A 71,200-nucleotide genomic window follows, 5' to 3' on the forward strand; every position below is an offset into this window, starting at 1 on the left:
GCCCTGCCACATCTGACAAGCGTCAGACCGGTGTAGTAGGATTGGATCTTAGTCCTGTGGTGACGCATTGCCTGTTTGATGGTTCGTCGGAGGGTGTAGCAGGATTTCTTATAAGCATCTGGGTTAGTGTCCCACTTCTTGAAAATGGCAGCTCAAGCCTTTAGCTCAGTGCAGATGTTGACTGTAATCCACGGCTTCTGGTTGGGATATGTATGTCCGGTCTCTGTGGGGACAATGTCGTCAATGCACTTAATTAAGCCGATGACTAATGTGGTAAACTCCTCAATGCCATTGGATGAATCCCAGAACATATTCCAGCAAAACAGTCCTGTAGAGTAGCATCCGCTTCATCGGACCACTTCCTAATTGAGCGTGTCACTGGTACTTCCTGTTTGTTCTTGCTTGTAAGCAGGAATCAGGAGCATAGAGTTATGGTCAGATTTGCCAAATAGAGGGCGAGGGAGAGCGTTGTATGTGTCTCTATGTGGAGTAAATGTGATCAAGAGTTTTTTTCCCCTCTAGTTGCATAGGTGACATGCTGGTAGAAACAAGGTAAAACGGATTACAGTTTTCCTGCATTAAAATCACCGGCCACTAGAAGTGCTACCTCTGGATGAGTATTTTCTTGTTGGCTTATGGTCCTATATAGCTCATTGAGTGCGGTCTTAGTGCCAGCATCGGTTTGTGGTGGTAAATAGACAGCTACAAAAAATATAGATGAAAACTCTCTTGGTAAATAGTATGGTCTACACAGCGTATCATAAGGTATTCTAACTCAGGCGAGCAGATCTTCGAGACTTCCTTAATATTAGAGATTGCACACCAGCTGTTGTTAACAAAGAGACACGCCCTTGAATTTACGAGACGCTGCCGTTCTGTCCTGCTGATGCATAGAAAAAAACTGTTGAAATTACTTAAACCATGTCCTCGTTCAGCCACGACTCCGTGAAGCATAGGATATTACAGTTCTTCAGGTCCCGTTGATAGGATAGTCTTGAACGGAGCTCGTCTAGTTTGTTCTTCAGTCATTGTACATTCGCCAATAGAACAGAGGGTAGAGGAGGTTTATTTAATCACTGCCGTAGTTTCGTCAGGGTGCCCCCACGTCGGCTTTTATATCGCCGTCTTTTCATATTTGGGGAAAATATACTAAACTTCCCCTGCTATTATCCTTTTATTTTTAGATTCATAAATTGGGATAATAATTCATTAATTGCTGATTCAGAACTGAATTACAATAAGAAGCCAGGGAAGACAACATCTAGATAAAGTTTGGTTACATAAATGAAAAAAGGTGTAGACTTGACAATATTCAACACAGCATGCAATACAGCGGTGATCCAGATGCATTTTCAGTCAATTCAGGTCGTTATTGTAAAATATCATTTATTTATTCTCGATGACTTACCTGGCTAAATAAAGGCGCAAGTAAATAAAGTAAACCGAATTGGCTGAATTTACTGAATTTAAATGGAATTGTCTCTAACCCTTCAGTCGTTTTAGCTCATACCTGTCTGATGCGCTCCTCGATCTCCACGGTCTTCCAGGTCTTGGCAGAGGGGACACTTCCCTGTGTCGCCACCCGCTTGCCCACCATGACCTTTGACTTGACGTTCAGGCTGGGCCGCTTAGAGTATGGGCTGGTACTGGGAGCTGAGAGAGTCACACACACAACGCAGTGACTCGGATTAAATTAAATTCAGTAATCCAATGTTGCCAAAGGTCACTTAGAAATGCGTTTGTTTTTTAAAGAAATGCAAAATTGTACACTGTATTTCAGATCAATTAGATATTATTTTAATGGACAAAAAATTTGCTTTTCTTTCAAAAACATGGAAATGTCTAAGTGACCCCAAACTTTTGAACGGTAGTGTACAGTGTAAAATGTAAAGATAGGTAAGGAGCACGGGAGGTTGCTGAGGGGAGGACGGCTCATAATAATGGTGGAACGGAGAAAATGGAATGGCTTGAAACACATGGAAACCATGTGTTTGATGTAGTTGATTCCGCTCCAGCCATTACCACAAGCCCGTCCTCCCCAATTAAGGTGCCACCAACCTCCTGTGCTAAAGAGGGGAAGTAATATACACAAAATTAAACCAGGAACTGAAATTATGTAGTTTAGATGTGGTTCTCAAACACTGGTCAAACGTTGTTGTTCAGACGTTACACAGACATTGCCCATACATTGCTCACCGTTGGGTTTGATGTACTTCATCAGCTGCTTGGGCTGCAGGCCCACCAGATGGGCCCCCTTGGCGTAGTAGGTGATCACGTGACCCCTGCTCTTGTCCTGATGCGGCGCCACCCGCAACACATGACGCAGCGACTTCTTATGGTAATACCTGGGTGGAGACAGAGAGACTCAAAGAACGAGAACTTAAGCTGACAACATTTTATTTTGGGGCTTTGTTCTTCATATTTTGTCATGAGCAACAGTTTACTCAAATGATTTACTCTAATATTTATTCTCATAATAAACCTCACAATTCTTGGGACCTCCCGAGGGGCGCAGCTGTGTAAGGCACTACATCGCGGTGCTTGAGGCATCACTACAGATCCCAGGCTGTGTCACAACCGGCCGTGACCGGGAGTCCCTTCGGGCGGCGCAAAATTGTCCCAGCGTTGTATGGGATAGGGGAGGGTTTGGCCAGGGGGGCTTTACTTGCCTCATCACGCTCCAGCGACTCCATATGGCGGGCCGGGCGCCTGCAGGCTGACTTTGGTCATCAGTTGAACAGTGTTTCCTCCGACACATTGGTGTGGCTGGCTTCCGGGTTAAGTGGGTGGGTGTTAAGGAGGGCGGTTTGGCGGGTCATGTTTCGGAGGACACATGACTCGACCTTCGCATCTCCTGAGCCTGTTGAGGAGTTGCAGCGAAGAGACAAGATAGTAATTGGATCGTAATTGGATATCACGAAATTGGGGAGAAAAGGGGGCTATATCTTTTTAAAATATATTTAAAAAAAATAACAAATAAATCGTGCATACATGTAGTGCCTGACCAGAAGTACTGCTAGTGTATATTTTCAGAGAAGGAACGTTTGTATTTTACCGAACTATCTCCCCAGTGGCACTGCTGGGAATGAGGCCTGCATTCAGCATCTGATTCAAGGCTTTGTAGAATACAGAGTCTGACTGATCCACACTCTGAGATGGGTCAGGAGACTCTGCTACAAGGAGAGAGAGGGAGAGGGGGAGAGGGGTAGGTTTGATGGAGAGGGAAAGGGGAAGAACAGAGGGTGACAATGGAGAGGGATAGAAAGGGAGGGATTGAGGGAGGAGGAGTAGAGGGAGCAGTTGGCACCTGTTTCATGGCTTGAAAAAATAATGTAATTGTGAACATGTGCATGCCATCTAAAATCTGTCAAAACACACTTTTCTCTCTTACAGGCTTTTTACCTTTTATACACCTGGCGAACTTCTGACTGTCTGTCATCACACACAGAAAGTCTTGAAAACCTACCTCACCATCTCCTAGAAACAAATCACATTTTAATTATTGTTCCTTACAATAAAATTACAGATAGCTTTCATATGTTCTACTAGGGATGGGCATTTGAAAGAACGTCTATGTTGGAGTACTCTCATCGAAATAATTTTGAGTAATCAAGTTATTGCATGTTAGCGTGAAACGGGGCTGATGGCAAAAAAGTATCCTATTGGATCTTCCAATTAAGCCTGTGGTTGTTCTGATACACAACTGAAAACATAATTTAACATAATTACTGCACTTGACATACTCCACACACATTTAAAAGTTTGAAATGTTCTCTGTGCTTATACATTTTACCTGATAAATAGCTGCATTTGTACATCTTGAGTATTTGTTAATAAGCAATTGAGTACAAACCTTGAATCGACTACTCACACCCACCCCATATTCTACCCGTCTTTGATTTCACAAACATCTGAAAGGCTAGTTTGGAGTTAATTTTTAGTTCCTAAATACATTTCAAATGTATTGGAAGCAGGTTATAAAGGCATTTCACATTCAGTGGAACATGTTAGATTGCAAACGGAATGTTTTCATCTTGTGAAATTTCCAATAGCGTAATTCCTTGATCCTGCATTGGGATACATTGCATGTGTATGTCCTTGTGAGTGACTTCACCGTCATAGTCGGCCCTATGTAGGGCAGCCTCAGTCTGCTCGGGGCTGAGTCTCATGTTTACTGTGTCCAATAGGGAGGAGAGACCCACTACGTTGATGCAGCCATGACTATCGGTGGCAAACAGCTCAAAGACAGCCTGGAACGCTATTGGATAGGATAGAATAGGAAAGGATTAACTTGATTGTCCCCGAGGAGAAAACAAACTCCTTCTGGTTGAAAATGGCTGGTTTGTACACTGATGAAGGTCCTATGACCAAGACTTAAGCTTGAGATCCCTTAAATACACAATTTTTCAAATTGTATTATTTTTCTTTTTGTGCTACTGGAATTAACCGTCTTTTCATTTTAAATTCTTTGACAGGCATGCATAGCGATTGACACTCATTTAAAGTATAGAAATTATTGTGTTTGTCTTTTTTCATTATTGGTGTCACAAGGTAATGTCATGTCACCTTCAACTTGAGCGTCCGACAGTGGCTCCTCTGCAACCATGGTTGCCAAGTCCTTAAGCTGACCCACACCCCTGTTGGTCAGAGCCATGGTGTGACATTGGTAAGAAGGGACATTGTCATCAAACAGTTCTAAAATTCTAAAACCTCTTTATATTCAATAATACTGACTCAGCACTGTTGGCATACTTGCTCAATTAATCTCTTCTAGATTCCTCGCCTCCTCTCTCCTCATCTCCTTGTCAAAACGCCTTGAAGGAGAAGGTGCGAGAGGAAGTACCTTGGACCTTCTCCTTCAATACAATTGACAAGGAGGTGAGGAAATAGGAGGTGAAAATTGCAGAAAGACAAATTGAGGTAAGAGATGTAGTTTCAAAATCTTGGAAAGATAAAACAGACTGCACTTTACACTGAGTGTACAAAACATTAAGGTAAACCGTCCTAATATTTTGTTCCCCCCTAGAAACTCCAGAAAGTTGAGTGAAATTCAGTCTCGTGCTTTTCTATGCGGGCTGATATTTCTCCAGCGCTGCAGCTTAGAGGGAACATTGATGCTGGCCCATGTTGACTCCACTGCTTCCCACAGTTGTGTCAAATTGGCTGGATGTCCTTTGGGTAGTGGACCATTCTTGATACACACAGGAAACTGTTGAGTGTGAAAACCCCAGCAGAGTTGCAGTTCTTCACACAAATCGGCGTGCCTGGCACCTACTACCATACCCCGTTCAAAGGCACTTAAATATTTTGTCTTGCCCATTCACCCTCTGAATGGCACACATACACAATCCATATCTCAAGGCTTAAAAATCCTTCTTTAACATGTCTCCTCTACTTCATCTACACTGATTGAAGAGGATTGACATTGATAAGGAATCATAGATTTTCACCTGGATTCACCTGGTCAGTCTGTCATGAAAAGAGCAGGTGTGCTTAATGTTTTGTACGATCCATTGGAGGAGTAGGCCAAGTAGCATATAATGCTTGTCTGATTCATGTTGTTCTGATCAAAAATCTGAAGAAGAAAACAACGCGTACTCACAGAGAATCTAGGACTTCCTTCAAGTCTGAGGTTATCCTGTTGGGGTCTATGTCTCTGCTGCCCTGACCCACAGGGTTTTGGGTGCCCTAGAAATACAAGTGATATGTGAATTATTTAGGAAACGTTTTTTTATGAAAAATGTTGTAGTTATTATTATATCAATAACCTGTTTGTTTTTTCCCTAGTAGAATATGTTTGTCTTATTATATCAATAGCCTATCGTTGTCTTACTTTTTACTTTTTCACCAATATAATAAAAAGGCTAAATAGTGGGAAATGTATGTTACCAGCCTAACCTTCATCCTGCCTGCTGGGGTTTCTCTCATTGTGACAGGTATGGGATGGTCCATGCTTCTCAGATAAGCTCACATAGGGTGTTGACCCTGCAGGAAGGACAATTGGAGAGTTTTAGTGCAGTGATGGGAGTATAAAATTATATCAAAACCATGACGTCACAACCCTACATCATAGAGGTCCTATTAAATGACGTATTCTTGATCCTAATTCTATTACCTAAAAAAATACGTTCAAAATAAGCTTACCATCTAAAATGAAAACGCTGAAATTATCACATTGGTTACTTATAGGCCTTCTAAAGTTAACGATCAGAATTGCCCATTTTATGTTCTCACGTTGAGAGTAAAAGGAATTGTTTCCAACATCAGTTCCCAAAGCACCTCTTATAGAAACGATCGAAGGGACTCAGGTTCTCACAGCCATTTCATTTGCACTAATTTTGGGGACACAAGTGTCATGGGTTACCTATGACGGACGCATCAGTGACGTTTCTTATTTGTTCGACAAAGTTGGAGAAATCCCAATTACTCTGTCTCGCACCTGCCGTTTTATCTTGAACATATATTTCCTCAACAACAACAAAAAGTGTTACAAAAGCATAATACTGTATCTAATGTAGGTTCATTGTCCTGTCATGGCAAAAGTAATTTTTTATAAATGTTTTTTTTAACTAGGCTATAACACTTCATCGCTGTAGAACAAGTATCTCAGAGACCTTTGCATAAACCTTGTTCAATACCATTCATCAGGTGCGTAATTTGTTTAGGTCTGGCTCACAATTTCAGAAAATGGGAATAGGATAATTCTATATATTCAGTGGAGACATCACCATTTACATCCTTTGTTGGCCGCTTATGCCCTTACATTTGGAATAATAATTTAGCCTACGCGGTAAGACTGCCTGAAATGAGACGCTTTCAATAGGTTCTTTATTTTTACATTTCAGTTCTTGATCAGAATTGAATAACCTTTTTTTTGTGTCACCAAAATTATAAGAATAGGCTGCATTAAGTTCCTTTTCATTTTCTTCAATATGTTGTTCTGGGTAAGTAGAAAAGTATATTTGATTTTACACTCTGTATATCAGAAGAATTGTATATATACCCTACCATTAGTCTTTACCATTAATTTTAATAAAGCTGGTGAAAATGTTCTAATAACACCAAAAAAAGAGAGAAATAATCCATTTACTGTATATATATATGTAAGCCTATGTGTTATGGCATGAAGGATATAGAATTTTACAGAGCACATTGCAAGGGCTAAATGGCAGATTATTATTCCAAGGTAATTGCTCATTCATTGTAGCAAAATGTAGCCTATACTTTTTATGATACACTCTATTTAAAAATAAAAAAGTTACAAACACTTTGACAGGATATTTTGATATGATGATATTTCTTCAATATTGTCTTTCCAGAACTGGACGAAATGTATTGACTTTCATCACATCTTTATTTTTTTGAGGGTCAAAATACTAATATAGGCCTACACTCAACTATACTTAGACTTGTGTCTCAAACCACTTTTAAATGTTTTAATACAACATCTATTTGCAGTAATACTCACAGCTTTATTTCTAGGTGTCTGGCATTGCCCTCATTGCCATTGGGTCAATGTCGCTCACGACATACACAGAGATAGCAACTTTTACGGGTAGTGCTCTGTCCCGCACTTCCATGTTGCTTTTTGCAGAGGGCATCATCGTAGTGGGCATCACCGTCTCGGTCATCTCCTTCCTTGGGTGCTTCGGGGCGTGGACCGATAGTCGCTCCCTTCTGGCCTCAGTGAGTAACATCCAATTCATTAGAGCTACTGCATTTTTTGCCCTGTAACCCATGTTAGCATTATAGCCCCATAAAGGTCCAGTGCAGTCAAACTTGATTTTCCTGTGTTTTATATACATTTCCACGCAATGAGGTTGGATTAATACTTTTGAATTGTAAAAATGATGATAATGTCGTTTTAGTGTAAGAGCTGTTAGAAAATACCTCCTAAAATTTCAGCCTGTTTTGGTGGGAGGGAGTTTTGGCCTTTCACAATGACATCTCCATGCGGTAAATTAGTTAATTGACCAATAAGAAAAAAAGTTCCAAACCTCTCTACCCATAACAGCAAATGTTCAGTTTCCCCTCCCCACTCAAACCCATCCCAGACAGTCCTAGCAAAATTCTTGCTTGGGAAATAGCTTTTTGCTAAGAAGCTATTTTTTATTTATTTTTTGACTATTTTAATTGAAATCAATCACAGTATGGTACTTAGTTGTTACCCAGAAATTATTTGATATTGAGATTTTAAAAAAGGCTGCATTGGACCGTTAAAGCTTATTCTTTTGGATGCCATGAGTGCAGGCTGAATCAGGTTGGAATAAACGCCTTCACACCTTGTGGTTACCAGGACCAGAATTAAAGAAAGCCCCATGAGCTTGCAATACTTATAAATACTTTACAATAACACATTTTCTTTGCTCTGCCATTTAATAATGCATTTCACTGAGATCCTTGTCATGATCCTGACTATGGAGATTTTAGCAGGGATTTCCCTGAATGTCCTTTGAAGTAAGGTGAGACATGTCAATTGTGTGTTGCATTTTGCAAATGCTTTTCAGTATTGAAGATAAATATTTCATAATAAACAGCAGTGCTTCTCGAGTTCCCATGCATTTTGTTGGGCAGAAAGCTATGCCCCTCTGCCTAGCTCTGTTGCCCCCTACTTCAAAGCCCACAGTAGTTTCAATGGGAAAGGTTTGTGGTTGCTGCTGCAATTGTTACATCTAAAGCCTCTGTGTGGCGCCTTGGATGAAATAGTGGGGAACCGATGAGCTGTTTTGGTCACTGTGCTGTATAATTGCAAATGTAATTAATTATGTCCTATACTGCCCTCTGCAGGTGGATGAGACAATCAAAAAGAAAGCCCGCTCTGTGATCTCAGAGTACAGCGTGAAGAACAGACCTGTCATAGATGATATTCAGGATGAGGTGACACAGTTACCACAGCTTTATTCAACTATTGGCCAATCGCTATTGACAAGAACAATGATCACCTGTTGTATCCGTCTGTAACTTGCTGTGATGCATTATGAAAAAGGAAATCCATCCATTGGAAGTTGTATATTACACCTAACTGGTGTAATATAGTCTGACATTGGTTGGACCTGTGTGTGTGTGTGTGTGTGTGTGTGTGTGTGTGTGTGTGTGTGTGTGTGTGTGTGTGTGTGTGTGTGTGTGTGTGTGTGTGTGTGTGTGTGTGTGTGTGTGTGTGTGTGTGATAGCACTCGAAAGCCATTGGTTTCCATGTGTTTGATGCCATTCCAGACATTATTATGGGCCGTCCTCCCCTCAGCAGCCTCCACTGAGAAGCTAGGGTTTTCAGCCGTTACATTCGCCTGCATTTGGCTCCACATAAACTACAATTCCGACGCTGTGTGTGTGTGTGTGTGTGTACTTCATATGTTGCCCTGTATGTTGCTCTGTTGCAGTTCCACTGCTGTGGTGCAGAGAACTACGCCGACTGGTTTCCGCAGTAAGGGCTGGGGCAACAGAAGCTCAGTCCCAGACTCACGCTGCCTGGTGGAGTATGATTTGTGTGGCCACTTTATCAGTAAAACCACTGTATAACTGAAGGTCAGCAAACAAACGCGCGCGCGCACACACACACACACACACACACACACACACACACACACACACACACACACACACACACACAAATGCATACCCCTTTACAAATAGACAGACTACACACGTGCAGAACACACACACACACACACACACACACACACACAGAACGAGAGAGCCATCATAGTGTCATCATATTGATTGATGATAGTGACTGTATGATCCTTAGGGTTGTGTCCAAACCATCAGATAATACCCGGGGAAGAACCTGGTATGGGTGGCTGCTGCCTGTATTGGTCTGGGGGTTGTGGAGGTAAACAAATGGCAATCTGTCCATCATATTCTATTTTTGACAGTATAAGACATGCACTATTGTGTCACATTCACACAAACAAGAGGCATATGTAGAACTTGTGTGTCAATACATTCACAGCTAACTGACTCATTTGTTGTGTCCTTTAGGTCTTTGGAGCCTTGCTTGGAATGTGTCTATTTCAAGACTTGAGACGAAGAAGCTATGAAAAAATGTACTTAAAAATGATACTATCATGACATATTCTACACACCTGCTACTGTTTGTAAGATGCTGATACTGTGTTTGCTTGGTGTGCTTTCTGGCCACATATATTTTACCCTTGTCATTGGAAACTTTTTTAGCTTGAAATGTATTCTTTGTTGGGAATAAAGTTTATTTGATGATGTCATGCTTTATTTTTGTTTATTTACAGCCAACAACATAAACATAAACATAAAAAATATTTGTTGAAGCTGCCTAAAATACTGACCAATGAGTGTCAGAAATGAACTGCAACTCCCAGAAACCCTTACAGGAAATAAGTCCGTCTAGAATTTGCGTCTGATTCAGAGCGAACTGAAGCGTTAATTCCGAGGTTGAGGCACGAGTTGAAGCATGCATTGTAACGTTTTACGAAAGTGCCTTGATAGGGAATGATAACCTTACTCATCAAAGCTACACGTCAAAGTAAAGGTAAAATATGTTGATATTATTGTGTCGTTTGTGCTGATGCAAGCTGAAACTATTTTCACTGGTGCGTCATTCTCAGAATAAAGCTAGCTAACTAGCTAGCTAGATAGCGCTCGAAAACCATTGGTTTCCATGTGTTTGATGCTATTCCAGCCATTATTATGGGCCGTCCTCCCCTCAGCAGCCTCCACTGAGAAGCTAGGGTTTTCAGCCGTTACATTCGCCTGCATTTGGCTCCACATAAACTACAATTCCGACGCTCTGTTTTTACGTTTAGAAAAGTAAATCTTTGCTTTCAAACCGGTTTTCGGTTTGAACATATGCTGATATGCCTCATATCGGCGAGAAAATATTTCAAATAAAAAATAGTTACTGTAGAAGTTTTGAACAAATACTCAAGCCTTGTTCTTCCAGTTGACGAGCTACATTACCCACCAAGTTATGCTTACACACAGGTGTTCAGAGCAGTTCGATACCGAATTAGCACATGTGGCTGCCTATGTCTTCCATCTGTCTAAAGTAAACAAGCAATGTAACATGGAGATATGGCAGTGTGGGAACAGTAAACCTAACCATATAAAGGTGTGTAGTAATTTAACCTTTTTAAATGTATTTTATTTGATCATTTCTTGCAGATATGAAAGATGTGTTCCTTATGTTTCCAAAAAAATATGTCGTGGAAATTCTAATCCAATAATGAGGAGAGACAAGGTCAATCACCAATCGGGATATGACTTTATGCTTTCCTTATTACTACGTTTTGAATAGAGTAATTCATTGCTTCTATAATAATGAGGCTGGTCCTCTCAACACTCCCAAGTGTTGTGGCGAGCAACTCTGATGTACAAAGAATACACATATATTTTATAGCAAAGATACGCCCTTTTAGTCTACATGAAAAACAACAGATGTATGGAATGGGTCACAAGGTGAAACTTGATATATAAGAAAGGAGTATCCCAGAGCCAGATAGCATTTGCTATGAAGACTGGTCTTATTGTTCAGAGTTTGGCCCCTAAGACGAGGCTCTGATCTCGTCCCTGTTACTTCATAACACAAACACCAACTCATTCTATGGCATAAATCCAATTGTCAACTCCAGACACTCCTATCTCCTACTTCTCCCCTCTGGGCCCCATGTGACTGAGGACCAGCTGAGGGAGGAAGTGCAACTGCCAACACCAGTCCGAAGGGACACATTCTAATAATGAGTTCAACCGTTCAATTATATAAGCATATTATGCAGTTAAGACATCTTAATTATCTATGTTACCTAACTAATTCTGATTCTTCCGCCACATTTACTGCAAGTAATCCGTGTTAATGTTTAGAGCAAGCATCAGGGCTCTTAACAAAACTCCTCCGGTCAGAAGATACTATCGTCAATAGGCGCTAAAGCAGTTAACGTCTATGAATGGGGTAGCTAGCTAGCTAACATGCTAACTAGATCTGAATTACTGACTAGACTAATCAAATTAATCTATCTTTACACAGCTAGCAAGCTGACCTGCAGCAGACAATTGTGTAGGTTAAGTTTGTATGTTAGATTTGTCACTGTCTGGTGACTAACTAAATCAGAAATACTCTAAAAAGGAATGTCTTAGTTAGTAGCTACATTCAAACACAGTCCAACTCTTTGTCATTCTAACTTACTTTCCAGATAAGTTATTTTGCCGTTTGCAAAGCAACATGTCTGAGGAATTACTACAGAGAGTGAGAGACCTGGAAGGAGAGGTGGGGAGACTGAAAACACAGCTGAGAGAGACGGTCAAGGAAGGAACTGGGGATGAGATGGCGGTGTCAACCAACTCTGATGGAAAGGATACCAGCAAGCCTGATGCTGGTGGCAGGAAAAAGGGCAAAAAAGGAAGTCGGGACCGACCGTTTGATTTCTCTGCTCATCCTCGGCGCCATGTTGCGCTCCGCTTAGCCTACCTGGGCTGGGCCTATCAGGGCTTTGCTGTCCAGGAGAACACAGACAACACTGTGGAAGCCTGGCTCTTCAAGGCTCTTCTGAAGACTCGACTGATCCAGGATCGCCAGAGTTCTAACTATCACCGTTGTGGCCGCACTGACAAAGGAGTCAGTGCCTTTTCCCAGGTCAGATAACTTGGCCTACTACACCTCCAACAATAACATGCTAATAGTTCTTGAAGACATTGGAGCAATAACGGGCAACCTCTCCCAACCCAACTATGTTCTTCAAATAATATGGACAAGTTTGTTATGCCTTAGGTTAAGCTAGCAAGGCCATATGGTTACTAGCTGTCCATGCGTGGACATAAACATGTATATTGTAACAAATTCCCAACTCCCATTTGGTTTTTGCCCTCATGTAGCCTTAACAGTACATTTCTTTTTTCTTGACATAGGTCGTGTCCATAGACTTGCGCTCCACTCAGTTTTGTGGAGGCCTAGGAGTGACTCTCCCGTCCAATGTCGACGCTGGTGTCAAGAACGAAGTGGACGTGGCGGAGCTACCTTATGTGAAGATGCTGAACAGAGTCCTGCCCCAGGACATCAGGATCCTCGACTGGTCACCTGCTCCACAGGGCTTCAGTGCGCGCTTCGACTGTCAGTCTAGAACCTACCGGTACTACTTCCCACGCGGGGCTCTGGATGTACCGTTGATGGCAGAGGCTGCCAAACGGTGGGTGGTGCTAAATTATCCGGCATGTAATTTGAAGACCGGTCAAATAAACAATGAGCCATATTATCTTGTTTACCCTAGATTCTTTCTAGGGCAGGTTGCAAAGCTTAGGCCTTCTCAACAATATTGGCTATTGAATCTAAAAATGTCAGCAGTAGGGGTAGGCTGGGACAACCTGCCTTGCTAGATTAAAAAGCAGGGGAAACGCTTCCATTATGTTCTCACCACCAGTTTGAAATCACAATAGTCATTTTAGAAGCTGAACTGAAAGCCCTGCGTCTTCTTACTCATTGGTCTACAGCTACGAGGGCACTCACGACTTCCGCAACCTCTGCAAGATGGACGTGGGCAACGGAGTGCTGCAGTTCCAGAGGACCATCCTGTCTGCCACGGTCCAGCCTGTCCATCAAACCTCCCCTACTACGCCCACTACCACAGACCCATACGACCTCTTCATATTTGAGATCAAAGGACTGGCCTTCCTCTATCACCAGGTCAGAGAATGCTCCCTGACTCATTGGACATACATGTTTTCATCTGTGGCTTATTGCATATGGATGTTTTGTCACTTGTTTTTGCACTTTGGGTTTTTGAACAGCGCGTTACAAATAAAATGTATTATTATATCACCCAGTACTACCTCCATGCTATGTTGTCTGTTCTTCCCACCAGGTGCGGTGCATCATGGCGGTGCTGCTGCTGATTGGCCAGAAGCTGGAGCCCCCAGAGATAGTGGATCAACTCCTGGATGTGAAGAAGAATCCCAGGAAACCCCAATACAGGTGAGTTGGTCTAGGCATTGCTATCCAGAGACTCTTCCAAACACTCATTAGAAAATCAAATAACACATCTATTTTGGACAACAAGACAAGTCATTAGAAAACATGTCCGCCATAGTGCTTTGTCGTGTTCATTAGGCACCAAACGGAAGAAAACACTCAAACAGGGAGGTAATATCTGAACATGTCCAAAACTTGTCATTTATCCATTGTAAAACATTTTTGCCTTAGTGTGCCCTAATGAACACAACCCAGTACAAAAGCGAGTGGTCTTTCTATTTTTCATTCAGCATGGCGGTGGACTTTCCCCTGGTGCTGTTCGACTGCCATTTTGAGGGGTTGAGCTGGCGCAGGGAGGCTGAGGAGGTGGAACACGCCCTGGCCACGCTGCAGCAACACTGGACCCAGACAGCAGTTAAGACCCAGGTCATCCACGGCATGATCCAAGGCCTAGACAGCACAGGTCTGTCAACCCTTCATTGAAATCAAATCCAACTTTATTTATCCCTATCCTATTGTCTACCACTGCATACAGGGAGACTGTGTGGTTAAGCAGTATAAAGCATACAGGTAACTGACAAAATAAAGGGAACGCCAACACAGTGTTTTTAATTGGGCGTTGGGCCACCACTAGCCAAAACGGCTTCTATGCATCTTGTCATAGATTCTACAAGTGTCTGGAACTCTATTGGAGGGATGCTTAACCATTCTTCAATGGGAAATTCCAGTGGTGGAGAATGCTGTCTCAGGCGCCGCTTTTAAATCCTCCTTAAGTCTTCAATTGGATTGAGATCTGGTGAATGAGACTCCCATGGCATATGGTTTGCATCGTTTTCATGCTCATCAAACCATTCCGGGACCATTCATGCCCTGTGGACGGGGGCATAGCCATGGTATCCAAAATAATGGCCTGCCCAGCACTTTTTATCAGTGGAGGCTCATAATACTGGCATGAACGGAGCAAATGGAATGGCATCAAACACCTGGAACACGTGTGTTCTGATGTATTTGATGCCACTCCGTTCCAGTCAATACCACGAACGCGTATTCCCCAATTAAGGTGCCACCAACCTCCTGTGATTTTTATTCATGACCCTAATCATGATGGAATGTTAATTAACTCAGGAACCATACCTGTGTGGAAGCACCCGCTTTCAGTATGTCTTGTAACTCTCATTTCCTCAAGACTTACCATTATTTTGGCAGTTGCCTGTATGATCAGGTGCTAGTTGTATTATACTCGGGTTACATTGGGATTTTGTATGGGGATGTGTAATGGAACAACCCATTTTCTCCATCAACAGGTGGGACCTCCTCTCCCCATTGCTGGCTGATGGAAGGTACCAAACAGCGGACCTATCGGCCCTTGCTTGAGCGTCCACTCTGCGAGAGCCTGGAGTCCAGGATAGAACACTTTGTGAAAAGAGGCAGGCTTGAACGAGAAGAAGGGGAAAATGGTGGCGAAACGGTACACAAGGGCAAAAGGTCGAAGCACTCGCATAATACCTCCATTTCGTCTGTCCTCCCCGATGTGTCGCCGTCTTTCTGACCCCGGGGCCAATCAGAAACCATAAGATTGATACCTGCTAGAAAAATCGGACTTATCATATAATATTGACTGAATTCTTAATGCTGTTATTTTACTTTTAGAATATTTTTTATGGAATGGAGAAACAATTGTAGGTTTTTGTTATTCTCTGGAATAAATCAATTTGAGATTTATCCGAAAGGATGAAACACATGGAATAAACAAGCGTACAGTCAATAACACAATAGAAAAAAAGAGTCTATATACAGTGTGTGCAAATGGCGTGAGGAGGTAAGGCAAATATGGCGACAAATATGCAGCGAGGGCCAGCCAACTAGAGCATACAGGTCGCAGTGGTGGGTGGTATAGGTACCGGTTCCCCCTGTATATAGCCTCGTTAATGTTATTTTATTGTTACATTTTATTTTTTATTTAGTAAATATTTTCTTAACCAAAAATGCAGTTCAGGAAATAGAGCTAAGGGCTTGTAAGTAAGCATTTCACGGTAAGGTTGTATTCGGCGCATGGGACTTGAATGCCTTTTATGTTAAAGAATCACATTCCTTGCAGTTGACAGTGCATAAGTGAATGACTTCTTTCAGACCAAAGTGGAGAACCTCTACACTACTTATGTGGTCCCTTGTGGCTCAGTTTGTAGAGCATGGCATTTGCAATGCCAGGGTTGTGGGTTTGAATCCCACGGAGGACTAGTACGAAGGAAAATGTATGCACTCACTACTCTAAGTCGCTCTGGTTAAGAGCGTCTGTGCTACATTATTAAAATGTAAATTGCATCGAGACTGTGTGTCTTTGTGCAGCTATTTGTTGAGTGATTCAAATCTATAGCCCACTGATGACTTATGTCTCAGTGCAGTTTACGTGCCAAAGATGGTCGTGACATGTATACGATTTCACAAATGGGTATTCGTCTGAAAATGTTACTACTGGAATAATTCTATGTATGTTTGCTAAATATGCAATGTAGAGGAAAGCTACTAGGTAATTTGATCCTAGCCATGTCCATTTTTACAAGCAAAGTCTATGGGGCATGGGTTACATAAAAGCTTGATTGTTGAGAGCCTTTTGAATTCTTAGATATATTGCACGCTCTTCTCTGTTGATTCAAACCAACAAGGTATTTCTTGCTGCAGAAATATCCCTGGGTTCTATCAGTTTTGTAGTCTGGCCATACACTGCCTGGGTATCACACTTACTGGAAGTGTTTAGACTGTGAATTTAGAGCAGATCATTTGCGGGTGGAATTTCCTGAACAATAATGTTCAACTATGTCCTTTACACCACTGTAATGCGTTTGTTGTTGATCCGTGGGTTGTGAAAATGTCGCTGAATTCAATGCTTCAAACTGGGAAATTAGGCTTTGAAGTGAGGAGACGGTTTCCCTTGGTTAGCTCTAAGCTATTATGGCATCCGGAGAATGCTGATCCAGTATTGAGAATGATGTAAATGGGTAACATTTTATCCACTGTGTGAATGGAAAGTATTCATACTGTGGAATTACAGATGTATCATTCTGAATCAAGTTTTGTTTGTGTCTGATACTCATTTAACTACTTCATAGAAATATAAACCCCTTCTGTACTCATGCCAACCCCTTCCCTAGTCGTGCTAACAGAAATGTGGAAGTAATTTGCCTGTATCTTAAGTGTCAAATTTAGCTCTGACCGGAAATGCTCCCTTGTTGATTTTGTGCCTGAGTGAAATATTACAGAACTCAATCTGTACATCTGTTTGTTGTTGCCAACAACTGGGATTTCAATTGTACTGGATGGAAAAATGGGGTCTCTTGACATAGAATTGACTATTGTCATGTTTTATTTCATCAAGAAATAACCCTTTTTTTTTTACGTTACCTCACTGATTGCTGTACTTATTCTGTCTTGGGTTTGACTTGTATAAGGCTGAAAACATCTGAATCTTCTGCCAAAAGGTCAGATCAAATTGGTATTACAAGGAGAACATTTTTGAAATGTGTGTCCAATAGCCCTTAAAGGTTTTGATCTGTGCATTGGACACTACTACTATTGTCTTTGATGCTTAATGAAAGGTGATTTTTGTTTCTTTCAGAACTTCATTGCCCAATTGCTCAGATAATCTGCACCGCAGTTCATCCATTGAATTGCATGGTTCACTTTTAGAATGGCTGTTCAACTTTCCTGCTTGGCTATTCACATTGACAAGGCTCTGCTCGACCAATGTAGAATTAGTTCTGCTCCCCAGGACAATGCAAATGTCATAGACTAAAGTGCAAATTTCCTGGCAATTTTTGGAATTCAACAACAAACTGAATATGTACATGCATATAGAGTTGGTATAATCTTTACCACAATAGTTTTTTGTGTCGCGTTAAGTAACTTTCACATGCTCGTATGATACAGAAGTCCCAGATCTTTTGCCGTGGCTTGTCCTGTGACTATTCTTCAGCAGCGCCGCAAATACGTCAACATACTGTAGCTATTGAACATTTTCATAGCTGTATTCAACAACACTATGGACCTACCACTATTCATTTGTACAGGTACCGTTTTTACTGTCATGCACCAGCCTTTCTTTGTCCCTCGTTGCATAAAAAAAAACGTCTCTATTACAATCTGTGTATGATCCTCGCTTACCACGACTGCTACAGGGGCATAGTTGTTTGGTGCAGAAAGGCAAGCTACAACTATCATAGAGCAAAATCCTTACTTTATTGACTCTGGACTTGATCCCACCACCAGTGGAGTCCCAGAATGCTTCACTGTGCTTGGTCATATCATGCCAGAGTCTGATTCCCCCCACACCCCCTCAGTAAAACAAATAACATTTTAATAGGATATACTTGTAAAACATGAATGAACCCCTTGATAACTGTATTTTGGTCAAATTCATCAAGTTTTTTTTTTCTTTCAGTAATTTGATATCATCAGAATCCCAAAAGTTTTTTTGTGCGTTCAGATGTTATGTTTGTCAACACTGATGTACCTAGTCCAATGCCGCTTCTGTTCTGAGCGGCCAAACAGCTGAGGTCGCCATTGGCTTTTAATTTCTTGTGCGCTTTATATGGGGCAGTATTATGTAATGACAATGCAAGTCGATCCCTCTCTGGAGCTCGAAATGGTCTTCATACCATCTTCATCTGAATGTATGATATCGCCAGAATATAAGACAAGGACATCTAGTGCATTCGCAGTGTCCACAACACATTTTAGCTCACATGACGAAAGGCCACAGATTCCGTTTATTTTAAAATGTTTTTTTATATATCCTTTTCTGAGCGACTGAAAATTTATATTGAAAATGTACTACGTAGTAAGGATTTTAATATTTCCTGGATATAGGCCTACCCATGAGAACTTGGTGTTATTACAGTGTAACTATGAATAATTACAATTACAATAGTTGTTAGTGTAATAAGAACCCCTTAAAATGAAGTGTTACCACAAGTTCTCATGGGTAGGCCTATTTCCAGGAAATATTACAATCCTTACTATAGTACATTTTCAATATCAATTATTCATAGTTACACTGTAATAACACCATGTAATTGCAGTCTGTAATTACAGGGGTGAAACAGCGAACGCTTGCTACCATGCTTGGTACAAATGTTAATGATTCCGATAGCATCCCGATGCACCATAAACAGGTCAACATTCACAAGGCTGCAGGGCCAGACGAATAACCAGGATGTGTACTTAGAGCATTCACAGACCAACTGGCAAGTGTCTTCACTGACATTTTCCACCTGTCCCTGACCGAGTCTAATACCTACATGTTTCAAGCAGACCACCAGAGTCCCTGTGCCCAAGAACGCCAAGGTAACCTGCCTGAATGACTACCGACCCTTAGCATTGATGTCTGTAGCCATGAAATGCTTTAAGGCATGTCAAGATCTGCACAACACACTTGAAATAAAGATGACCTCGAACGTGTAACACCGTGTTTTGGGTTTATTTTGTTGTGTGACCTATTCCTCACCATATTTGTGTGTCACCTCATTTCGCCTTCCCACTCTGGTGTTTTTGTGCCAGTTAGTACTGTCCTTGACTATGTTGCACTGACTTAAGTTTATCTCCCATCTCCTTACATATGGTTGACAGGCTCAAAGGGTTGATGGACTTAATCTGATTAAGAAGACTTTGTTACTTCTATTCTTGTTCCACATATTTCTAAGAATTTTGACATTATTATTGACAATGGTTGTTCCTTTTGGCCATTGCAAAGTTTTGGCAACTTCCTTCCAAAATTGGAAATCAAATATTTCATTATACTGCCATTGAAATAGCATGATAATCCAAACATTTGTTTCCCCTTTCTTGGGCAAGTCTTAACTTTCTGGTGCTCCTCAACATCACGACCACCCCCATACAATGTATTTGTCAAATCTGGTACAGCAGCGTTTATAATCTGTTGTGTCAAATTATTCTGATCAATGGTCAAATTATCAGTACGGTCAACTCCACAGTTAACTCTATCACCACAGACAACAGCATCACTATCCGTACAGTCATCTCCTACTATAGAACTAGGTCCACCCTTTACTACTCCTTCCTGTGACACAATTAATTCAAGCACTTGATTACACCAGTGTTCGGCACAGACTCTGTACATAGTTCTTGCATCACCACCTTACTCTGCTTAATCCTTCCTTTAGCTGCATAACACAAGCGCATATATCACCATTCTCATCTTTCCACAGCCGCTTAAGCTACCTGACACTAATCGTTTCTGTGTTTTTTGTAGCAGTTGGCCATTACAGAATTTGGGAAACCTTCCAAAATGCATTATCAATGTTTTCATTGTGCTGCAGAACAGAATGAATTGCAAATGAAATAGCAGGATTATCCATAGGTTTCTGTGTCCTCTCTTTCAGTGTCTGAGCATGCCCTGACCTGCTGCCAGCCCCCTTCTCTCCCTGACCACTCCCTGATCTTACCCTGCTGCCTGCCCCCTTCTCCCCCTGACCACTCCCTGATCTTACCCTGCTGCCTGCCCCCTTCTCTCCCTGACCACTCCCTGATCTTACCCTGCTGCCTGCCCCCTTCTCTCCCTGACCACTCCCTGATCTTACCCTGCTGCCTGCCCCCTTCTCCCCCTGACCACTCCCTGATCTTACCCTGCTGCCTGCCCCCTTCTCTCCCTGACCACTCCCTGATCTTACCCTGCTGCCTGCCCCCTTCTCTCCCTGACCACTCCCTGGGTTGGGTCTCTCAGAGGTTCCTTCTGAACTCTGTAGGACTTTGTGAAGCACAGAATGTCCACCTTTGGGGGTCAGCGTTTTTGCAATGATTAGGTTTTGCAGTGATAATACTTTCTAACACATGTACTTAAAAAAATGTGGATGAAATCTCAGCATATAACAACAGTAAATAACATACCCTATAGATGTCCTGAAAGTACTTATTTGCACGCCACTGCTGCACAAACAAATCTTGCATCCACATGGCTGAACTGATGGAGAAGCAACAGGAGTAGGAGCATGTGAGCCATCAGGTGAGACTCTACGCAGGGGTCCTAATGGGTGTCCTCTAGAAGTGGGGGCCCTGGAGATCTGGACAACCTTGCCTCCATCCCATCGTGAAATCCTTAATTTTTATTTTATTTTATTTAACTAGGCAAGTAAGTTAATAACAAATTCTTATTTACAATGGCGGCCTACCAAAAGGCAAAGGCCTCTTGCGGGGACAGGGCCTGGGATTTAAATAAATAAATACAATATAAATATAAATATAGGACAAAACACACATCACAACAACACAACACCACAAAAGAGAGACCTAAGACAACAACATAGCAAGGCAGCAACACATGACAACACAGCATTGTAGCAACACAACATAACAACAACATGGTAGCAACACAACATGATACAAACATTATTGGGCACAGTCAACAGCACAAAGGTCAAGAAGGTAGAGACAACAATAGGATCATTGTGCTGAATTTAAAAATGTAATTTGATCTGGACAGTGCTGAGAAAATAAGGAAATACTCTGTATTATTCAGAGCCCCATGAAATGACAGCATGTATACATTCTATAGGCCCTACTGAGTACTGCTTACTATAATAGTGTTTGCTTTATAAGCCAATATGTATTCCATATACAGTGGATTGTGGCCAATGAAATGGGTGGAGTAAAAGGCCAGCAGCACTCCATATTATTCAGAGCCTCATGAAATGACACCATATACATTCTACAGACCCTACTGAGTATTTCCTACAATACTTTTACTGCGGCACCTAGAATAGTTTTTGCTCTATAAACTAATATGTATTCCATATACAGTGATTTGCATTGGGGGCATTTATTTGACCTTGGAACATGTTTAAAACCCCACATTTAATTCAAATGTCACTTAAATATGAACAAATATGAATCATTGTTAATGTTTAGACATTTATTTTTCATATATCATGAATACATACAGGCTATTGACACTTTTCTACTATTACTTGGGGGACTTTTATTTTGAACATTTTCTAAATTCTGTGACCCGGATGTACATTTTTTTTGTAAGTGTTGCTGACGAGACAGTGATCTGATGTGGTCTATCGTGGGTTAGTTATACAAATCTTTGACCTAACGTACCCGAACACTGTCAACTTTCGTCAAGCTGGGCTTGTATTGCGCTGAAATCGTCGACAACGGTATGCGTAATGTCTGTGGCCGAGACGGCAGTGACTGTGCAGACCTATTGGAGCATATAGGTATGGTTTTGAAAACGTGTTATCCAACAAGAACAAGACTTGTCAACAACTGACGTCAGCTAGCGAGCTAACGTTATAGCTGCAGTGCAGTCTCTTGGACCTGATTGCCCTAACGTTACCCCTGCATAATTTTTAATTGAAAGAAAGGACTCCTGAGGTCAAAAGTAAGTTAATAAAAAATATGTTTACTGATTAATCAGGGTTGTCACAAGTTGCCACAAAGTAATAAACCCTGCCTATTTCTACAATTGATCTTAAAGTGTGATTTTTAAACCTAACCACACTGCAAACCTTAGGCCTAACTACTTGTATTTGTGAGAGTTATTGCCATGTTGAATGCACCGAGCTGTCTGTTTGAACTACTGCCACACAGCTCGGACACCCGTGCATCCCCCACAAGACATGCCACCAGAGGTCTCTTCATAGTCCCCAAGTCCAGAACAGACTATGGGAGGCGCACAGTACTACATAGAGCAATGACCACATGGAACTCTATGCTGATCCAAGCAGTAGAATCAGATAACAAAAACAGATAAAAATGCACCTTATAGAACAGCGGGGACTGTGAAGAGACACACACAGACTCATGCATACACACGATAACGTACATACCAAACAGACACGTACACATGGATGTTGTGTTGTAGACGTGGTAGTGGAGTAGCGGCCTGAGGGCACACTTAATGTGTTGTGAAATCTGTTGTGAATGTATTGTAAGGTTTTTAAAATTGTATAACTTTCCTTAACTTTGCTGGACCCCAGGAAGAGTAGCTGATGCCTTGGCAGCAGCTAATGGGGAGCCATAATAAATCCAAATACCTACTCTGACCTATCTTCGAGTTTTTGTAGGATGTTTTTGGTGGGGTTGACGGGAGGAATCGCCTCAGGGAAGAGCACTGTGTCCTCTCTGCTGCAAGAGCTTGGCTGCCCCATTATCGATGCCGATGTGGTGGCTAGAAAAGGTACAGGCTATGGGACTGAAAGGGATTTTTTTCCCTCTCTCGCACACACACACACACACACACACACACATACAATGTTGAGTCCATTTTCACATTCCACACTCTTGTATTTGCATTCATTTTAAAACCATTGTGCAGTTTAAAGTCATTACTTGAGCGTGCCCCAATTATTTGTATTGATCACTATGCCATGCAGAGGAGGTTGGTGGGAGGAGATATGAGTATGGGTTCATTGTAAAGACTCGAATGGAATCAATGGGACGGTATCAAACATGGAAACCACATATTTGGCTCTGTTCCATGAATGCCATTCCAGCCATTCTTTCTCTACAGTGGGTATAGAAAGTCACCACCCCTTTTCAAAATGTTCACCTTTTGTTGCCTTACAGCCTGAAATGAAAACACATGAAATCTGACTTTATTTACACACAGTAACCCACAATATCCAAGTTAATTGTTTTAATACAAAAAAATCTGAAAATGAATTCAAACAGTAAAATACCCTATTTGGATAAGTGAACACCACCCTGAGTTAATACTTGGTGGAACTGCCGTTTGCTTTAATTACAGCCATGAGTCTCTTTGAATACATCTCTACTAACTTTGTACATCTAGACTGTGCAATATTTGCCCGTTCTTCCTTGCGAAATTGTTCAAGCTCAGTCAAATTGCATGGTGACCGCTCATGGACTGCACTCTTCAAGTCATTCCACAGATTCTTGATGGGATTTAGGTCGGGGCTCTGACTAGGCCACTCAAGGACATTCACCTTCTTGTCCTTCAACCACTGTCAAATCACATTTTATTTGTCACATACACATGGTTAGCAGATGTTAATGCGAGTGTAGCGAAATGCTTGTGCTTCTAGTTCCGACCATGCAGTAATATCTAACAAGTAATCTAACCTAACAATTTCACAACAACTACCTTATACACACAAGTGTAAAGGAATGAATAAGAATATGTACATAAAAATATATGAATGAGTGATGGCTGAACGGCATAGGCAAGATGCAGTAGATGGTATAGAGTACAGTATATACATATGAGATGAGTAATGTAGGGTATGTAAACATTATATAAAGTGGCATTGCTTAAAGTGGCTAGTGATACATTTATTACATCCATTTTTCATTATTAAAGTGGCTAGAGATGAGTCAGTATGTTGGCAGCAGCCACTCAATGTTAGTGATGGCTGTTTAACAGTCTGATGGCCTTGAGATAGAAGCTGTTTTTCAGTCTCTCAGTCCCAGATTTGATGCACCTGTACTGACCTCGCCTTTTGGATGATAGCGGGGTGAACAGGCAGTGGCTCGGGTGGTTGTTGTCCTTGATGATCTTCTTTGGCCTTCCTGTGACATCGGGTGGTGTAGGTGTCCAGGAGGGCAGGTAGTTTGCCCCCAGTGATGCGTTGTGCAGACCTCACTACCCTCTGGAGAGCCTTACGGTTGTGGGCGGAGCAGTTGCCGTATCAGGCGGTGATACAGCCCGACAGGATGCTCTCGATTGTGCATCTGTCTAAGTTTGTGAGTGTTTTTGGTGACAAGTCGAATTTCTTCAGCCTCCTGAGGTTGAAGAGGCGCTGCTGTGCCTTCTTCACCACGCTATATGTGTGGTTGGACCATTTCAGTTTGTCCGTGATGTGTACGCCGATGAACTTAAAACTCTCCACCCTCTCCACCACTGTCCCGTCAATGTAGATAGGGGGCTGCTCCCTCTGCTGTTTCCTGAAGTCCACGATCATCTCCTTTGTTTTGTTGACATTGAGGGAGAGGTTATTTTCCTGACACCACACTCCGAAGGCCCTCACCTCCTCCCTGTAGGCCGTCTCGTCATTGTTGGTAATCAAGCCCACTACTGTTGTGTCGTCTGCAAACTTGATGATTGAGTTGGAGGCGGGCATGGCCACGCAGTCATGGGTGAACAGGGAGTACAGGAGAGGGCTGAGAACGCACCCTTGTGGGGCCCCAGTGTTGAGGATCAGCAGGGTGGAGATGTTGTTACCTACCCTCACCACCTGGGGGTCGGCCCGTCAGGAAGTCCAGGACCCAGTTGCACAGAGTGGGGTCGAGACCCAGGGTCTCGAGCTTAATGACGAGTTTGGAGGGTACTATGGTGTACGGTTGCTTTGGCGGTGTGCTTTGGGTTGTTGTCATGTTGAAACGTGAACCATTTTCAACTTCCTGGCAGAGGGCTGCAGGTTCTCCTCAAGAATCTGTCAGTGTTTTGCACTGTCCATTTTCCCTTCTTTCCTGACAAGTGCTCCTGTCCCTGCTGAAGAGAAACACCCCCACAACAGGATGCTGCCATGGCCATACTTTACTGTAGACATGGTGTTCTTTGGGTTGAAAGATGTATTGGGTTTTCGCCAGACATATCTTTTTACGTTCAGCCCAAAAAGTTTAATTTTGGTCTCATCTGACCACAGCACCTTTTGCCACTTGGCCTCGGAATCTACAATGTGCTTTTTGGCAAAGCTCAAACTAGACTTGATGTGTTTTTTTTTCTTCATTTTTTTTTTCTCTTGCCTCTCTGATCAGTTTCCTCTTTGCCCGGTCATCCAGTTTGGAGGGATGGCTTGATCTATGCATGGTCTGGGTGGTGCCTTTCGCCTTACACTTCTTATTAATGGTCTTAACTGTGCTCCGAGGGATAGACAAAGCCTTTGAAATATTTTATATCCATCCCCTGACTTGTGCCTTTCAACAACTTTATCTCTTAGATCTTTTGAAATTACCTTTCCGCCCATAGTGGATTCTTTGCTTTGAATTGCACTACTAAGCAGTGGAGTCCTCTATCAACAACTGCTTTTATTCTGAACTAATCAAAGTCACTACAATTGATCACAGATGGAAGCCAATTAGCTTGATTTGTGATCTGAAAGGTGGTTGATTATACCTCAGCAAGTTTGCAATTGCAATTCTAGGGGTGGGGGGGGGTGTTCACTTATCGAAGTAGGGTATTTTACTGTTTTACTTTAAATTCATTTTCAGAGTTACATTTTTTTTTTACTTGGATATTGTGGGTTACTGTGTCCTAAATAAAGCTGGATGTTATGTTTTCATTTCAGGCTGTAAGGCAACAAAAGGTGAACATTTTTGAAAGGGGTGGTGACTTTCTATACCCGCTGTAGCTCCTCCCACCAGCCTTTTCTGATATGCCATCATGAATCCGGTCGTATTCCATCCAGACTCATTTTGAAAGACCTGTCCTGTTGACATATTTAAAGGGATTCCGTCTGTTTTGAGAACACTAGGGTTGAATAGCGGGAAACGGGTTACCGAGAATTACTGAGATTTACGGCCCAAACCCACTCCCTTTTCCCGGGATAAGTAACTGTAAGAAACTGGTATATTACACTGAACAAAAACAAACATCGGATGGTTGTGAGAAAGCCGCGACAAGGGTCGTCGTATTCATTAGGCACCAAACAGGGGAAAGAATGTGACTGAAACATAGAGGTACTACATGGACTTGTCAATTAAGAAATGCTCATTTTTGTTTGCTGACGCAAATGTTTGAGAACACATTTTGTTGCATGCCTTAATGAACATGAACCATGTCTTTTAATCAGGTTAACCTAACCGTGTCCTGTGTCTTTGCCAGTGGTGGAGCCCCACAGTCCGGCCTACTGCCGGATCGTGAAGCACTTTGGCCCCGAGATCCTGCTGGAAAATGGGGAGATCGACCGGCAGAAGCTGGGTCAGCTAATCTTCGCCAGCGAGGACAAGCGGCGCCTGCTTAACTCCATCACCCACCCCGAGATCCACAAGGCAATGCTCAAACAGATCGTCGTCTTCTTCCTCCGAGGTTAGCGAACTAAGTGTAAAAAAAGACAATTACAACAGTACGTTTTTTTCTGTTTTTTTTCTGGGGTGGTCTTCCCGTCTACAGTAAATGTATCATATATTGTAAATCCACTGAATCACATATGTCATAATAATCATATGAAAAAGTGTAAGGAATTCTTCATGGGACATATGGAGAATAAACCATGGAATACCTAACATTGACTTTCCATAGAGGGTGGATTGGTAGGAGCCACTGTACAGTAGAGCAGTCCACGGCTCTGGTGTGAGGGCTCTATTGTAGTGCTGCTGCTCTTTCCCCTCCAGGTTATCGCTACGTGGTGCTAGATGTCCCCCTGCTCTTCGAGACGCGGCGTCTAACCCGTTTCCTCAACCACACTGTGGTGGTGTACTGGTAAGACCAACTATGGCTCTCCGACCTTTCATTTCGAAAAGTTTGAACCTGCTTTAAGATTTCAACCTAAAATATGATGTACTCTAGCTTGGAAAATAAACGTGACAATATCTGTTTGCTTCCTACCTTAGGACTGTTTTCCTCAAGAAATGTGTTCTGCTTCTTGTTGACTTTCCTTCCCATGATACTTTTGAGTTTCGTGATACTGAGTATCATGACAACTATTGCAGCACAGCGCTTTGGGGTTGTGCGTTGCGCTCAGAATTCAGGTAAATTGAATGCTGACCTCGCGCTGCACACGACCAACCGGCGCCTTTCAGCTTTCCTAAACCTAAACCAGAGATAAGTTCAACAAGGGCAAGTACTGTTTCCAAGAGACCATTTCCAAAGAGACCATTGTCAAACAGAACTTACCCAGAACGTGGTCACCACGACCTCAGAATATTCAATATTAATGTTCTAGACACGTTTCGTGAGAACGTTGCAAGAACCTTTCTGTGTCCAGTTTTCCGAGGGTTATGAGAATATTCCGTCAAAGAATATTCCATGGATACAGTTCTTGCAGCGTTCCAATGAAACGTGTCTAGAACATTAATATTGAATATTCTGAGGTCATGGTGACCACATTCTGGGTAAGTTCTGTTTAATATTTAGGGAATATTCTCCTAACTCTAATGCCAGAACTTGCTAAATAGGTTTCAGGAGGTTTTTGCTAACATACTTAGAATGTTCCCCTAACTAACTGAAAACTGGACACTCAAACATCTGGGGAACATTATGGGTCAAATAAAATGTTATTTGTCACATCCGCCTAATACAACAGGTGTAGACCTTGAAATGCTTACTTAACAAGCCCTTAACAAACAGTGCAGAGTGAGAAAATATTTTCTAAATAAACTAAAGTAAAATAACAATAATGAGGCTATATACAGGGGTTACCAGTACCGAGTCAATGTACGGCTTACTGGGCCGTACGGGTTACTGGGCCATACGCACTACCCTCTGTAGTGCCTTGTGGTCGGATGCCGAGCAGTTTCCATACCAGGCGGTGATGCAACCAATCAGGATGCTCTCGATGGTGCAGCTGTAGAACCTTTTGAGGATCTGGGGACCCATTTCGACTCTTTTCAGTCTCCTGAGGGGGAATAGGCATTGTCGTGCCCTCTTCAAAACTGTCTTGGTGTGTTTGGACCATGATAGTTTGTTGGTGATGTGGACCCCAAGGAACTTGAAGCTCTCGCCCCGCTCCACCACAGCCCCGTCGATTTGTGCTTGGCCCTCCTTTTCCTGTATTCCTCGATCAGCTCTTTTGTCTTGATGTTGAGGGAGAGGTTGTTGTCCTGGCACCACACTGCCAGGTCTCTGACCTCCTCCTTATAGGCTGTCTCATCGTTGTCAGTGATCAGGCCTACCACCGTTGTGTCGTCTGCAAAGTTATTGATGGTGTTGGAGTCGTGCTTGGCCACACAGTCGTGGGTGTACAGGAGGGGACTAAGCACAAACACCCCTGAGGAAGCCCCCGTGTTGAGGTTCAGCGTGGCAGATGTGTTGTTACCTACCTTTACCACCTGTGGGCGGCCTTTCAGGAAGTCCAGGATCCAGTTTCAGAGGGAGGTGTTTAGTCCCAGGGTCCTTAGCTTAGTGATGAGCTTTGAGGGCACTGTACTGGGTAACATTACAAAAACGTTATCTCTGTCGCTAGAATTGTTAGTTGGGAAACTAGAAATAATAATGTGGCCATGTAGGCGTTCTACTAGATGTAGTCATTTGCAGTTTGATTATTGCTGAATAAATGCCACAGTAATCCTTACCAAGAATTGCTGTTTTGATGTTTCACCGTAACATTTTTGAATTTGCATTCAAATTAAGTTGTTACTAAGTAACATGTTTGCCGCAAACTGAATCCTTGTTGAACTCACATCAGGGGTGCCCCAATTTATGGGCTTGTTTTGCCCAAATCTAATCTCAGTTGTGTCCTGCGGGCCAAGAACCCCCCCCCCCCCACACACACACCTCACGATATAATCACGTTACTTTGGTGCCGATACGATGTATTGCGATTTGATATTGCTCACCATATGTCTGCTGCAGATGGAAATGGAAATAAAAGTGCTGAAAACAAATGGGCTCCCTTTTTTAAAAAGAAGATGGAGGAAAAAGCTATGATGGAAAAATGCTGCAGTTTTGGTGCAGGTACAGCCAACTAGAGCAAAAATAATATTGCGACATTGTCAAAATTAATACCATGATATGTAACTATCGATTTCCCCATCCCTTACACTTGTGGGAATTGGCCTATTTGGATAGGGTCAAATTGAAATGTTTCTTACAGAAGAAATTTGGAAAGCATATGCATAATTTTATTGGTCACATATTTAGGAGGTGCTATTCCGGATGTATCGAAATGATTGTGTTCCTAGCTCCAACAGTACAGTGCAGTAGTATCTAACAATACACACAAATCTAAAAGTAAAAGAATGGAATTAAGAAATATATAAATATTAAGATGAAGTGGCATGAAGTGGCATTGACTAAAATACAGTAGAATAGAATACAGTATATACTAATGAAATGAGTAAAGCAGTATGTAAACATTATTAAAGTGACTAGTGTTCCATTTATTAAAGTGACCAGTGATTCTATGTATATGTATATGGGGCAGCAGCCTCTAAGGTGCAGGGTTGAGTAAAGGGTAGTAGCCGGCTAGTTATGGCTTTTTGACAGTCTGATGGCCTTGAGATAGAAGCTATTTTTCAGTCTCTCAGTCCCAGCTTTGATGCACCTATACTGACTTCGCCTTCTGGATGGTAGCATCTGTAAAAGTTTGTGAGGGTTTTAGGGGCCAAGCCAAATGTATTCAGCCTCCTGAGGTTGAAGAGGTACTGTTGCGCCTTCATCACCACACTGTCTGTGGGTGGACATTTTCAGATTGTCAGTGATGTGTATGCCAAGAAACTTGAACCTCTCCTCCTTCTCCACTGCGGTCCCGTCGATGTGGATAGAGGCATGCTCCCTCTACTGTCTCCTGTAGTCCATCAGCTCTTTCGTTTTGTTGACGTTGAGGGAGAGTTTTTTTTTCCTTTCCACCACTCCGCCAGGGCCCTCACCACCTCCCTGTAGGCTGTCTCGTCATTGTTGGTAATCAGGTCTACTACTGTTGTGTCGTCTGCAACCTTGATGATTGAATTGGAGGCTTGCGTGGCCACGCAGTCATTGGTGAACAGGGAGTACAGGAGGGGTCTGAGCACGCACGCTTGTGGGGCCCCTGTGTTGAATATCAGCGAAGTGGAGGTGTTGTTTCCAACAACGGTCCATTATAAATCGTAATCTGGGTCAGGTGGGCATACTTGTAAAGCTTGTTCTATTGCTAACATTACTAGCTAAATTATGAAATACTATATTAGTGTTAGGCTTTCACAAGGCAATTCACAGAAGCAGATCGTAATTTTGGTGGCCATAGAACGGAGTCATGAGTGCATCGTATGACATCAAATCAGTATTTATTATATTCCTCAAGTCTCATTTTTGTAATTTACAGCATTTCCCTCACCCAGACAACAAAAAAATTGCAAAAGTTTCCCAATTAGCTGGAGGGATGGGTGCAACTTATTCTCATGCAGTGCTCAAGTTTAGAACGGCTGTCAGTCAAAACCCTCTGATGTCATGTATATCATGTTACTGTTCTGCCACTGCATTCCAATTTAGGCGCTTATCATTGTCCAAATCTACCAGTGTAAAGGGTTAAGCATGTTCTCTTTTCCTGATCCAGTGACCCGGCCACGCAGCTGTCGCGCCTCATGAACCGGGATGGGCTGACCCAGGAGCAGGCGGAGCAGCGTGTGGCCGCCCAGATGCCCCTAAATGAGAAGCGGGGATTGGCCAGTCACGTGGTGGAAAACTCGGGCAGCCGCGAGGACACCCAGCGCCAGGTGCTGCGGCTGCACACCAAGCTCGAGGACTCTATGGAGTTCCTGCTGGCCAGGGCCATCGCCATAGCGACCGCTGCCGGCCTGGGCGGACTACTTCTATACGCCGCCAAATTGCTGGCGTCTTAGCGAATGGAGAGAGAGTTTGACGAGAGTCGTCTTCCTATGGCAATGCAGTGTTGAATTGTGATTGAGACTGCGGCACTTTGAACTTAAGCCATAGCACATAACCGACCACTGGGCCCAGCACGTGTGGTGAGAGGTCCAATGGTCAGTTATGTGTTATGGCTTGAGTTGAAAGTTCGCAAGCAATTTGTACTTAGAAAGTGGTCAAGTAATGTGAGATGTTTTCTTATGTAAATTCCTTGTTGCTCTTTGAATGCTACAGGAAACAGTGAACTCCTAGGTTTCCTTGCTTTGCATTTTAAAAGTCAAGAAGTTATTTGGGAAAATATTTTTGGAGTCACTAGACTGCTTTTTTTTTTAAAGCAAATATCTTTTCTGTATGAGATATCTGGACAGAATAGTTCAGCATGGGCTGAGAAGCAATGCTGGTGATGTAAGAATGTTTTTAGCTCATTGTGCCTATTTGTTTTACATTTTAAATGGATAGTTCACTAAAATTGCATATTTACCTTTAGTGAGTGGTCTATGGACCTGGAGAGTCAGCGACCGAAGATTTTGATTTCTTAAAATGAAATGTTATTGGTTACGAACACAGTTTAACAAGTGCTATAGTGGGTGCAGCGAGATGCTTATGTTCCTATCGATCAGTGCAGTAAATTTCAACAAGCACACAATAATCGCAAATGTATTTTTTTTAATGTTTTATGTAGTACAGCAGTGGATGTATAAATAGTATGTAAATATTATTAAAGTGACCAGTGGTCATTGACTATGTAGTAGTCCCTAAGGTGCAGGCTAGAGTACCCGGTGGTGACCAGCTAGTGATAGTGACTGAGGGGCAAAGTAGGGTAGTGGGCAGATGGCACAGTACTGGGTGGAGGCCGGCTAGTGGTGGCTATTTAAGTCTGATGTCCTGGGGATATAAGCTTTTTATCAGTCTCTCGGTCCCAGCTTTGATGTACTGTCTCTGCCTTCTAGATGGTAGCGGGGTGAACAGGCCGTGGCTCGGGTGGCTGAGTTCCTTGATGATGATCTTGGCCTTCCTGTGACACCGGGTGCTGTAGATATGCTGGAGGGCAGGCAGTGTGCCCCCGATGGTGCGTTGGGCTGACCGTACCACCCTCTAGAGTGCCCTGCTGTTGCGGACGGTACAATTGCCATCCAGGCGGTAATACTGCCTGACAGGATGCTCTCAAGGGTGCGTCTGTAGACGTTTGTGAGGGACTTAGGGGTTGAAGAGGTGGTGTTGCGCCTTCTTCACCACATTGTTGGTGTGAAGGGATAATTTCAGGTCTCTGTCAATTTGGATGGAGGTGTGCTCTCTCTGCTGTCTCCTGTAGTCCACGATCAGCTCCTGTCCACGATCAGCTTTTGTTGACGTTGAGGAAGAGGTATGGTCAGATTTTGTGAAGGGAGGTCAGGGCCTTGTAGCCATCCCGGAAGGGAGAGTAGCAATGAACAAGAATTTTCGCACCATGAGTAGCAAAGATGTTCATAGCATTTTGGTAGTGTTTTCCTCAGATTTCCTTTATTAAAGTCCCCAGCTACAATAAATGTGCCTTCAGTATATGCGGTTTCTTGAGCGCCGTCGCAGTGTCGGCTTGTGAGGGAATGTACATGGCAGTGACTATAACCGAAGACAATTATCTTGGGAGGTAATGTGGTCGGCATTTGATGGAGGTATTCCAGATCGGGAGAACCAAAGGACTTGAGTTCCTGTACGTTACCCGATAACACCATGAGTTGTTTGTCATGAGACATGCTCCTTACCTTTGTGTTTCCCGGATAGTTCTTTATTCCTGCCCACACAATGAATGGAGGACCACGCTGGTTCTATGGACGGGGACAATGTATCCGGAGAGAGCCACGATTCTGTAAAGCAGAATATGTCTCTGTCTGGAAGATCCTTGCCCTGAGCTCATCTATTTTATTGTCCAGGGATTGACTGTTAGAGAGTGATATACTCTGAAGCAATGGGTGGTATGCCTGTTTCCTGAGTGTAAGTCCCCACTTCTCCTCCTTCGGCGGTTGTTTTGGAGTATCACCCGGGATGAATGGAGTTGCCTCGGGCAGTTTAAACAAAGGGTCCAGGAAGTTGAATTTATGGTGAGTGACCGCCAATCTAATATCCAAAAGTGATTTTCGCCTGTAGGTAATAGAGAAAATAATGTAAGAAATAATACAAAAAAACTAAAATACTGCAAAGTTGTCTAGGTGCTAGAAGCAGGGCGACCATGTCTGTTGGCGCGATCTTGAAAGTTGTTTACTTACTGTTAACGGTGTTGGATACTGTTAGATTCTGGGTTAAACTTGGAACATTGTTATACTCAGAAGTATAGTATCTAAGGAGTGAAAGAGACTGGTTTTTACATCAGAAGTTAATGGTCATCTGTAGGAGCCAGATGGCTTTGGAATGTGTTGGATGGACGGGAGGAAGTCACAGGAGTGCTTTAGAGGATACGGATGGACATCTGTGGATTAGGCAAATGAGGGGTTGAGGTCAGGTCAGATACCCTTAAGGGAGAAATTATGGTTTATTACCCTATTACTTAGTCTTCCTGTTGAACCATAAAATATGTAAGGATTTGAGAGAAGGAGGATTGCCTAAATTGGAGTTTATATACTTGTGTTGGTGGAAACATGTTTTGTCTGAATGCAGCTGTATTGACCCTCTGGGCTTTCATAATGTGTGTTTTACTCTGAGAATTAGAACCTAACAACACAAAGCAATGGGGATGGTAGGGAATTGGAATGAAGTGACTGAGTTGATTTGGGAACGCTTCGATCGTGCTACCATGGTTCCTGTAAGTCTTATTGTTTTGCATGCAACAATGCTAATGCTAATATGTGAGAAAGTAAACTCCCAGGTTCCATAGATTACTTCCTGTTTATCAATAAAATTAGGTACATTTGTAATTTAGGATAAATATAATTTTAAGGATGGGGTAACTATGTAATATGGGTAAAGTAATCCATTTTTAAAATATTTGATTGACTCTGATGTCGCTAGAATGAAGACGTAGGTGATCTATTCGACAATCCACTTTTCAAACTAAAGAGTTTTCTAAACGGTCGAAGGAATGAAGATGAAGACTTCCTTGATGTCACTGTGTCTTTTCTAACACTTGAGCTACAGTATCTTCTGTACTTTTTCAGTCAACTCTAGTTTTTTCTTTTTGTACATCCGCACACATGAGGAACTAAAAGATTTTATCTGTTTTATCAGCTGCTATAAAAAAAGTCAAAGAAGAATGTCAATGATCTCTTATCCATGTCTGAAAATAAACACAGAACTATATACTACAATGTCCCATCCTACATTGTGTTTTTGCATCCTTTCATAATATTGCATTCTCATACTCTTAAAGGGATAGTTTGGGATTTTGGCAATGAGGCCCTTTATCTACTTCTCCAGAGTCGGATGAGCTTGTGGATAACATTTTTTATTTCTCTGCTTGCCATTTGAAGGAAGTTGCTAGCTAGCGTTAGCGCAATGACCTGGTATCAGATAACCATAGACTTCCAGTCATTGCGCTAACGCTAATTTGCATTGGCTCACAAAACTACCTCTAACTTCCATCATACTGGACACAGAGACATAAAAATGGTATCCACAAGTTTTTACATTTTTTATTTAACCTTTATTTAACCAGGAGTTCATCTGACTCGGGAAGTAAAGAAAGGGCCTCATTACCATTATCCTGAAGTATCCCTTTAACATACTCACCTTCTTATGTAGGTATACTACATACTGTCGTACTATTACTCCTGTTTGAAAATAAACATGGAACTACATACAACGTCCCTCCCTACATTGTGTTTTTGCATCCTTTTGTAATATTGCATTCTCATACTCTTAAGATACTAACATTTTTATAGAGGCATACTACATTCTGTCATACTATAACAATAGTCCCATAAAGATAGTTATAATAAAGTTAACATTGCAGTTATTTGGTGGGCCGAGTAAACACAAAGTCTTTCTTTGACCGATTCACTTTAAAATAACTTTAAAAATATTAAGGCACCTCACAGACTTGTAGGACCTAATTATTTCATTTGGGATGCAATGAGGATGACTAACTTGCCGACATTTATTGTTCACAGCCTTGAGAGGGGAGACCTCCATTGGTCTGATCTTGCTGCCTGGCTGGGCCTTGTCTGTTTGTGTGTTGGCAGCAGTCAGGCTAGTGGGAGGGCGGCAGGGAATGACATCATCCACATGTCTGATGCTGTGTGTCGTGGGTAATGTGTGTGGTGGGTACCAATTTTGTGTGTGTATACCAAGTACATGTGTGTGTAGTGGGTAGCAATTGTGTGAGTATGTGTGTCACCCTTGCAGTGCACTGGGTCTCTCCTCTGTATCAGGGGACTTGGGGTGGCCTGAGTGTACTGGCTACTTGGATTCCTTCGTACATCGCTGCTGGCCGACGCTCCTCTTTTATCAAGTGACTGCAGATTAATACAAAGTGAAGGGGCTAAAGGGCAGTGAGCCACGGCAGACCCACAGTCACACACACACACACACACACACACACACACACACACACACACACACACACACACACAAACAAATTATGCAGACACGCACATATATGCACGCGCAGATACACACACACACACACATGCAGACAAGCACACACACACTTGGTACTGACAATCAGACACACACTCACTCATACGCAGACACAAACGCATACACATACACACACAGGCTGTACCATAAATCACCTCTGAGCTGTCCGGTCCATCGGCCACAGTAGAGGAATGAAGCACAGTCTATTTTTAATAGGGGTTTTCAGCTGTCAGTCCACAGGCCACTGTACTTACTGGTCTGGTCAGCCAGCTGTTTAGGGGAGATTACAAGTGTCCCTTTGTCAGTCCTCTGAAAGACAGACAAGGACCTGATGTAGAACTAATGGGGTTTTCGAGATGAGGTCTCTACATCGGGAATCTGGACGCCAAAGTATCAACTCCTCAGGCAGAGCAGGGTGGAATTGAGCTCCCTTTTAAAATTCAAATTCAGTAACTTTCCCACCAAGTGACAAGTTTATTTGACTAGAACCCATGCATAGTGCATATATGTGCGCCTACACACAGTGCACACACACAAACAATGTATACATGTGCAGAACATGCACACGCACGCACACACAACTGCACGCATGTACACACAATTCACATACACTTTTTTGTGTGAATTATAGAGGGGAAGATAGCGGATAATTGTTTCTTGGCAGGGGATAGAGAGTTTACGGTGTCTTGTTGTTTTCATTTAGAGATTAGCCTCAGGCTCTACCAAAGTGTGGCGACATTTTGGAATCTCTTGTCCGAGTGATTTCCTATCTGTCTCTGCCACCCACTGTTGTCAAAGAGAGAGAAATACAAACACTTTGAATGCAATATAGTACTTTGTTTTTTATTTGTTACAAATACTACTATTCATCTCAAGCACCAACCATACTATGTTTCTTGTATTTCATATGGGGTATTTAGTATGCACCTATACAAACAAACTCGGAGTGTGGCGTCAGGAAAACAACCTCTCACTCAATGTCAACAAAACAAAGGAGATGATCGGGGACTTCAGGAAACAGCAGAGGGAGCACCCCCTATCCACATTGACTGGACAGCAGTGAAGACGGTGGAAAGTTTTAAGTTCCTCTGCATAAACATCACAGACAAACTGAAATGGTCCACCCACACAGACAGTGTGGTGAAGAAGGCGCAACAGCGCCTCTTCAACCTCAGGAGGCTGAAGAAATATGGCTTGTCACCTAAAACCCTCACAAACTTTTACAGATGCACAATTGAGAGCATCCTGTTGGGTTGTATCACCGCCTGATACGGCAACTGCACCGCCCATAACCACAGGGCTTTCCAGAGGGTGGTGCGGGCTGCACAACGCATCACCGGGGGCAAACTACCTGTCCTCCAGGACACCTACAGCACCCGATGTCACAGGAAGGCCAAAAAGATCATCAAGGACAACAACCACCCGAGCCACTGCCTGTTCACCCTGCTACCATCCAGGAGGCGAGGTCAGTACAGGTGCGTCAAAGCTGAGACCAAGAGTCAGAAGCTATTTTTCAGTCTCAAGGCCATCAGACTGTTAAACAGCCACCACTATCACAGAGAGGCTGCTGCCTTCATACAGACTTGAAATCAATGGCCACTTTAATAAATGGATCACTAGTCACTTTAATAATGGCACTTTCATAATGTTTACATATCTTGCATTAATCATCTCATATGTACAGTTGAAGTCGGAAGTTTACATACACCTTAGCCAAATACATTTATACTCAGTTTTTCACAATTCCTGACATTTAATCCTGGTAAAAATTCCCTGTCTTAGGTCAGTTAGGATCCGCACTTTATTTTAAGAATGTGAAATGTCAGAATAATAGTAGAGAGAATTATTTATTTCAACTTTTATTGCTTTCATCACATTCCCAGTGGCTCAAACGTTTACATACACTCAATTAGTATTTGGTAGCATTGCCTTTAAATTGTTTAACTTGGGTCAAACATTTCGGGTAGCCTTCCACAAGCTTCCCACAATAAGTTGGGGGAATTTTGGCCCATTCCTCCTGACAGAGCTGGTGTAACTGAGTCAGGTTTGTAGGCCTCCTTGCTCGGACACATTTTTACTGTTCTGCCAACACATTTTCTATGAGATTGAGGTCAGGGCTTTGTGATGGCCACTCCAATACCTTGACTTTGTTGTCCTTAAGCTATTTTGCCACAACTTTGGAAGTATGCTTGGGCTCATTATCGATTTGGAAGACCCATTTGCGACCAAGCTTTAACTTCCTGACTGATGTCTTCAGATGTTGCTTCAATATATCCACATCATTTTCCGTCCTCATGATGCCATCTATTTTGTGAAGTGCACCAGTCCCTCCTAGAGCAAAGCACCCCCACAACATGATGCTGCCACCCCCGTGCTTCACGGTTGGGATGGTGTTCTTCGGCTTGCAAGCCTCCCCCTTTTTCCTCCAAACATAGCAATGGTCATTATGGCCAAACAGTTCTATTTTTGTTTCATCAGACCAGAGGACATTTCTCCAAAAAGTACGATCTTTGTCCCCATGTGCAGTTGCAAACCGTAGTCTGGCTTTTATATGGCGGTTTTGGAGCAGTGGCTTCTTCCTTGCTGAGCGGCCTTTTAGGTTAGGTTCATATAGGACTCGTTTTACTGTGGATATAGATACTTTTGTACCTGTTTCCTTCAGCATCTTCACAAGGTCCGTTGCGGTTGTTCTGGGATTGATTTGCACTTTTCGCACCAAAGTACGTTCATCTCTAGGAGACAGAATGCATCTTCCTGAGTGGTATGATGGCTCCTTCCTGAGCTGTACGACGGCTGCGTGGTCCCATGCTGTTTATACTTGTGTAGTATTGTTTGTACAGATGAACGTGGTACCTTCAGGCATTTGGAAATTGCTCCCAAGGATGAACCAGACTTGTGGAGGTCTACAATTCTTTTTCTGAGGTCTTGGTTTATTTCTTTTGATTTTCCCACAATGTCAAGCAAAGAGGCACTGAGTTTGTAGGTAGGCCTTGAAATATATCCACAGGTACACCTCCAATTGACTCAAATTATATCAATTAGCCTATCAGAAGCTTCTAAAGCCATGACATCATTTTCTGGAATTTTCCAAGCTGTTTAAAGGCACAGTCAACTTAGTGTATGTAAACTTCTGACCCACTGGAATTGTGATACAGTGAATTATAAGTGAAACAATCTGTCTGTAAACAATTGTTGGAAAAATTACTTGTGTCATGCACAAAGTAGATGTCCTAACCGACTTGCCAAAACTATAGCTTGTTAACAATAAATGTGTGGAGTGGTTGAAAAACGAGTTTTAATGACTGCAACCTAAGTGTATGTAAACTTCTGACTTCATCTTGCACTCATTTTATACCATCTATTGCATCTTGCCTATGCTGCTCGGTCATTGCTCATCCATATATTTATATGTACATATTCTTATTCCATTCCTTTACTTAGATTTGTGTGTATTAGGTTGTTGTTGTGGAATTGATAGATGACTTGTTAGATATTGCTGCACTGTCAGAACTAGCATTTAGCTACACTCACAATGACATCTGCTAAACATGTATGTGACCAATAAAATGTGATTTGATTTACTGTCTGGCACCTAGAGGGTCACATATAGGCGCTGATAATGGTCTGTTCATTAAACATTAACAACACATTCACCCCAAACCTCTTGAAATTCATAGAGATTTCAATTCCCAACCCATGCTCATTATACTACAATAAACTAGCGTACTAGTGTAAATAGTTTCTCTTTACTCCAGGTTTTTTGTACAGTTTTCACAGATAGTAAATTCACCATGGTAACAAATGAAACCCCATGTGTCTTTATGCGTTCAAAGGTTCTAATGTCAGCCCGAGGACAATGGGTTTGCAGGGGCGAACGAATATTGCTCAGAAGTCCTTTGACAGCCCATAGACGCAACACATGACTGTTGCAGGGGTGAGGAGCCAGCCAACATGGCAGCCTGTCCCACCCAATGACTCAAACTGTCCTTGCTCATTAGCCCGGGATGGGTCAGGGCTGTGGGAAAAGCCTGTTAGGGTTGAGTCACTGACACACTGACCACCCCGGAGAAATCATGCATGCCAAAGGTATGTTATATTCACTGACTCGAAAACGAAATGAGTGCATTGATCAGGTGGAAAGTAGGCTAGAGAGAGAGAGTGTGAGAGAAAAAGGGATGGGGTACGCTGTGTGTGTGTGTGTGTGTGTGTGTGTGTGTGTGTGTGTGTGTGTGTGTGTGTGTGTGTGTGTGTGTGTGTGTGTGTGTGTGTGTGTGTGTGTGTGTGTGTGTGTGTGTGTGTGTGTGTGTGTGTGTGTGTGTGTGTGTGTGTGTGACTAAGAGAGAGAGTGAGCATGCGATTTAAATGTAAGAGGCAGTCAAAACATATAACTGTGATTTGTGATCACAGTGCTATCCTGATAAGACCCAAGCCTCACCATTTGGTAGCTGCAAATGTTTGCCCTATGCATTTCCACACACAGGCAAGGAGTGAGTGTGCAAATTATGATTTCCATTTATCCCCTACAAGGGGATTTCCTATATTTAAACAGTTCAGGAGTTTGAGAATGGATCCCTTGAACATTTAGCCAAATATCTTCGTGCTGGGTAGGTTTAGCCACTGTCAAAACCCAACATAGCTAAGAGGAAGCTGTTTTTCCCCTGTGCACTCAAACACAATCACCGGAGTCTGGAATTAAAGATGGTGCCCAACAAGAGAGATAAAATTGTCTGCCTTCTTTTCATATGCCTCTAGACAGAACATTAGTCAGACTTGGGAAGGGGGGGATGAGCGTTCTAAGCCTAAGGCATGGTAGCGAGAAGATAGCAGTTAGCATTGCATTGCTAACTAGGGTTATTCGTGACCTTGCTAATGAGTTGGGATATACATTGCCACTGCAGTCTGATGGTTAAATGATGGACCATGGCGTGATCCTCGGGGGATATCGTTGTGCTATTGACTACCTCCTAGTAAGCCACTGTACTGTATGGTCAGTATTTCAAGGAGTCCGGCTGTTGTCTATTAGCCATAGCAATAAAGCTATGTTCGCTGAAGCAATGTCTGCACAACATCATAAGGTAAAATGCGACATTGTACGAGTTTTGTTCTGCGGGCATTTTTACAGCGTAAAGACAACTCAATGTTAAATCTTGACAAGATTGGCTTCCAAGCCTAGCCGGACTTCCGACTTAGCTTCTTTCTAATCACGGCTCACAATTTAACGCAGTGGAAGTTGTGAAAGTTAAAAGAGTTTTAAAAAGTACAGATGTTGCCACTTGCCACTGATGTTCAGTTCAGCGTGTTCTGTAGAACAGAAGCTAGTTCTCTCAGAAGACGGAGGGGCTTTTGCCTTTGACATGGTGACATGAAGTCACTAATTTGACGATGTGCTCATATGCCCCTCGCCCCTCGCCCCCCCTCGCCCCTCGCCCCCCCTCGCCCCTCGCCCCCCGGGATAAGTGACCTCTGCCTTGGAAAAGGACCCTCAGTTCTAATTGTGTCCAGAGGATTTCTGCTGTCTCTGAGACTCTAAAGAGAAGCTGAAGCTTTGAACCTGGAGGACTCTAAGCTCTCGGAATCTCTGAGCGTACTGCAGTCGGGTAGACATGGAGAGAGCTGAAGCACAAGCATGGTATGCTAGTGGGCCACCCGCTTTCCAAGAATAGTGAATAATGAGGTGGAATTTGAATGTAGATGTATGTGTGCTTTTCACAACAATTCTTGAATTTATTCATTTTCAAGCTAAATGTAATTTAATATCTATCACTTTCATATCTATCATAAACGATGCTGCTTGAACAGTTTTTCAATTTTACATTTGAATTCTAAATAGTTATATAAAATTACATTAGGTCAGTTGCATTTAATTGACTGTATTATGATTCATGCAGGATTAATGTTATTCATTGTTGTGTTTTGGTAGTCACCAGCAAGATAATCATATTTCAAACATAAAAATATTACACCAAAGCAAACTCCTCACGCAAAGGATTTGTCCAGTTAACAGGTATGTTGTCTTAACAACATACAGTATGGTCCTGTGTGGCTTAGTTGGTTGTGCATGGCGCTTGCAACATCAGAGACAGGTTCGAATCCCGCTGGGGCCACGCATGCGAAAATGTTTACACGCACTACTGTAAGTCGTTTTTCATAAAAGCGTCCACTAAATGGCATATATAAATAAGCCATTTGTATGCGCTTGGTTTTATTATTGCGGAACCTAATTTCCCACTCCACCAGGCCTGATCTGATCTCGACCAAGATTTTTGTTCAAACAACACCCGTCCCTCCCTCTTCTTCCCCACTGTGCCTCCCGGCAACTCAACACGTATCTTCCTCACCCATTAGGAAAGGAACGATAGCTTCCCTTTGATTGTGATAGGCAATTATGTCTTTAGTTGTTTGGCATTTAACACAGCTGTAAGCTCCCCTCGCTTTCTCTCTCTCTTTATCTCTCTTTTGATCAGACTCTCGCTGTGCTGTTTTGATATGACTCAATCTCATCCTTCACCTTCTAGAGTGTGAGAATGCCAACAGCCGAGGTCTGCATGGGTTCTTGGAAGTGGAAAGCTGATCGGACGGACCAATTTCTGTAGGAGAGCGTGAATAAAAGGAGTGACATTAACCAAGGGACGTGAGAGGAGAAGCAAAAAAATCCCATTTATTACCAAAAGTCATGAACGATTAAAGCATGAAATAGAAAAAGCACACAAAAATCCCTTCCACTCCCTGCCATCAATTGCATTGTCATTGGCAGACATCTTAGCTGACTTTCATTGGTTTGAAACGGATAACATTGACTAGAAAACAAAATATGCATGCACTATCAGAATCAAGGACTTTTGGTAGATGGATGTGGTGAACATCAAAATGCAAGTACCACTCACTTGTGACATTTTACATCAATATCCTAAATGGCTGTATCATTTATTAGCCTAGGTACCAGTCTATTTGTACTATCATGCCTCTCCATGTCACTCCTTTTCATGCCAAACAAGGAGTTGGCATGATACCACAAACAGATCTGGGAACAGGCAAATCATGTAATAAGGATATTTATATACACTGAGTGTACAAAACATTACATTTCCACGACATAGACTGACCAGGTGAAAGCTATGTTCCCTTATTGATATCGCTTGTTAAATCTACTTCAATCAGTGTAGATGAATGGGAGGAGACAGTTTAAAGAATAATTTTTAAGCCTTGAGACAATTGAGAGATGGATTGTGTATGTGTGCCATTCAGAGGGTGAATTTAAGTGCCTTTGAACGGGGGTATGGTAGTAGGTGCCAGGTGCACCGGTTTGAGTGTGTCAAGAACTGCAACGCTGCTGGGTTTTTCACACTCAACAATTTGCTGTGTGTATCAAGAATGGTAGAATGTTCCAACACCCAAGGAACATCCAGCCAACTTGACACAACTGTGGGAAGCATTGGAGTCAACATGGGCCAGCATCCCTGTGGAAGCCTTGACGCCACGTAAAGTCCATGCCCCGATGAATTGAAGCTGTTCTGATGGCAAAAGGGGTTGTGACAAAATATTAGGAAGGTGTTCCTAATGTTTTGTACACTCAGTGTATGTCAAACACAGTGGGGTCCATAATTATTGACACCCTTGATAAAATATGGAAAAAAAGACAGGGTAAAGTAAATAATACAACTACTGAGCTATATTGTGTGCAAAAAAAGGACAATAATATTATTTTATACTAATACAATTGCTCAGAGATTTTGCTTAAAAAGAGCTCATTGGCCACGCACACAAGTGGTGGGTTTGGCGTTTACTCAACAGAAGCATATGCAGAAAAGTACCTCATTCCTACTACTGTAAAATATGGTGGTGGATCTTTGATTTTATGGGGCTAGTTAGCTTTTACTGTTCCTCAGGCCCTTGTTAAGGTCAAAGGCATCATGAACTTTACCAGAGACGAAGGTCAATGAGAGAGTGTCAAATTTGGTCAACAAACATTGAATTGCTAATTTGCTAAGTGAGGCTTATTTGATCGAATAGAAATCAAGTAATGGTTAGGTTATTTACGAATGCACAAAATATAAGTGGACGTGGCATTTCGGCAACTTACCCAAATACGACTTTAAAATCGAAGTTGTGCCTGTTGTCATATAGATAGATAGAGGACTCATCATGGATATAACCTATTTTAGCAAGAACATTGCCATTAAGTTCTTTCACCATTTTAAAGTAGTCAACTGGGTGGGGATTCCTATGAGTGAGCAAGCGGCCAATGAAGAAGAAAGCCTCTGCTGTCACAGATGCTATAATGGCACAGATACAAAGATGAGTCCTCCTTCTAACTCAATGGTCTGTTATTCACACTCATATCTGCCCTGTCATTGGCTAGAATGGTCCCACCTGAGCACGCCTCCTACTGCCTGCCTTCCATCTTTGAGGACATGTATTTCCATTGTTTGAGCGGTCACTAGAATATTTTGTCAACGTAGAAGCAATCTTTGACTTTACCAAGTACCAGGACATTTTAGTCAAAACCCTGTTTGCATCTGCCAGGAGGCTGACACTAGGCTGCAAGTGGATCTTCCAGCAAGACAATAAACTGAAGCACTAATCAAATTCAACGAAATAAATCATTAAAATGTACACAATATCACCATTTTGCATTTGCCATCTCAATCTCCAGACATTTCAGAAAAAGGCTCAGTGTCGTTATCCTCACAAGTGTATTGAGTATTGAAGAGTATTGAAAACAGGCGCGTCAAAGAAATGTTACACCTATCTTTTAGAGATGTTTTTTAGATTACTTGTTAAACAAAATCTCGTTCTCTGAGCAATTGTATAAGTATAAAATAATGTAATTGTCCTCTTTTTTTGGCATACAATATAACTCAGTATTTGTGTTATTTATTTTATACAGTCCTTTTTGCAAATTTTTATCAAGGGTGTCAATAATTATGGACCCCAGTGTATATTGCATGCACTGAGTGTACAAACCATTAGGAACACTTTCCTAATATTGAGTTGCACCCCCTTTTGCCCTCAGAACAGCCTCAGTTCGTTGGGGCATGGATTTACAAGGTGTCGAATGCGTTCTACAGGGATGCTGGCCAATGTTGACTCCAATGCTTTCCACAGTTGTATGAAGTTGGCTGGATGTCCTTTGGATGGTGGACCCTTCTTGATACACATGAGAAACTGTTGAGCGTGAAAACCCCAGCAGCGTTACAGTTCTTGACACTCAAACCAGTGATTCTGGAAACTACTACCATACCTCGTTCAAAGGCACTTAAATATTGTGTCTTGCCCATTCACCCTCTGAATGGCACATATTCACAATCCATGTCTCAATGCTCTCAAGACTTAAAAATCATTCTTTAACCTGTCTCCTCTCTTTCATCTACATTGACTGAAGTGGATTTAAACAGGTGACATCAATAAGGGATCAGAACTTTCACCTGGATTCACCTGGTCTGTCTATGTACACTATAATTTCATTTATATACACACAGGGTTATAAGTGCAGTACAGGCACTGCTCCAATCAGTGTTGGAGTCAATTCGAATTGAAGGCACTCAATTCAGGAAGCGATTTGAATAAACAATTCTAAAACTTAACCACTTATGGAATAAATAGCTTCTACTCTTTAGTTTATTGAGAATTCAGTAAAAATAGAGGCCCTTTTTTCAATTATTGAATGGGAATTTCAGTTTAGTTTCTGTATTGAATGCCTTCAATTTGAATTGACCCGAACCCTGGCTCCAATGGTGTTTGCACACTGATATTTATTGACATAGAAATAAATGAATAATATTTAAAAATGTACTGGGTAATAGTACAAGATCTCTTATTCATCAGACAACACTGGGTTAAAAAAAACTCGGTCAGTTTAATGACACGTGTCTTAATTCCAAAATCGCTCTAACATAAAGAGACACAATGGACCTCAATTTTTGACAACGTGAAAAAGCAATGTTAGTGTCAAAAAATACTATTTGTTTTTACCAATAGTTGTAAGCTAGTAGCATAATTCGCCCAAAATATAAACGTGACTTCCTTACCCTTTAAACAGTCGTTGATTTGGATGATTTGGGTATGAAGTGTAAAACATGCTAATTTGGCAGATATTGACGTGACATTAATTTGACATGGTTTTTGGACAAAAAATACTAAAGGTAGCAATTGGTGACCGCAGCCTGGTAAACATAACCAAAGCATGGATTGCTGTCTCCAAAGACTGCTTACAGGGAAAGGAAAAACATATGTATTTTGTAATTTGGTTGAACTATCCCTTTAATGTGGGTTTACCATGTAACAATACCAGACCAGGGTTTAATTACTATTAGTATCTTTTGAAAAACTTTGAGCATTTGATTGAGACTGTCTTTAGTGACAGATGCACTTTTAAGATTATTCAATTCATTCCACTGTGCCAGGGGAGCTCACGTTTTTGAAGGAAAACAGTACTATTTGAACCCAGGTCTGAACGATGGAGATTATTGATACACAATACAGTCACGTAACCATTGAATTCCAGACATACATTTGAAGTGATGCAGGTTTAGGTTGACAACAGCGCTGCTTTTCTGCAATGTCAAAATGTCACCCTTACATCAGCGTCATAACTGAAAGAACAACCATAAGTGAACCACTATTGTTGATAGACCTCCCTGCATCTTCACAATGATAATAGGCACCCCATTTTAAAAAAGTGTAGCTATATATGGAGAATGAATGAGAGCGAGGAGTGAAAGACAGGAAGTGAATGCCCTGTAAACCATGACCTACGACCCCCTAATCAGTCAGCATAGAGGATGAACCCTGAGAAGGTGCTGTATTTGTTGCTGTTGCCCCCGTGGGCCTTGCCCCCGTCCAGTTTGATGAAGACCTCATCCCCGGCATCCAAATGAAGGATGACACTGTTGCTGGCGTAGTCATAACTCTGGTCCTGGTCTTGGGCTATGGCACTGGCCCTAACCTGAAAAAGATACAGCGCATGTGTAAGAGAGGGGGAAAGAAAGAGAGGGAGTGAAGGAAGGAGAGAGTAGGAGAGAGAGGGGGAAAAGAGAGTGCAGGAGAGAGAGTAGGGGAGAGAGAAAGCAAGATTTTAACAATGACACTAAAACAAATCACATTCAATTGCACAAAAGAAGTCCTGGGTGTATTTAGTTTTGCTGTACTTTACAGGAGTAAAAAAAAAGGTATCCATTGCCAAAAACGAATAACAATGAACGTGCATGTAATTCAAACACCATTTATCAACACACATTTTGAGTCGACGTCGGAATAAAAGTGACACTGTGTGACTTCAAGGCGCTTTTCCAACACTGAAGAACATACAAATAGTTTTTTAAAAAGCTATTAGCTAAGAGTTGGTGTTGCGATAATATCTGCCACACTGTAGCCTAGGCAAGATAACTTCTCTGGACTGTTTTGCACTGTCTAATCCAACTAACCCTCCGGGGGCGACTGTCTTGCTGCCTGTTTCAGAGCGAGGACCAAAACAAAAGCATGGGGTTGTAATTAGTGCTGGCTGAACGAGGACGTAAAAAGCAAAATATCATGAGCCCTGGAGGCTCCTGGGAGATGGCTTGGTCAGAGTGACAGGACGATGACGGATGTCATTGTATGGATGATTGGTGACATGACATGGCTGTACCCTTCCCTCCCTGTCATCAAGAATATAAACACTTGGCAAGATAATCTACTGCAAGGTTCCCCAACTGGCGGCCCATGAGCCGAATTTGTCCCGCGGGTGGTTTTTCTTTGGCCCCTCAAGTTTTCTGAGCAAACAATGATATATGGTTGGACATAAAATACTGTAAAAACGCCAGGAAATCAGCTCCAATTTCTTTTAATTTTGGAAATCTATTTCGAGGTATTCACATACATAATTTTTTATTTATTTTATTTCACCTTTATTTAACCAGGTAGGCAAGTTGAGAACAAGTTCTCATTTACAATTGCGACCTGGCCAAGATAAAGCAAAGCAGTTCGACAACATACAAAAACACAGAGTTACACATGGAGTAAAACAACATACAATCAATGATACAGTAGAAGAAAAAAAAAATAAGACTATATACAATGTGAGCAAATGATGTGAGATAAGGGAGGTAAAGGCAAAAAAATAAAGTAAATAAAGTATAGCAAGAAAAACACTGGAATGGTAGATTTGTAGTTTGAAGAAAGTTCAGAGATAAAATATAAATAATATGGTGCAAAGGAGCAAAATAAATAAAATAAATAAATACAGTAGGGAAGAGGTAGTAGTTTGGGCTAAATTATAATAATAGACGTGAGGCTTGAAATGATTATAATTTAGTCAAATATTATATCTGTTTGGGCTTCTTGAGGTCAATTTGCAGTCTACAAATTATTTGTAATTATGCTCTGGCCCACCGACCACACACTCAAGAAAAAAATTTGCCCACGGCTGAATCTAGTTGATGATCCCTGATATACAGTACTGTATTAGGATAAGGTTTGTGTAATATAAAAGGCTCCTTACAATATTTTCCAAAGGAAGTAAACCTATTGGAGTAGTGGTTAGCAAGTTTGCCTATGGGCTGGGAGACCAAGGTTTGTGATCTGCAAGGGGAATTGCACTGTCTGTCCACTACGATGTATTTATGTTCTTCACAATAATTAATAATCATAAGGACTCTGGCAACAGCAGTAACACATAATTACACAATTAATGATACATTGTAAAAGTATGACAATTACAATACAACTATTGGCCTAGCTATAATAAAAAAATATTATAATAATTTTGTATTTTGGCTCCCGAGTGGCGCAGCGGTCTAAGGCACTGCATCTCAGTGCAAGAGGTGTCACTAGAGTACCTGGTTTGAATCCAGGATGTATTACATCCGGACGTGATTGGGAGTCCCATAGGGCGGTGCACAATTTGCCCTGTGTCGTCTGGGTTTGGCTGGAGTAGGCAGTCATTGTAAATAAAAATTTGTTCTTAATTGACTTGCCTAGTTAAATAAAGGTTTAAATAAAAAGTATGACAATTCCAGAAGAACTATTGGTCTAGCTATATATATGTGCCCTTGAGCAAGGCACTTAACCCTCATGTTTTCCTGTAAATCGCTCTGGATATGAGCGTCCGCTAAATTACTCAAATGTAATGCTAATCTATAATATAAAGTGTGTCCTATAAAGCTTATGGTGGACTGCACCGTCAAGGTTTCCCTCTGTGTCAGTTTCATTTACAATGTCAATGTCTGTGATATGTCTGCGCTCAGAGCAATGAAAACATTATCAAGTAACTTATACAAGCAGTAAAATCTGATTTGAAAACTACACCATGTGGAACAGTGCAGACTGTGAAGAGACACACACATACACAAACACATGCTAACACATGCACTACACACACGTACATATAGATTTTGTGTTGTAGATATGTTGCAATAGTGTGTAATAATGTGTTGTGAAGTGTATAATTGAATTGTATGCAAATTGCCTTAATATTGCTGAATGCCAGGAAACAGATCCATAATAAAATACAAAACACTCATGTTGAACGGGTTGATAGACAACATAACAGTTATGCACACTGGCAATGCATCATTGATTATGGTCTGTTTTCATTGAACTATGTCCAGGGGCTGTATTTTAGGTGTGTGTGTGTGTGTGTGTGTGTGTGTGTGTGTGTGTGTGTGTGTGTGTGTGTGTGTGTGTGTGTGTGTGTGTGTGTGTGTGTGTGTGTGTGTGTGTGTGTGTGTGTGTGTGTGTGTGTGTGTGTGTGTGTGTATTTATATCCTGTTGACATGTCTCAGGAAGCATCATTCGACGATAATCATGTTCCTACAGCTCTGGGGTGAAGTTTAGGATCAGCTGATCTGGGATCAGCTTCCCCTCCCCTTTAACCATTAATGGGAGAAATGCAACTGACCCAAGATCAGCGTCTAGGGGCAACTTGACTTTATACTCCGTTTTTACAGTACATGTAGATGTAACCGATGTGAAATGGCTAGTTAGTTAGCGGTGGTGCGCGCTAATAGCGTTTCAATCGGTGACGTCACTCGCTCTGAGACCTGAAGTGGTTGTTCCCCTTGCGTTGCAAGGGCCGCGGCTTTTGTGGCGCGATGGGTAACGATGCTTCGTGGGGTGTCAGTTGTTGATGTGTGCAAGGGTCCCTGGTTCGAGCCCAGGTTGGGGCGAAGAGAGGGACGGAACCTACACCTACACAATTTCCCACCGCGGTTTCTCACCGTCTTCTAGTGATTAACGGACCATGCCACTGGCAGCCTATGATCACGACACTCATGTATCTCAATTCATCATATTAGGCACTGAGACCCCCATTAAATTGCAAGTAAATGCGAGGCCCATGTTCAGAATGTAATCCTATCATGGCTGTTCCGATAGGGATGATGAAAGGTGCGAGCAATTTTGTTAGGCTACATTGTATCGTTGTTCCTTCTTCAGAGCTCACTGTTGAGCAAGTTGATACATGGTATCATTTCACTTCACCTTGAGAACCACACGTTTTTCAAGTTTAGCGCTGTATCCACACATTGCTCTGGTGTTCCTACATTTTGTATGATACAATTGGAATCACCTTCACAGTTATTTAATAAATGAACTGTATTTTCTCGAGATTTGTATAAAAAAATGACGTGTAGGCTACATTACATGTCATTTGAGCGCTATACATTTTTTTAAGTGAACTGTTTTGCGTTTTCCTTCATCCTTTTGACCGTCATTATTCAAACACATTGATTCAAATACATTACATTCAATGCATAATCTTATTTTGGAAAAAAACATGCTGATATTTTCTGGCATCTTTGCCGCAATATTGCAATAACTATTTACCAATTGTGGACTAAACTGTTGGCATAAATTCTGCACAGGTTTGTTGCATATTATGATGAGTGTGAATGGGCTAGTTGATATGGTGGGCGCAGTGGACAGCTGGTGGTGCTGAAATAGCAAGGCTCCGCTGCTGTTTTCTTTGCGCTGACTCGCGTAACAGTTCGTGGTCCTGAAACCATATTGGTGAGCACCGTTTTAAGGGTTACCACAGGTTAGTGAAAAGCATGAGCTGGCGCACACCCCAAAATAGTTAGTAGAGGTGCTGGCTAACGGAGCGTAAACTGTACACTATAAATTACTGGGCGCTTATATATGTTATAGATAGCGTGTAGGACTCGCTTTATTTTATATAGTATATGGTTACATCAGGCTAACATCAGTATTATGGGGCCTTCTCCCTATTTTTTAGCTTACAATATGTCAAAGTTGAAGTGCATTGCGGTTGTATTCCCCATTATTGTAATCTTGCGGCTTCCTGGTTTGGCTCCCCTAGTGATTTAACCCACGCACGCTACTGCCTTCAAAACGCAGGACTCACGGTTATTCAAATGACATATTCACTGCAGTTTACAGACTAGAGTTTTGTACTCACTTGAAAACAAAAATACAATTCATCATTGCATTGTTGGATAGGGCGGATACTTGGAGAGTCTGGAGAGCGCACAGAGGGCACCTGTCTTTTGATAATCGGATGATGTTTTTTTTTACTTGCGACTAGATTATCTGCAGTAGGCCTCGTCTACCGTATGTAGGCCCACTTTTTCAAAAAGATATAGCAAAATAGCCTATCTCAAATAACATGTAGCCTACCGGATAACGTGAAGACACCATGTATGAAATGAAGAAGAAAGTCTGAAGTGATGATGAAGACGAACTTTGAGACAAAAAATGATATGCCATCTGTCCTGTAGACTATAAATAATGATCCGCCATTTATACATTTTTGTAAAGCAGGTGGTTAAACGCTGACACCATTTGATTGCGATAATATGCTCTGCCTTCGCTCTTTTTTTACATTTAATTTGTGGAACACTGAAGCGGTTTAAATAACGCGGGAATATTTTTAGGAGAAGGACTGATAATGTTTCTCACTGAATTTGGTCAGGTTGACCTGAATGCATTTACATGGAGCTGGAACACAATGCGAGCTAATCCACCTCTGGAGGTGGTTAGGCAAATCTGCTTACATTCTGAACACGCGCACTGCGCGCATATAGACCTCGCATTAACATGTGTTTCTTGTTATGCGAATACAAATGCGCATACAGCTCGTATTTTTTTATGCAAGTTTTAAATGGGGTGTGAGTGTGCGCACACTTGTGATTATTTCATGTGCATGTCCACATTAATCATCATTTTAATCGTGACTACTGTAACCAGCCCCTCGTGGGGTACAGCGAATGTCTGACACCCTCACACCTACCAGTCTGTTTGAGTTATACTTCCACTCCTTGTCACTCCTTGTCATGGTAAACATATTGTGTACAGGGAATGGAATGTTAGCAAAACAGGTTCTGGATTTCACACTACACTAAGGTTAGGGTCAATTTGAATAGAAGTCAGTCAATGAAGGAAGTTATTTGAATAAAACATTAAAAAGTGGAAAAACATATACTTAAATAAATCGCTTCCCCTTTTCAGTTTATTGAAAAGTCATTGAAAATGGATGCCCTTTTTGCCTCTTTCATGGATGACTGACTTTCGTAATTGTCAGAAGAATCATGTGTGCCACTGTATTTTCAGAGAAAAGAGGGAACAGGCAAGTAAAAAAAAGAGTAGGCCTAAAAGTAAAAGAGTTAAAAGTGTGACAGTGTCACCCACCAGACCGTTCTTCAGCAGGTCCGCCCACATGCTGGTGCCATCCCCTCCCCTCATCAGCACATTGTAGATGAAGAAGTAGGTGCCGGGGATCTTGCACGTGAACTTGCCAAGCGAGCCGTCGTAGTTATCCCCCAGGTTGGTGACCACATCGTCAAACTTCAGGACCTCGTAACCCTCCTGGGGGTTCCGGAGTCCCGCAGAGAAAGCCACCCGTGGCGTGGTGCTGTAGGTGGCTGTGGCGATGGCTCCTTGGCCCCCCAGACCCAGTATCCCCGTCTTCAAAGCATCTCCTCTGTCCCCTGGGGGTCCTTTGGGCCCAGGCGGACCGGGCTCTCCGGGTGGTCCCGGGGGTCCGGGTTTCCCGGGCCGTCCGGGCTTTCCCTGTGGACCGTGGCCACCATAGGTGGGCAGCGGCGGGCCGATGCTGTGGTCAATCAGCTCCTCAGCCTCTGCTTCCGCCTGGAGGCCCGTGGTGGAGGTAGCTTTCCCTGTGCCCCCTGAGTCCAGATAGGGGTCGCACACCATGCGGCAGGTGCCTAGCATCTCAAAGTGGCTGGCGTCGTCTGCGCTCACTGAGCTGACCAGCACGGGGATGAGGACCACCAGCACCAGGACTAGCATGACCCCCACGGCGGCTGCCACCAGGGTCTTCCTCCCAATGCTGAGCCGCGGAAGGGGCTGCGCTGCCAGCGTGGAGCTCTCCGGGGCGGGAATGGTGGCTCCTGGGTAGTGGGCCGCCGTCCACCTGCGAGACCAGGGATGCGCTTAGGATTCCCGGGAGAGACGCAAGACAGCGCGTGAGTGAGAGCGCAGAGGGAGAAGAGGAGTACGAGACTGAACAATTTTGTGGGAAGGGGTAGACAGAGATCAAAATCAGAGGGAGAAGAGAGAGAAGGATGGAGAAAGAGAGACAGAGGAAGACAGATATAAAAAGAAGAGGAAGCAAGAGGAAGAGAAGGAGCAAAATGCACTCACACTCACCGCTGACTCAAATGTATATGACTCAGGGTTGGGGAAAACAAGAGGTGGGGCCTCGTTCCTGGGAGAGAGAGAGAGAGAGAGAGAGAGAGAGAGAGAGAGAGAGAGAGAGAGAGAGAGAGAGATGAGAATCCTCTATATGTTGCTGAACTGTCACTTTACTGAGTAGCTCTGCGGGTGAAAGACAGAGAGCGAGAGAGAGAGGGAATCTTATTTACTGAGCAGCTTTGGGGGCTTCCCTGAGGTGAGAGGATTGAAAACCACAGACACAATTTTATCTTCCAAACAAACAAAACACCTATTCGTCTGTACATATCTTGGGGTCACTGTGCTTCATTGAAATATAAACTATAACACACTATCACAGATTATTGTGAAATAGACACAAATTACTTATAAAATAATTTATGACAGGCACACCTGTATTACACGATTTTTATCACAAAGCATTTCATGTGTATTAAACTATTTTCTTTCTTCATAACACATTTGTGTACGTTACACAAATTCCAATTTGTTGTGGCTAACATTAGCTAGGCTAGCTAGGTGGCTAATTCTAAGGTTAGGGGTTAAGGTTAGGGTTAGGTTTAGGGGTTAGGATTAGGGGTGAAGGATAGGGTTATGTCTACGGGTTAGGAGTTAGGTTAAGGGGTTGGGGTTGGGGTTAGGGGTTAAGGTTAGGGTTAGGTTTAGGGGTTAGGATTAGGGGTGAAGGATAGGGTTATGTCTACGGGTTAGGAGTTAGGTTAAGGGGTTGGGGTTAGGGTTAGGGGTTAAGGTTAGGTAACATGCAAGCTAAGTAGTTAAAGGGTTAGGGTTGGGGTTAAGGTTACGTTAAAGGGTTAAAGTTAGGTTAAGGTTAAGAGAAGTGTTAGCTAACATGCTAAGTAGTTGCAAAGTAGTGAAAAGTAGTAAGTTGTTGCAAAGTTGCTAATTAGTTATAATGCTAAAGTTGTCCTTGATGAGATTGGAACACGCAACCTTTGGGTTACTAGACTTTCTGTTTTATGCCCACCCATCCTCTACAACCAACCACCATTCTATCATTTCTGTAACCTACTGTCTTTACCTATGATTGAAATGCACTGTATACAAAATTGTGTACTGCACACAAAGAAATACACTTTTCTGTGTGCCTGTCACAAATTTCCAAGAAGCAATGTGTCTATTTCACAATAACCTGTGATACTGGGTTGTAAAAGTCATATAATCTCGGGGGGCAGCAGGAAGTGCATCTGTGTAAATATTAAAGATGCACTATGCAGAAATCACTCCACGAGGTCTTGATCTGTGGTTAGGCTATTAGCTGGCCAAAATTAGGCTACATGAAAAGTGCAATACTATTAATATAACCGTGTGTTAGTGCGGGTTTTCAGTGTATTAATGTCAATCATGAAGCTCATTTGCATTTCCCTTCGGCGCAGGAAAAATTCTCAGCAACAACGGAGTGATCAAATTTAGATCAACATCTGTAGGACTTAACATAAGTTACTGTATCTTTAACTTTTGCATAGGGGTATAGGGGTGCTATTGTGCCAAAAGGAGTAAATGGATCCAAATATTTTCCAGAAACGACTTTGTTGAACAGAAAGGGGTACACCTCCACACACCCACGAGCAAAAGTATATTGTTTGACTAAAACGAAGGATTTGTGTGGTGTTCATTAGATAAGAAATAAAAAAAAGCCAAAATTGGTTGTGAACAATTGACTACCACACTGGATCTTCAACAACATGTCTAGCTTCTTGGCCATTTATTATTAACACGCTCTCCTTCGTGTAAAATGTTTAGTCTGAAGTTTTAAAAAACATGGGCATTTTTATTTTATTTAGTATGATTTTATTTATCCCTATATAGGCTAATTAGACATTGAAGCAATTCCAGCTGGAGGGTGTTTGAGATGTCAGACAGAGCAAAGCCAGCGGAGAGTTACTCAATAATGCTGTCAAAGCCTCCGACGTATAGCCTCATAAATGTGGGGGCATAGCAAAGAGGATTCCTGTTTTTCCTATTGGAACATGACATTATGTTGTAATGGTGTGTGTCTGTGTGTACGTGTGTGTGTGTGTGTGTTGTTATTAATGAGTAAATTACAAAACGTTCAGAGGAAACTGTGATGGTGTTTTGTGTCGCACAGATATTACATTATCAAATGTATCTTATATACAAAAGAGGTCAAGGAGGAAAAGGGTGGTGTCATGGCCTAGTTGACTAAATTCCTTACAGTCACGTTTTGGTTAAATTTATAGACGTTTAAATTCGGCAAAATGTGCTCTCAAACAAGTTGTATATCTTGCTACATTAGACGAGGACTCCCCCTAGTGGTCAAAAGTATACTAGATTAATGTGTGTTACTGCTTGGCTGGAGCAAAGGCCTGCACCCAAAGCGGCTCCCGTAAGGTGAAATGCCCAAACCTGACCTAGGTTCCTGGAAGAGAAACAAACATCACTGCTCACAGACATGCATATAACTTAAGGACAAAAAGAGGGCATCAATATCTTAGGTTTGATATCTTGCCTTCTGATACGTTAGACCATTTATTTTGCCCCAAAATATTGGTATATCACCAAGTATATAAGGGCAAGGGGTCGATTTGGAATGGGCATTAGACAGAATTATTCCGTCTCTCATTGGCAACATTGTCTTCAATTGCAATGTCAGTTCTACTGTGAAATAATGTTTCTCACCCAACCACAGATGTATCTCATACGAGCACAGGGGATATGAAAATGTTTTTTGTGGCTCAAGGAGCATTGTGTCATCAACCGGAGGGTGTTTGAGACACAACAGAGAGCGAGACAGTAAAGCCATGGGACGGTGACTCAATAATGCTGTCATGGCCCCCCCGACAGTATAGCCTCAGACACGTTGGGGAGTAGAGAGGAGGATTCCTCTTTCCCATTGGCAAAGAACAACATAGTCCCTGAGCGAAGGACCTCCCCTTAAAAGATGCCCGAGCTAAACATGATGAGCATGCAGTATAGCTTTGTCTATGGGACAAATTTAATGAGATTGTTTTTTTCCCTTCTTGCATAAAATGGTAACTGCTGGACTTTTTCTGAGGCACCTTTAGGTATGCAATTGATAATTTAATGGTAATAATGCATAATCATGTACAAAATGATGTATAGCAATGTGATAATGCCTCAGACTTTGAATGGGCTCATTCTGTGTGGAAACAGAGCAAGCTGCTAATCCAGACTGAAGAGGCAAATAGAACGACTACGCACACATGAAATGTCTCCTTGTCAATCAATCTTTCCCTAGGTAAGAATTATATGTATTGCAAAATAAAAATACTTCAGCCATTACTTAGAGTCTGCTAGTAGGTCGATACCATAATGTGTCCCAAGAGATAATGTATGTCCAGTACAGATCATTTATGTGTCTTTTTATAAATAAATAAATATATGTCCTCTGTTTCACAGGCCCACAGAGTAGGCCTACAGGTTGACACATGCGCAAGACAATGGATGCATTCTCCTTTAATAGGAACTGGTCCATGAAGTTGAATCAACCTACAGTGACTCAGGGGTAGAGGTCTAACAGCGCAGCCCTAGAAGTGCATGGCACTATCAACTCACACTTGCCAGATACCACATTCTATTAAAAGGTCCGATACGCAGAAATTGCTACGCCATTTCCTGGTTGCTAAAATTCTAATAGTTTGTCTAATTTCAGTTTATGTGACAAAACAACCAATGTATAGAGTAGAGAATCATTGTACCATCTAAACTGCTGTGAAATATCTTTTGAATAACCAGACATATTGTATTTGTAGCTTTTTGAAGCTGGCATACAAAACCAAATGTAAAAGACACAAAAATTAAACTTAAGAATGGGAGGCATAGAAGTAGCGCAACTAGAACAGCGCTACTGCTTCTTAGACTTGCTTTCAATGAGAATGACGGATATATAACTCACATTTCTGTGTGAATTTAGTCAGGTTACCTAAAAAGTTACATAGTGCACCTTTAAATAACAGCCAGCCAAGTATGTGTTGCCTTTCTGGTTTCATACCTGGCAACCCGAAGCCACAGAACCTGTGCTATGCACAAACAGTATTGGTAGCCAAGTATGTCTGTAAAGCCTTTAGATTTCTCACCAAACCTGGCAACCCTAAGCTACTGAACCTGCTTCATGCACTAACAGTGACTGGCTGTTTGGGCTGTTTTTCCACTTACCTTAATTGTACTTTATGTTCCCTGTGATGAATCTGACTATGTTGGCTGTAGAGTATATGGCATTTTGCACTGGGGGTTTTCTGATACATAAAACAAGACTTTAACAACATATACATTTAGAAATAGAAATAGGAATGTAAAGGATTCTATCCAATCATTCAGAAGAATTTTATCGATAAACAATTAGTTATTTAATATAGTTTTGTTATTTGAAGAATTGATTTGTATTTTACTATTAGTTCTGTGGTATATTATTTTTGAAATGTGTAGTAATGACAAAAAATATAATTCACAATACATATGTACCAATGTACAAATTATTTTCTGTTCTTACAGTGTTCTCCCTGTACACCAAGTCAGAACCATAGGATAAATAAATGGGGCATATAAGCAGACAATGAAAGCTCTTACAATATTTGATCATTAAATTTCTCTAAAACAGGTTATAGGCTACATGTGCACCACCAATTCAGAAAAGTAGGCAAAATTCACATGGGAAAATATACCCAAATTATTAGGGTGAGGCACATGGGCTACAGTGGCGGTCAGTGCCGTTTAAGATGAGGGAGGACCATTTTTTTTTCATGAGCATGGCCTTATTTCTATTACAGTGTATTGGATGACTCTCATTCATATTCCATTCACCCAGTTCAATGTTACAGCGAAAGGTTTAGGCTACTACATGATACAACATTTTTCCCTATAGCCATCATGAGGTTGCTATAACCTAGCCTATGAATGAAAGTTTACAACGTAGATGCACACAGGTCAAGAGACAAATTTGAGGTGACAGACAGTGACATTCAATACCGAGAGTTTCTATTGGACAAATTCACGTATGTTTATCCCCGTTTTGTTCTGTTTGCTTCCGTTGAAACATTTTTTTTCAACAGAGTCGGCAGAATGAATATACCCCTGATCACACGTTAACAGAGTTCACTCTCATAACAGCCATGTTGTATTCCTTCTCTTCCCTTTGCTTGTGGACTTCAATGCACAACAAATCTGCTGTATATGAAGTTTGTGGAAAACACGTTCCAAGCCAAACCTCTACAAACAGCCTACATCGCTGTCATCATATTAGCTAAAGTAACATCATAGTCAGCATAGCTAATAGAACTAATGCGCTAGTAAACCCGCAACAATCATGTAGTAACATTAGTGTACAGTCAGTTAGCAGTTACACCGGCGGGCCCCGGTGGCAATAAATTAGTAATACCAAAAGCTTACCTTGACTTGGAAGAGTTCCAGTGATGTGTTGGAAAGTCATAGTCAGCTAGCTAACATAGCATCCCTCTGTTTCAGCAGGGTGTTTCAGTAGGCTAAACTAGCTAGCTGAATTTGCTAGCTAAGTAAGTGACAGTGAAAAAAAATTACAATCTCTCTCTCTATTTCTCTCTTGCTTCTCCTTCATTTTGGAAGAAATTAATTTGTTCAAAAATGTTCAACTATTGTCTTTCTCTCTCTTTGAGTCAACTACTCACCACATTTTATGCACTGCAGTGCTAGCTAGCTGTAGCTTTGATTGGGTGGAGGATGTCCTCCAGAAGTTGTCATAATTACTGTGTGATCTATGACGTCAGTGATCTTCAGGTCGTAGCTCTAGAAAGAGGCCCAAGTTCTCAACCTACAATTCCGAGTTGAATGACCGTTCAAAACGGGTTTTTTCAAAACGATTTTTCCAAGTCGGAGCTCGTTTTTCCCCGAATTCCCAGTTGTCTTGAACTCATTGAAGTCAGATTTCTCAGTTCCGAGTTTCCAGTTGTTTTGAGTGTGGCAGAAATCATGCTGGATTGACAGCATGGCCAATGTTCAATGATTATAATTTTAAGCTTGGAAAAGAGAACCTTAAACCCATACTTGGGACCACACAGCCACTCTACTGAATAGCAGGCTAGTGAGTGCTTTGCGATTTACAACTTGTTGTGTAATGTTTATGTCCAATGGCAGATGAGCACCGATACGTTTTCTCTATAATTTCTCTTCATTATTTCTCTTCATATGTCAAAGATTAAAAATGGATTTGCCAGAAGATTGTTGACTTGATTCATGATGATGACTGTTAGCTAAGCTTTTGAAAGTATGATGTTGACATGATCTGTCCAATCAAAGCTACTGTAGATATAACGTGATTTGATGTAATTTTATCTGTGGCCAATGACCTTGAGCCTTCTTGGATGGGCACTTCTATTGTAACTCAATGGCAGCACCCAAGCGGCTTCAATTTCCAAGCTCGACCCTTAGATTGGGTGGTGACGTAGTGTCCCCATGATTGACTTAACACTGAGCCAATCACGGCGCAACTAGAGAACATTACCAACCCCTACATTCTGTATTTTCTGCTGGCTACCCCCACCACCACAGAAAGCACTGAGCTAGTGTAAGGGTCCTGTATGTAGCTGGTGCAGAGAGTCAGGCGCAGGACAGCAGAATTCAGTAATCAACGTACTTTACTCAAAAATAACAAATATACAAAGTAACAACACGAGCCCACAAAGACAGACCAAATTACAAAATAACAATCACTCACAAACACAACATGGGGAACAGAGGGTTAAATAATAAACAAGTAATTAGTTGAGTGAAGCCAGGTGTGTGAGACAAAGACAGAACAAATGGAAAATGAAAAGTGGATCGGCGGTGGCTAGAAAGCCGGTGACGTCGACCGCTAAACGAACAAGGAGGGGGACCGACTTCGGCGGAAGTCGTGACAGCTAGGCTGAAACACCTGCATTTTCGAGCTGCCTTACTCAAGAAAGCAAATAAGAGACCATGTTTGTATGCGGCTTTTTAACTCAATGATTTTTTTATTCTATATATTTTTACATTGTTTGCAAACTGATATGTGATGCATATTAATGCCAAAATAACATGCAAAACAGGAATGATGATGGATGGATGGAGGCCACTGTGTTCTTTGGGACCTTCAATGCTGCAGGAACTTTTTATACCCTTCCCCAGATCTGTGCCTCGACACAATCCTGTCTCGGAGCTCTTCGGACAATTCCTTAAACATCAAGGCTTGGTTTTAGCTCTTACATGCATTGTGAACTGTGGGACCTTTTATAGACGGTGTGTGCCTTTTCAAATCATGTCCAATCAATTGAATTTACCACAGGTGGACTCCAATTAAGTTGTAGAAACATCTCAAGGATGATCAAGGATGGAAACAAGATGCACCTGAGCTCAACTTCGAATCTCATAGCAAAAGGTCTGAATACTTATATAAATAAGGTATTTCTGTTTTTTTTTTTTATGAACGTGCAAACATTTCTAAAAATCTGTTTTAACTTTATCAGTATGAGGTATTGTGTGTAGATTGATGAGGAACATATTTTATTTAATACATTTTAGAATAAGGCTGTAACTTAACAAAATGTGGGAAAGTGAAGGTGTCTGAATACTTTCCGAATGTCCTTGAGTGGCCCAGCCAAAGCCCGGACTTGAACCCGATAAAACATCTCTGGAGAGACCTGAAAATAGCTATGCAGCGACGCTCCCCATCCAATCTGACAGAGCTTGAGAGGATCTGCAGAGAAGAATGGGAGAAACTCCCCAAATACAGGTGCACCAAGCTTGTAGCGTCATACCCAAGAAGATTCGAGGCTGTAATCGCTGCCAAAGGTGCTTCAACAAAGTACTGTGTAAACTGTCTGAATACTTATTTAAATGTGATATTTATAAATTTGCATACATTTTAAAAAAAAACTTTTTTGCTTCGTCATTATGGGGTATTGTGTGTAGATTGATGATACATGTGGTCTGCGGTTGTGAGGCCAGTTGGACATACTGCCAAATTCTCTAAAATGATATTGGAGGCAGCTTATGGTATAGCAATTAACATTAAATTATCTGGCAAGTCAGTTTTGTTCACCTACAATCTAACCGCAAAGTTAGTCATCTTTTCCCCTCTCTTACTGGCTTCCCTCCCCCTTTCCTTCTACGTTCAAGTTCAAGTTTTTTTATTTGTCATAAGTGGAGGCTGATGCGGGGAGGACGGCTCATAATAATGTCTGGAATGGAGCAAATGGAATGGCATCAAACACCTGGAAACCTTGTTTGATACCATTCCACTCATTCCGTTCCAGCCATTACCACGAGCCCGTCCTCCCCAATTAAGGTGCCACCAACCTTCTGTGTTTATCATATACACATGATATACATGGAGTACACAGTTCAATGAAATGCTTACTTGCAGGGTAACCTCTCGACAATGCAACATCAAAAAGAAAAAGTAAGTGTTGTTGCTAAGTGAATAAAAAGAGTAATACAAATAAAAGATCAATGAAATAATTTCACCAATTTAGTAATGGGCAGTTTTTTCCACAAATAGTTCCATAGCCTACATGGAAATGACCTATAAGTTACATTTTTATTTTGTCTGTTCTACCAACTCACCACTGCCCATTCTAAACAGGGTTAAATATCTAGTTCTAGTAAAGTTCAGCGTCAGTCCACGAGGGGGCACTGTGTCACTGTCAGAAGATATGTGCCTCAGATAAACTTTCTCTTTTCTCTTTGGTCTCAGCTCGGTAGCCAGCCAGTATCTACCGAATTGACTAGCCAGCCAAGCTAGCTACAGAAATGAAACCCATCAAATACACTTTACCAAATATCATGACTTATATCAACATCCTTAGTTTGCACATTTACTAAATACACTGTTGAACAAATTCTGACTGACACCCAATAACTTAAGGATGCTGAGCGCTATATTCAAATGGCAGTATGCATTCTACAAACAGTGGAATAGCAAGCAACGCTAAAGAGATTGAAAACGGGTTAGCATAACTCTAGCCAAACAAAACTATTTTTTTCTAAATATTAGATAGCTGGCTAGTATTTATGAGGCCAGCAAACACCTTCCTCACACGCTAGGAACGTATTTCCTCCAACTGTATAATGATAAGGTGCCTCTCGGTCCCAAAACACAAGTTTTCTGGAGATTTGTGGAAGAAGTGCTGATGATGTCGCCCACTGTATGCGCTTTCGGGAACCTGATTGTGTCCAGACTGAGAAGAAATCCGCACACAATACATCCCTGACCACCACCTGAAGTGTTCAGCCAGATCTGAACGCAATCAGACCACAATGCGACTTTTGTGCATCTAGACCCGTCTTTTCAATGCGATGTTCGTATTCTGATCGCAGAAGTCGAATGTAAGTGACAAGTGTAGACACAACCTCAGTTACTGTTGGATTGAACGTTAGAATGGGTAAAATGAGTGACCTAAGCGACTTTGAGTGTGGTATATTGTCGGTCCCAGGCCCGCCGGTTCCAGTATCTCAGAAACAGACGGCCTCCTGGGCTTTTCACGCATGACAGTGTCTAGGGTTTACTGAGAATGGTGCGACAAACAAAAAACATACAGTCAGCGAAAAGTGCTTTGGGCAAAAACAGCTTGTTGATGAGAGAGGTCGAAGGAGAATGGCAAGAATCGTGCATGCTAACAGGCGGGCCACAAACAGGGAAACTACGGCGCAGTACAACAGTGGTGTGCAGAACAGCATCGTGGAACGCACAACTTGTCGGTCGTTGTCACTGGATAGGCTATTGCATCTTATGACCACACCTGGTTCCACTCCTATCAGCTAAAATCAAGAAGAAGCGGCTCTAGTGGGCACGCGATCACCAACCCAGGACAATTGAGGTGTGGAAAAATATTGCCTGGTCCTACGAATCCCGGTTCCGGTTGCGTCATGCTCATGGCAGAGTTAGGATTTGGCGTAAGCAGCATGAGTCCATGGCCCCATCCTGCCTGGTGTCAACGGTACAGACTTGTGACAGTGGTGTAATGGTGTGGGGAATGTTTTCCTGGCACACGTAGTTCCTTGATACCAATTGAGCAACATTTGAACGCCACACCTTGTAGAATCCATGCCCTGAAGAATTCAGGCTGTTCTGGAGGCAAATGGGCATCCAATCTGATACTAGATGGGTGTACCTAATTAACTGGCAACTGAGTGTATGTCATAACTGTTTCCAATGTTTCAAAATGAGTCTCTTGTAGTTTGACATTCAGTGACATTTTATTATGACATTTGGGACACATTTCATGCATATTACATTATTTTGACACTGTTATATGTAAAGTGTTACCATATTTTTGATGTCCGTGATTTACTTCAAACCTAGACTGTTGAGCAATCTAGACAATTTGAAGAGCACGTGTGCTCAAATTGAGGACATACTACTTGTGACATTAGTGCCAAATGAATTGAAACAAATGTAATTTTGCTGTCTATGCACACATGATCCATTACAATACACCCCCCTTATATCTACCTTAGATATATGGTAGATATGGTCATTGTAACCCAGAGCATTGTTCATAAAACACATTGATGACGGTCCCAAATCGCTCCTTCAGGTACATCTCCAATGTATCAAGAGGCATACGCCTTACATCGTAACCCCAGAACCATTTGTGACTGCTTTTGTCAATGGGCACAATCTCTTCTGTGCTGTTTGGGTCATTGCGCCCAATAGCAGCATACGTGGGGAAAAACTTGCTAAGATTAACCTTGTTAAGTAGACTCTTGTTGTACTTAGGGCAGCAGTAGGCTGACCACATGTACTCCGGCACTGCCACTCGATGACCATTGATCCAGTGCTTGTTGTCCAGATAGGGAATAACCCCCGTCACAACGTAGGCCACACCGAGGCAGTAGGAGCCCAGAGTGTGGTTGACCTTGTTCTCCAGTGTCTCCCAGGGCCCGTTGTTGGAGCCAACCTTCTGAGGGACCACGTTGGTCAGGGTGAAGGTGGATGAGCGTTCCTCCTGGGTCTGGTGGTGAAGGCTGGGGTTGAGATGCCCCCGAGTGTAGGAGGAGTTGGTATAGTCCAGCTGGACGGCCTGGCTGTTCACCACATCCGGGTCTAGCTCACCTAGTGGGAAGGGGGTCATGTTGCCATCCGCTGTGGCGTTGGCTAACTGGAAAGGGGAAATGTTGAGGGTCAACTAGGGCATTAAGGGTTAGAAAATGGGAGTTTTTGAAGAAGCTATCTTGTGTTGAATGTTGCAGTAAGTGGGGGCTTTCCCAACAAGACAAACCATGGCACAGTACATTTTGGCTTCAGTGAACTGAGAAACATAATTGTGTGCAGATGATGAGGCTCTGTGCCAACCACAAATGTGTCTGTTCTTGTTTTTTAAAATGAGCATTTCCTCTTTTTAATCTAGTACAGAACACTCCAGCATTGGTTTGCGAAACTACCTCTTAACTTCCTTCATACTGGACACAGAGACATACAAATGGTATTCACGTTTTTATCTGACTCTGGGGAAATAAATAAAGGGCCTCATTGCCAAAATCCCAGAGTATCCCTTTAACTTTTAACAGCCACTACAAACATCAGCTAAGTTTTGGCACTGCTAGCTAAAAATCAATAGGAGTGATAGGAGCAACCGTGGATTTTCCAAAATGTCATGGCCAAATCAATTGATATCTGCTCAATTATTTGGTTTGACATACTTAACGGTGATAGACTACTTTCAGGGTAAGGAAACATCTAATATCAAGTTTTAAAATACTTATCTTTCCCTTTAAGTAATTTGTTACCTGTGGCTCAAACTTCCAGTTTGCTGGGGGCCTCTTCCCTTCTGGTGGGCTGAACATGTAAGCAGAGAACCTTGGCGAGCGTCGTGGGCGGCTGTACAGCGAGGCGAAGTGGTACTGGTTCCCATAGCGCTGACAGATGGGGGTCCCCGACAGACCCTTGGGGGGCCACGACCTGTAGAAGAAGTTCAGACATGGGGCGAAGTCCCCCACATCAGCAGCACACAGGGACCACCAGCCTGCCAGAGCTAGAAGGGCCAAACCCACAGCATGAAGATATGCCATTCTGGTTAACATGCTGGAGCTGTTAAAAGATAGTAACACCCAAAAAATGGACTACGATGAGATGTATTCTTTCCAATTCATGGTGCCCTGTTATTCAAAGCTGATGCGTTTCAATACAAAGGTCTTTCTTACAGCTTCAGAGAAACGTGATCAGAAGTTGTCCGCAAAGACACAGAAAAACAACTAGAGAGGAGACATACGTATCTGCTATAGGTTCTCAATGCGCCACCCCTGTCTCATGCTGTCACACACTCGTGATACTTGGGGACTGGGAGGTTAGAGGTGGATTCATGGTTGACTAAGCGTTTGACTATTAACACTTATGCAAAGAGAGCGAGGGGGTGTTACGAAAGCAGCTTCCTTATTAATGGCACATGAATCTCACTGAAACAGGAAGGATGGCTGGCCTCTTATGCACTAATCCACAATAGCATGTTATCTCATGGTTAAACATTGGCTTGCACTTTTGAGTTAGTTATAAGTCCAGTGCAGTCAAAAACAGGATTTTCTGGTGATTAATAAACACATATAAACATTAAGAACACCTGCTCTTTCCATGACATAGACTGACCAGGTAAATCCAGGTGAAAGCTATAATCCCTTATTGATGTCACTTGTTAAATCCACTTCAATCAGTGTAGTTGAAGGGGAGGAGACAGGTTGAATAAGGATTTTCAAGCCTTGAGATAACTGAGACATGGATTGTATATGTGTGCCATTTAGAGGTTGTATGGACAAGACAAAATATTTAAGTGCCTTTGAACGGGGTATGGTAGTTGGTGCCAGGTGCACCGGTTTGAGTGTGTCAAGATCTGCAACGCTGCTGGGTTTTTCACGCTCAACAGTTTCTCATCTGTATCAAGAATGGTCCACCACCCAAAGGCCATCCAGCCAACTTGGCATAACTGAGTCAACATGGGCCAGCATCCCTGTGGAACGATTTAGACACCTTGTAGAGTCCATGACCCAATCAATTGAGGCTGTTCTAATGGCAAAAGGGCGTGCAACTCAATATTAGGAGGTGTATATATCAGTATATATCAGTATATATCTTTACACTATGAGGTTGAAATAATACTGTGAAATTATGAAAAATGTTAATAATGCCCTTTTAGTGTAAGAGCTGATTAAAAAGGCCACCTGAAATTTCAGGATGGATGGAGTTTTGGCCTGCCTGGTTACATCACAGGGCAGTAAATTAGTTAAAAGACCAATAAGAAAGAGAGTTCCAAACTTCTCTGCCAATAACAGCTAGTTTTCATTTCCCCCTTCCCACTGGGCACAATTGGGTAACATTTTAGTGAGGGCAATTGATTGATCTTGAGTGCTTTTTCAGTGACACACAACACAAGTATTTGTATTTTTTTTCAACTCTAATTTAATTAACCAAGATTACTGAGTGTTCACACACAATATTACATAATGAGACACTTAAGCATGCATGCACGTGAGTTAAAGGGCTTTCACACCAAATTGGCTTGCAGTGATTTTTCTTAAGTCTGGCACATTTCCCCCTTAGTTTAGTTAGTTTGGACTGGTGTGAACACTATGGGCACTCGGGATCGTACTAAACAACGCACCACGGTTCGCTCAAAAAGACTGGTCTTGGTCCAATTCCATTCGAACCGTGGTGTGGTTCATGCAGGTGAGAACGCAGTCCAGACCAAACACAGGAAAAGAACCAGAGGCACGCAATATTATTCGTTGTTTGACGGTGAGCATTTGATGAAATGCACACAGTACCATAACTTTATATTTCTGAAACATTATGTGAGTAGCAGCATATTTATGAGCGCATCCAATGCAGATTAGGGAGATGTGGGCTATTCTGGGTATATAGAATAGCCTACTGAATATATTCTATTCACGTTGCAGTTAGAGCGGCTATTGATCTGTTTCCTCCCGCATGTTATTCGAAGACCAAAACGAAACAAAAATAAAGTTTGGAACACACAAGTGATGCTTCATGTGTCAGCGATTGCTAGGAGTGGTGGTAGGAGTCAGGTGCAGAGAGCAGAGGTAAGAAAAAATGTGTTTATTCCTTATTGTACGACAACGGTCGACGCCAACACAACCGGCGTAAATAACGAAGTGCCCAACCCCTATACAACGGGTCCACAGTTCGCACAGAAAATAACACAGGCAGATCGCCAGCACATCCAACAAAAAAGCACTCTGACGAAAATAATCCCGCACAAACCTGGGCGGGCTAAACAGGCTTAAATAACCATAAATCAAGAGACACAAATAAGGAACAGGTGCAAACAATAAGACATACCAACCGAAAAGGAAAAAGGGATCAGCTGCGGCTAGTAGGCCGGCGACGACGACCGCCGAGCGCCGCCCGAGCAGGCAGGGGAGCCACCTTCGGTGGGATTCGTGACATCATGAAAGTCATAGATGGATTAAACGTGAACATTTTTCTCCAATAAACTAATTACTTGCATGGACATGTGGTTTTGTTTAGGCATTTTAGTTCGTGTGACATTGTGAAACTAAGCGGGCCAAATAAAATAGAATACAACTCTGATTCAAACTATTGATGAGAACTACAGTGCATTCGGAAATTATTCAGACCCCTTCCCTTTTTCCCAATTTTCTTACGTTACAGCCTTATTCTAAAATTGATTAAATACATTTTTTCCCTCATCAGTCTACACACAATACCCCATAATTTCAAGGCGAAAACAGGTTTTTAGACATTTTGGTAAATGTATTAAATATAAAAAACAGAAATTCCTTGTTTACATAAGTATTCAGACCCTTTGCTATGAGACTCGAAATTCAGCTCAGGTGCATCTTGTTTCCATTGCTCATCCTTGAGATGTTTCTACAACTTGATTGGAGCCCACGTGGTAAATTCAATTGATTGGCCATGATTTGGAAAGGCACACACCTGTCTATATAGGGTCCCACAGTTGACAGTGCATGTCAGAGCAAAAATCAAGCCATGGAGTTGAAGGAAATGTCCATAGAGCTCCGAGATAGGATTGAGTCGAGACACAGATTTGTGGAAGGGTACCACAACATTTCTGCAGCATTGAAGGTCCCAAAGAACACAGCGGCCACCATCATTCTTAAATGGAAGAAGTTTGGAACCACCAAGACTCTTCCTAGAGCTGGCTGCCCAGCCAAACTGAGCAATCAGGGGAGAAGGGCCTTGGTCAGGGAGGTAACCAAGAACCCAATGATCACTCTGACAGAGCTCCAGAGTTCCTCTGTGGAGATGGGAGAACCTTCCAGAAGGACAACCATCTCTGCAGCAATCCACCGATCAGGCCTTTATGTTAGAGTGGCCAGACGGAAGCCACTCCTCAGTAAAAGGCACGTGACAGCCAGCTTGGAGTTTACCAAAAGGCACCTAAAGGACTCTCAGACCGTGAGAAACAAGATTCTCTGGTTTGATGAAACCAAGATTGAACTCTTTGGCCTGAATGCCAAGCGTCACGTCTGGAGGAAACCTGGCACCATCCCTACGGTGAAGCATGGTGGTGGCAGCAAAATGTTGTGGGGATGTTTTTCAGCATCAGGGACTAGGAGACTAGTCAGGATCGAGGGAAAGATGAACGGAGCAAAGTACAGAGAGATCTTTGATGAAAACCTGCTCCAGAGAGCTCAGGACCTCCGACTAGGGTGAAGGTTCCCCTTCCAACAGGAAAACGACCCTAAGCACACAGCCAAGACAATGCAAGAGTGGCTTCGAGACAAGTCTCTGAATGTCCTTGAGTGGCCCAGCTAGAGCCCGGACTTTAACCCGATTGAACATCTCTGTAGAGACCTGAAAATAGCTGTGCTGCGACACTGCCCATCCAACCTGACAGTGCTTGAGAGGATCTGCAGAGAAGAATGGGAGAAACTCCCCAAATACAGGTGTGCCAAGCTTATAGCTTCATACACAAGAATATTCGAGGCTGTCATCACTGCCAAAGATACTTCAACAAAGTACTGAGTAAAGGGTCTGGATACTTATGTAAATGTGACATTTCAGTTGTTGTTTTTTTATATCAATTTGCAAACATTTCTAAAAACCTATTTTTGCTTTGTCATTATTGGGTATTGTGTGTAGGTTGATGAAGAAAAAAACAAATGTAATACATTTTAGAATAAGGCTGTAATGTAACAAAACGGGGAAAAAGTCAAGGGGTCTGAATACTTTCGAATGCACTGTATGTGTGAAAACACCCTTTAGTGGAGCCTATTGATTGATCTTGAGAGATTGTTTTCAGTGACACACAAGTGTGTTAGTATTTTTCTGAACTCTGATGTGTGCATTTGTGTGTCTGTGTATGTCCTTTGTGAAATGTTGTAATTTTGGTTGATTAAATCAGATCAGAGTTGAGAAAAATACTTAACACTTGTGTTTTGTGTCACTGAAAAAGCACTCAAGATCAATCAATTGCCCTCACTAAAATTCTTAAAGGTTCAATGCAGCCCTTAACTCAATATCAAATCATTTCTGGGAACAAAAATGGCTTCTGAGCAAAGAGGAATTTCTCAAGCAAGAATTTAGCTAGGACTGTCGAGAGTGCAAGCCTATCTTTAAAGGGATACTATATAGACTTCCAGTCATTGCGCTAATGCTAGTTAGGATTGGCTCGTGAAACTATCTCTAACTTCCTTCATAATGGACACAGAGACATAAAAATGGAATCCATGAGTTCATCTGACTCTGGGGAAGTAGAGTTGCCAAAATCCCTAAGTATCCATGAGATGACATGCTATTGTGGATTCATCTTCGACAAAAATGCAGCTCTGCAATTTCAACATTTGTCCAATGATTAACTCCTGTGTTAACTAAGGCCGGGATTCAATTAAATAAGCATTTTTGACACTGTACGCCCACACAAACACACAGACACAGACACACACCCAATGCACCAGCTTGTGTAAATAAAGATTCTTAGTACAAGGGTTATTCCTGATGTGTGTAAAATATGTCTCTTTATTACGTTTAGCAATTCTTTCTATTGCTTTGTTATAGAATGTTGTTTCCCTGAGAATGCCTCAGTCAGCAGTTTATCTCAGTTACAGCAGGCTATGTTTTTTATATACCTTGAGGTGGGAAACATTGTTCAGTGCATGGAAGGAAATTGAGGGGGTGGAGTCGGGAAGGGGTGGAAATGTTGTTGCAGTGGGGAAGAGTGGCTGCCTAGTTGTCCCCCTCCCCCTCTCTCTCGCTCTCCCTTGTAAAAATACATTATTTTCTTCCCTCACTTTAACCTCTCCCTCATTATACAACATACCGAGACTGCCAGCTCCAGTAAGCCAGAAGGGGCTCAACGTACGCTGCTGCTCAGAGCTTGTGAAGTAAGGTAGGCTACAATGTTCTTTTCCTTCTCTTTATCTTGACAATAACTCAATATTTTTGCATACGATATTTGATATAGCCACTGGAACACTTAGGTATTTTTATTTCCTATTTGTGGACTGTTGGATTGTCTCTTCTTTATACAATTACTGTATTATTTTAATGTGCTGCAGGACAATTTGAATAGGTAGTGTTGTCTTTTAAATGCATAGTTCGCTGAGTTAAATGTTGAGGTTTACCCCTTTCCCCCCATGGGACTTTGGTGAAGAGGATATGTGCTCGACCATAGTGGTCACTTGGGGACCAT

General features: G+C 42.1%; 6 protein-coding genes across 11 annotated transcripts in view; 3 read left to right on the top strand and 3 right to left on the bottom strand.

Annotated features, from left to right (window-relative positions):
• The window catches only part of LOC106579364 (EF-hand calcium-binding domain-containing protein 3), a 7,782-nt gene extending 1,548 nt beyond the window's left edge, over nt 1–6,234 (bottom strand). Inside the window, exons 1-9 of the mRNA XM_014159203.2 lie at nt 6,145–6,234; nt 5,899–5,985; nt 5,603–5,688; nt 4,567–4,637; nt 4,115–4,258; nt 3,403–3,477; nt 3,056–3,173; nt 2,197–2,345; nt 1,511–1,653 (exon numbers count right to left, since the gene is read on the bottom strand). Coding sequence (XP_014014678.1) covers nt 1,511–1,653; nt 2,197–2,345; nt 3,056–3,173; nt 3,403–3,477; nt 4,115–4,258; nt 4,567–4,637; nt 5,603–5,688; nt 5,899–5,952 — 840 coding nt within the window. The 5' untranslated portion in view covers nt 5,953–5,985; nt 6,145–6,234. The remainder of the gene's footprint in view (nt 1–1,510; nt 1,654–2,196; nt 2,346–3,055; nt 3,174–3,402; nt 3,478–4,114; nt 4,259–4,566; nt 4,638–5,602; nt 5,689–5,898; nt 5,986–6,144) is intronic.
• Nucleotides 6,235–10,360: 4,126 nt separating this feature from the next.
• Nucleotides 10,361–19,387, top strand: pus3 (pseudouridylate synthase 3). Its single transcript, XM_014158716.2, has 7 exons — nt 10,361–10,504; nt 12,162–12,601; nt 12,874–13,151; nt 13,453–13,645; nt 13,824–13,933; nt 14,221–14,393; nt 15,235–19,387. Exons 1-7 carry the CDS (start codon nt 10,465–10,467, stop codon nt 15,477–15,479), a joined length of 1,479 nt encoding a protein of 492 aa, XP_014014191.1. The 5' UTR covers nt 10,361–10,464; the 3' UTR covers nt 15,480–19,387.
• Nucleotides 19,388–21,976: 2,589 nt separating this feature from the next.
• Nucleotides 21,977–35,190, top strand: dcakd (dephospho-CoA kinase domain containing). Of its 2 annotated transcripts, none has more exons than XM_014158715.2 (5): nt 21,977–22,325; nt 23,002–23,123; nt 26,730–26,933; nt 27,239–27,326; nt 31,096–35,190. In XM_014158715.2, exons 2-5 carry the CDS (start codon nt 23,012–23,014, stop codon nt 31,379–31,381), a joined length of 690 nt encoding a protein of 229 aa, XP_014014190.1. In that variant the 5' UTR covers nt 21,977–22,325; nt 23,002–23,011; the 3' UTR covers nt 31,382–35,190. The 2 variants fall into 2 exon arrangements, with proteins under 2 accessions (XP_014014190.1, XP_014014189.1); XM_014158714.2 differs by having other exon boundaries at nt 23,011–23,123.
• A 10,077-nt stretch (nt 35,191–45,267) lies between these two features.
• On the bottom strand, nt 45,268–53,559 carry LOC106579363 (C1q-related factor). Its single transcript, XM_014159202.2, has 2 exons — nt 52,578–53,559; nt 45,268–46,899 (listed from the first exon to the last, which is right to left on the bottom strand). The coding sequence occupies exons 1-2, from the start codon at nt 53,196–53,198 to the stop codon at nt 46,720–46,722; spliced, it is 801 nt and encodes a 266-aa protein (XP_014014677.1). The 5' UTR covers nt 53,199–53,559; the 3' UTR covers nt 45,268–46,719.
• Nucleotides 53,560–63,751: 10,192 nt separating this feature from the next.
• On the bottom strand, nt 63,752–65,856 carry LOC106579127 (endonuclease domain-containing 1 protein). Of its 2 annotated transcripts, none has more exons than XM_045702574.1 (3): nt 65,718–65,856; nt 65,304–65,604; nt 63,752–64,675 (listed from the first exon to the last, which is right to left on the bottom strand). In XM_045702574.1, exons 2-3 carry the CDS (start codon nt 65,595–65,597, stop codon nt 64,049–64,051), a joined length of 921 nt encoding a protein of 306 aa, XP_045558530.1. In that variant the 5' UTR covers nt 65,598–65,604; nt 65,718–65,856; the 3' UTR covers nt 63,752–64,048. The 2 variants fall into 2 exon arrangements, with proteins under 2 accessions (XP_045558530.1, XP_045558531.1); XM_045702575.1 differs by having other exon boundaries at nt 65,786–65,802.
• A 4,849-nt stretch (nt 65,857–70,705) lies between these two features.
• Nucleotides 70,706–71,200, top strand: part of ud2a2 (UDP-glucuronosyltransferase 2A2) — a 3,594-nt gene continuing 3,099 nt past the window's right edge. The window contains exon 1 of one of the 4 annotated variants that reach the window (XM_014158487.2): nt 70,706–70,897. The gene's annotated coding sequence lies outside the window, so the exon portion shown is untranslated. 4 annotated transcript variants of the gene reach the window in all.

Source organism: Salmo salar, chromosome ssa19, assembly GCF_905237065.1.
Source record: "Salmo salar chromosome ssa19, Ssal_v3.1, whole genome shotgun sequence".
In the NCBI taxonomy this organism is placed as follows: domain Eukaryota; kingdom Metazoa; phylum Chordata; class Actinopteri; order Salmoniformes; family Salmonidae; genus Salmo; species Salmo salar.

Excerpts from the sequence above, each read along its gene's own strand:
- pus3 (XM_014158716.2), top strand. The coding sequence starts at position 10,465 with ATGATAACCTTACTCATCAAAGCTACACGTCAAAGTAAAG. Across the intron at positions 10,505-12,161 it reads AGCTACACGTCAAAGTAAAG|ATAAGTTATTTTGCCGTTTG; the intron begins GTAAAATATGTT and ends CTTACTTTCCAG. Across the intron at positions 14,394-15,234 it reads CCAAGGCCTAGACAGCACAG|GTGGGACCTCCTCTCCCCAT; the intron begins GTCTGTCAACCC and ends CTCCATCAACAG.
- dcakd (XM_014158715.2), top strand. The coding sequence starts at position 23,012 with ATGTTTTTGGTGGGGTTGACGGGAGGAATCGCCTCAGGGAAGAGCACT. Across the intron at positions 23,124-26,729 it reads CGATGTGGTGGCTAGAAAAG|TGGTGGAGCCCCACAGTCCG; the intron begins GTACAGGCTATG and ends TGTCTTTGCCAG. Across the intron at positions 27,327-31,095 it reads CACACTGTGGTGGTGTACTG|TGACCCGGCCACGCAGCTGT; the intron begins GTAAGACCAACT and ends TTCCTGATCCAG.
- LOC106579127 (XM_045702574.1), bottom strand. The coding sequence starts at position 65,597 with ATGTTAACCAGAATGGCATATCTTCATGCTGTGGGTTTGGCCCTTCTA. Across the intron at positions 64,676-65,303 it reads ACTGGAAGTTTGAGCCACAG|TTAGCCAACGCCACAGCGGA; the intron begins GTAACAAATTAC and ends TCCCCTTTCCAG.
- LOC106579363 (XM_014159202.2), bottom strand. The coding sequence starts at position 53,198 with ATGCTAGTCCTGGTGCTGGTGGTCCTCATCCCCGTGCTGGTCAGCTCA. Across the intron at positions 46,900-52,577 it reads ACCTGCTGAAGAACGGTCTG|GTTAGGGCCAGTGCCATAGC; the intron begins GTGGGTGACACT and ends TATCTTTTTCAG.